At 32.0% G+C, this 54,487-nt stretch overlaps 7 protein-coding genes and 1 long non-coding RNA gene across 8 annotated transcripts in view; 5 read left to right on the top strand and 3 right to left on the bottom strand.

Annotated features, from left to right (window-relative positions):
- Positions 1-2,426: 2,426 nt before the first annotated feature.
- Positions 2,427-4,740, bottom strand: LOC126688148 (piriformospora indica-insensitive protein 2-like). The gene is made up of 2 exons (XM_050382749.2): positions 4,334-4,740; positions 2,427-3,719 (listed from the first exon to the last, which is right to left on the bottom strand). The coding sequence occupies exons 1-2, from the start codon at positions 4,562-4,564 to the stop codon at positions 2,493-2,495; spliced, it is 1,458 nt and encodes a 485-aa protein (XP_050238706.1). The 5' UTR covers positions 4,565-4,740; the 3' UTR covers positions 2,427-2,492.
- Positions 4,741-6,237: 1,497 nt separating this feature from the next.
- On the top strand, positions 6,238-7,591 carry LOC126685865 (uncharacterized). Its single transcript, XR_007643745.2, has 3 exons — positions 6,238-6,553; positions 6,670-6,738; positions 7,148-7,591. It is a non-coding gene; the product is annotated as an uncharacterized LOC126685865 (long non-coding RNA).
- Positions 7,592-17,876: 10,285 nt separating this feature from the next.
- On the top strand, positions 17,877-22,713 carry LOC126686712 (uncharacterized). The gene is made up of 7 exons (XM_050380911.2): positions 17,877-18,093; positions 18,232-18,463; positions 19,185-19,308; positions 19,417-19,757; positions 20,012-21,296; positions 21,848-22,038; positions 22,327-22,713. The coding sequence occupies exons 1-7, from the start codon at positions 18,011-18,013 to the stop codon at positions 22,411-22,413; spliced, it is 2,343 nt and encodes a 780-aa protein (XP_050236868.1). The 5' UTR covers positions 17,877-18,010; the 3' UTR covers positions 22,414-22,713.
- On the bottom strand, positions 22,510-24,156 carry LOC126686713 (peptidyl-prolyl cis-trans isomerase CYP26-2, chloroplastic). The gene is made up of 2 exons (XM_050380912.2): positions 23,134-24,156; positions 22,510-22,886 (listed from the first exon to the last, which is right to left on the bottom strand). The coding sequence occupies exons 1-2, from the start codon at positions 24,015-24,017 to the stop codon at positions 22,784-22,786; spliced, it is 987 nt and encodes a 328-aa protein (XP_050236869.1). The 5' UTR covers positions 24,018-24,156; the 3' UTR covers positions 22,510-22,783.
- Positions 24,157-26,170: 2,014 nt separating this feature from the next.
- LOC126685761 (single-stranded DNA-binding protein, mitochondrial) lies at positions 26,171-29,037 on the top strand. The gene is made up of 4 exons (XM_050379714.2): positions 26,171-26,539; positions 26,673-26,899; positions 28,242-28,342; positions 28,649-29,037. Exons 1-4 carry the CDS (start codon positions 26,273-26,275, stop codon positions 28,726-28,728), a joined length of 675 nt encoding a protein of 224 aa, XP_050235671.1. The 5' UTR covers positions 26,171-26,272; the 3' UTR covers positions 28,729-29,037.
- An 8,010-nt stretch (positions 29,038-37,047) lies between these two features.
- LOC126688085 (uncharacterized) lies at positions 37,048-41,370 on the top strand. Its single transcript, XM_050382659.2, has 4 exons — positions 37,048-37,384; positions 37,479-37,600; positions 40,034-40,204; positions 41,134-41,370. The coding sequence occupies exons 1-4, from the start codon at positions 37,169-37,171 to the stop codon at positions 41,234-41,236; spliced, it is 612 nt and encodes a 203-aa protein (XP_050238616.1). The 5' UTR covers positions 37,048-37,168; the 3' UTR covers positions 41,237-41,370.
- Positions 41,371-41,613: 243 nt separating this feature from the next.
- LOC126688087 (protein YELLOW LEAF 1, choloroplastic-like) lies at positions 41,614-45,613 on the bottom strand. Its single transcript, XM_050382660.2, has 5 exons — positions 45,513-45,613; positions 45,186-45,252; positions 43,565-43,779; positions 42,803-42,881; positions 41,614-41,950 (listed from the first exon to the last, which is right to left on the bottom strand). Exons 2-5 carry the CDS (start codon positions 45,226-45,228, stop codon positions 41,751-41,753), a joined length of 537 nt encoding a protein of 178 aa, XP_050238617.1. The 5' UTR covers positions 45,229-45,252; positions 45,513-45,613; the 3' UTR covers positions 41,614-41,750.
- A 5,856-nt stretch (positions 45,614-51,469) lies between these two features.
- LOC126686342 (putative AC transposase) overlaps positions 51,470-54,487 on the top strand; it is a 4,454-nt gene continuing 1,436 nt past the window's right edge. The window contains exons 1-3 of the mRNA XM_050380380.2: positions 51,470-52,197; positions 52,985-53,203; positions 53,805-54,487. The exon at positions 53,805-54,487 is cut by the window's right edge and continues 195 nt beyond it. Coding sequence (XP_050236337.1) covers positions 52,158-52,197; positions 52,985-53,203; positions 53,805-54,487 — 942 coding nt within the window. The 5' untranslated portion in view covers positions 51,470-52,157. The remainder of the gene's footprint in view (positions 52,198-52,984; positions 53,204-53,804) is intronic.

Genomic DNA, 54,487 nt, shown 5'->3' with positions numbered 1-54,487 from the left:
CTAAACAACTAAGAAAAGTTGACCATCTAAACAACTAAAAAAAGTTGACAATATAAGTAGGAAAGTTGAAAATCTAAATAACTAAGAAAAGTTGACAATCTAAACAATCTAAACAACTAAGAAAAGTTGACCATCTAAACAACTAAAAAAAGTTGACAATCTACATATATGCATATTTTATTGAAAGGGTTACCCTAATGTTTTTAATCCCCCCAAACACAAACAGTCTACTATTTCTACATTAGATTTTTTTTTTACAGCATTAACTCAAGGGTGGGGATTTTTGCACCGGACTATTACAAAAATAGGGATTGTTTTTTTTTTATTCATAAAAATACCGAGTTGACTTGACATATTTATAAAAATATCAAAAAATAAAAAATATTTATAATTATACCAAAAAATAAAAAAATTACAAAAATACCGAGCTGACTTGGCATATTTATAAAAATATGGTACTTCTAAAGATTCAATTTCAGTTCCAACACATATTTGTTGTCTTTTATGTGCAAGTTATTTAATTTTATATCAATAGGAGGCATGATTATTGATTTCTCATATTTTTCCCATAAACTGTCATAATTGCAGTAATTGTCATGATTATTACTATTTTGACCTATAGAGACATGTTAAGGTGTTTTTAATTGTTTTTATATAATTGATAATATTCGAATTCTGGCAATTTAATTACGCGTTTAAAACGTTTTCGCATGTTTTCAAACAAAATTTGAAACTCGATTTGGTCCCGAGTGTAGTGGCGCCGTTGCTGGTTAATTTGGCGGCAGCTGGTGCTTCTGACGTCGTGTTTTTCTTTCCCAGCTCCTCCCATATCTTCTAAACCGCTTCTAAATCTTTATTTACTGAGTTTCATGGTTGTGATACGTTTATATAGATTGTGAACGTTTTAGTCCTGGAGATGCGTTTTCGGCTAAAGCTAATTTAATCACGTACGGAAATTGAAAATTAAATTTTTAAAATATAATTATTTATTGAGTATCTTTTATCCGAAAATGAATTTTAATATTGGAGCATACCAAGATTCAGAAATTCTTAACTTGGAGTTTTTGAGTTATTGTCCGAAATGTTATCAACTTTTAAAAGTCCCCACGTATGTCATAATTCATAGTTTAGTACCTCTTATTTGAAAATCAAACGATTTGTTACCTCGGGTTTAATTTTACAAACACTTATAACCTTCTGTTAAATATAGATACCAAATCGTTCACGAAATTAAATGCGAGTTACCAAATCGTTTGAAAATAAGGTACCAAATTATTAACATAATTGAAAGTGATGTACCAAATCATTAATATAATTGAAAGTGAGATAACAAATCGTTGAAATTGAATACTAATTATTAATGAAATTAACAGAAGTCCCTAATTGTTGACGGAATTGAAAATAAAATCAAATCCTTTGATTTTGAAACAAGAGGTATAAACTGTGAATTATGATAAATGTGAGGCGCTTTAGAGTAATTTACTCTAAAAATAGACACATGTTTCTAGGGGTGAGCAAAAGCCGAGTCGAACCAAAAAACCGAGTCGAACCGAACCGAAAACACCAAACCGAATAGAAAAGTGGTTAATATGGAGTGATTTGGTTTAATATTTATAAAAATCACGGTTTTCGGTTGTGGTTTGGTTTTATGGTTCGGTCACCGAACCGAACCGAAAAAACCGAAATAAAATAAAGGGTTATTTTGTCATTTTTATAAGCCACTATATATACTCTTTTATGTGCCAAAACCCTAACATTCAACTTAACATCACCGCCGCACACCTCAACCTCACCCAAACTTACATTTTCTCCTCCCTTTACTCTAATTTTCTTTCCTCCTCCATCTTTCCTTATCTCCACCTCACTCAACTCTCCCGTGGCTTCTGTATATTTGAGATATTGGAAGAGAGTGAAGTCCAAGCAATAATGAGACGCTGACGATGACGATGAGTGAAGATCGGAGCAGAGTGGAAACCGTTCATGTGCCGCCGGAAGTGATTAGTTGCTAATTTATGCTCAGATTTTTTGAGTTTTTTTGTCGAAATTCTTATTTCTTCTTGAGTATTGGACATATTTTAGTTTATGCCTTTTGAATTTGTAATAGAGAATTTAATTTGAATTATTATTGATTTTGTGTTTTTTATTTCAGATTTGGATTTTTAATTCTGCTTTGAATTTTTGTGTGAAATTTTATGCTTTGAAAATTTCGGTTAAACGACTCGGTTCGGTCGGTTAAAACCGAAATTTCGGTGTACCGAACCGAAAAAACCGTTCACCGAAGTAGGTGGTTTGGTTTTCATTTATTAGGGGTGGTTTGGTTCGGTTTTGACAAATCGCACTCCAAACCGAACCGAACCGAACCGTGCACACCCCTACATGTTTCAATGGATTGAAATCGAATATATTTAAATAATTAAAATAACATCTTTAAAATAAAATTGTACTTGAATGGGAATTTGTTTTGCTCATTTTCTCAAAGTACAAGAATTAAATCACAAAAACATAGTATTACAAAGAAGAAAACTGATGAATCCTTGCACTATAAAACCCCACAAAAACCCACAAAATACAAAACTTGAATGTCCTAAAGAAGCTTCAACAACAAGTAATGAATAATTCTGATCAAAATTACCTTCACCAATTTTAGCATTTAACTCTTCATGGGAAATTTTTGTTTCTTGAAAACAAGTTCTTACCCCAAATGGAAAATAACTTGATGATGACTTGTAACAAAGATTTGGATTGTTCCAAGCTCCAAATCTTCTTCCCAATCTTGAATAAAAAATTTCTGAAAATTCAAGAATTCCTGTAAAATTATTTCCATTTAGGTATAAAGCATAAATATTAGGCATATTTTCAATTCTTGAAGGGACACTACCTGAAAGTTTATTGTCATTAAGTCCCAAAAATCTTAATTTTTTCATTTCTGCCACAGAATCAGGAACTATGCCTATTAGCCCCGTATTAGAAAGGTCCAAAATTTCCAAATTTTGCAAATTTTTCCATTCAATTCCCGTTAAATCACTTCCTAAATTAGGGTTATTTGACATCACCAATTCTTTCAGAGATCCCATTTCTTGAAATGACTGAATTAATCCACCTGAAAAATTATTACCTCTCAAGTCAAATAATGTAACATTTTTTAATTTTCCAATCTCCTTGGGTATTTTACCTTCTAACTTATTGTTACTCAAATCAAGCTTCAATAATGAAGTCAACCCTCCAATAGTCAACGGTAAAGACCCGGATAGAAAATTCATACTTGAATCGAATATTAATAGCTCAGACAATCCTCCGATACTCGTCGGAATCCGGCCAGTGAAATTGTTTCTAGTAAGCACAAGCCGCTTCAAATTGACTAAATTGCCCAACTCCATCGGTAACGTGCCGGTTAGTCCATTTTCTTGCAGCACAAGTGATTGAAGATTTTTAAGGTATCCTATAGACAATGGAATAGTCCCAATAAGGCCAGGATTTGACCTAAATTCTAAAGATTCCAAGGAGTTGGAAAGTTTTTCCCAATTTGAAGTGGGGATTATTGTAGGGTTATTATGGGAAAAGAAGCAATTGAAAAATGATAGAGATTTGAGGTGCTTGAGATTGAATAAATGATGAGTGAATTTTGCATTATGTGCACAATTTAGAGAGTTGTCTAATACTGGTCCAATGTTGATTGTGCTCACATACCATAAGCCATTGAATAAATCACAAGAAACCCCCTGCGTATTTTTGGTTCATATCAGAATTTATTAAATATTCACATGTGAATAAATATAAACAAATATTAACATTTAATTAATTACACTAAAAGAAACATAAAAAAAGTAATTGAAGTTTTGTATTATTCATAACGATCCAATTGTGTTTTTAAACACTTTCTTTTGATTCTTGGAGCATAAACCAAGTCTATACTCTATAGTACACAATTATACTATTTTCATAAAAACATTTATCGAAATTTAGTTTCTTACATTTTAGTTGCTCAACATTTTTTTTAAATAACACGAGGTTATCCGATCATTTCATACTAAATTTTACTTATATGACAATCCGTGTGCCAAGTAACATATATAATCTCCTTACTAATTTGTCGAGCTACCAAAATATAATAAATTGAATATCTTTCGCTAAAAGTAGTATAATTAGATAACCATTGCAACCAAAGTTTATTTTCTTGTTCTTAGTGTCACATTATGGAAACAAATCAGCTGTAAAGAGGCAAAGAAGTATAAAAAGAAAAAAGAAAATCTAGAGAACTTGGGAAATATTCATGAATTTAGCAATCAAGATTAATATTATAATCATTTAAAAATGATTTAAAGAGAGTTGAAACCTGAATTGGAGTCCATCCACAAGGGTCTGGATAAAGATCTGAACCATTCCATGAATCTCCAACAAACCCTTGAATTGCAGAATACAACATTTCTTGTTCTTCCTTTTCCATTGGTGAAATCAATGATGAATCTATAATTTCCCCTCTACACATCACAAACCACCCAACAGACAACAAAACCACATAAATCAGAACAAGAACGTTACATTTTCTTGTTATTGCACCCTTCATTGTCCCCAATTCAAGAACACAAAAAATAACTAAAATTATAAGTAAAACCAAATAGTTTAGTTTGTTTTAAGGAAGCAAAGAGTAGTATAGAGAAAAGGAAAGGTGCATGGATTGGGAGAGAACATGAAAAGCAAACAATAAAACATGTTTAAGTATTAATTGGGATTCAGCAAATTAAAGCAAAAGCAGGAAAGCTCACTACCACATAAGTCACTTTCAGCAACACTAGCATAGCAACACTATCAATACTGTTGCAATAGTGCATATAAGGCAACAGAAAGGTTACAGTTAAAAACCGTTGCATACAAATTAATAAAATTCATAAATTTACAACATAAGGCAACATATATAGAAAACGGTTGCACTACCTTAAGAAAATGCAACAGTTTGACTGAATCTAGCAACACTATTAAACTGTTGCATTTTATTATCTCATACCAAATTATATTTTAATTATATTATAAGTCTTAATAAACAGTAAATCAAACATTAAATTGTAATCAAAGTCATTCATTTGGATCATTTTTTATATTCTAATTTATGTTTTCATTTTTAAAAAATCAAATATTAAGTTGCAATCAAAGTCGCCATAATGTCATAAGATTTGGTCTGTATAATTTTTATAACTTGGTGTTATAAATTGTATAAAAAGAAAAATAGAAGTTCAAGACCATGGATGAAAATTACCGTCAAAATCCCACAAGTTTAACTTCACACTTAACTGGACCCATATAAATATAAAGCGTCAAGCCGTTTTAGTTCAGATATCAAGTAAATTAAACATCGAGTCGAGCACTTCATTCTCTGCATTCATTTTTTGACTTCTACATTCAGTTTCTCTTCTCCATCGATTTAAGGTAGTTTCTCTTCACCATTTTCGTTTGCTCTCTTCACCACCTTCATTTTTGATTGCTCTCAATTTTATTTTCATTACAGATAATTTGAATATCTCTTCAATGTCTTCACATGCTAAGTAAGTATAATTTCAATTATATTTTGTATATATGTTAGGGTTTTTGCTTTAATTTCTAGGTAAAATCAGCTCCGATTGTAGTTAGGGTTTATTTTTGATTGTTTTGTATATATGTTAGGATTTATTTTTGATTGTTTTGTTAGGATTTATGTTTTGATTGTTTTATTAGGTAAGTTCAAATCAACTGAAGATAGATTGTTTAAATTTTAATGGATTTATATTATGTCAGTTAAGTGTTTTCTTTAGAGTTCTTGGTTTTAAGAGAGTATTCATTATTCTTGGAGATTTTTAGTCATCTTTTAAATTTTAATGGATTCATGTGCTTTTCTTATACACATGTCTTTTGAGATGGTTTTCATACTGTATAGTTGTTGAATGTGTCAGCCATACAATTTAGATTAAGTTAGAAGATCTTGTAGAAATAGATATTAATTAATCTAGAACTAAACAAAATAATTGAATTTTAACTAGACAGGTTAGGAATGCTATTTTTTCTAATTCATTATACTGCTCTCCTTCATTACTACTTGTGTAAGATTGAGATTATTGAATTGAAAGTTTTGTTGGAGGCAAAATTGTGCATGCATATGCTTACTTCGAGCCATTCATTTTTTTTTAATTATTCTGTTATGACTTTTATGCCTTTGGTCTGAATCTTAAAATACATGCTCATGACCTACTTTCAAAATTAGTTGTAGCCTTTAGGATTTTAACTTATTTTCCTGTTTAAGAGTTCAAGCTCGAGCTCAGTAGATTAATTTAAAATTGAGCTCGACTCGGCCATCTATATTAATATATAAATATGCATCGAGTTCAGTGGATTATTTATGTTTGTTTAAGTAATAGAGGACATACAGTAGCTGCTATCGCTGATTGTATGCATAATCTCCTTTTTTTTTTATGTTGCAGCATTGTATGCATAATATCCATTGCTTCTGCTAATTTTCATCTAGTAAAATTCTTATACTCTTACTCGGTGTTCACGTTTTCGATCTGTCTTCTTCACATCGATTAAGGTGCCGCTCGCATTTCTAATATTTGCTATATTATACTAGATTTCTGTTTCTGCCGATGCTTTTGCCAACAAACTACTTCTCATTTTTACTTTGGATTTTCAATATTTTTTTGACAGTAATCTTGCGCATGATAAGCTTTGGATATGATTATTGTTGGGCTTCAAGATTCTCAGTTTGATCAGAAGGTAATGTTATCAGCTAACTAGCCACTCTATGCATTTTTACAGTCTATCAACCCTATAAACAATTATGCGTAAAGACCATATAGTTTGTTTGAGATAGGAAACTACATGCAATTTTCTGGCTAGTCTTCTAGAGTTTAAATTACGGTTATATCTAAGTGTTGACTATTGATTTCCTTAGTTTTTACTGCCAAATATGTCAAGTCATTTGTACTTATCTTTAGGGGAAGTTATCAAACTTATACTTCTTGCAATTAGAAAGGCCTTAGAAGAATTACACAGTACGAGATGTTTCTTGGTATTTACTGTTCTTTTAAGTTTTTTTTAATGTTTTTATTCTCGTATGCAATGGAAATTAGTATTCTGTATCACTCATTTGTATCTCTATTTGCCATTTGTTGATTTTTTACAGCCATTGGGATTTAGCAATGCAGTCTGCAGAACTGTGAGTTGTAATAAGGAGCTGGCTGGGAATAAAAGGTTGTTTCAAAGTGTTAGCTCAAGTGAATCCGATGGAGAAGGAACCAAGTAAAAAATCAGATTCTAAAAGTGTTCAGTTTTGAATGACAGACCCTCTAGGCAAGTTCTTGTTCTTTGCACATTTATGTTATTATGATTTGTTTGCATATTATGAATATATTTGTTTGTGATTTTGTAGGTTTTTATGAAGACGCTCAAATTGTTAATGGGATTTTGTAGGTTTTGGTGATGTATTTACGTCATGATGTAATAGACTGATTATATTTTGAACATTTGTATCATGATGTAATAGATGGATTATATTTTGCATAATTTTGTGATGTATTGGTACAGATATCCTTTGGAATCCACCTTACTATTTGAACAAAATATTTTGTATGAGTTTGCACTATTTTTATGTAATAAATGAATATTTTATGTTTCTCATTATTGTGAATATCTATCTATAGTTAATTATTTATGGTATTGCATAAAGGATAATACAAAGTGTTGCCTAAAAATGCATTACAAAACTGTTGCGTAACAAAAAATATTTTAAACTGTTACAATAGATATCAAAAATTGTTGCTTAAACTGTGAGTCAAACCATTGCAATTAATATATATAAGTGTTGCATAAATACTATATTACCCGTTGCCTTATAAAAAAGACTGTTGCCTAAACTGTATTATTCAACTGTTACATAAGATGTTTAAAACAGCTACCTTTGCTATAAATTGCAACGGTTTTATTTCTATTGCTATAGATTAAAAAATTAGTTGCAATAGCTATTAAAACCTATTGCAGCGGCCGCAAATGTAGCTGATTTAAAACCGTTGCAATAGACTTTTTGCAACGGTTTTCATACATTAAGCAACAGTTATCCACTGTTGCTGAAAGTGACTTATGTGGTAGTGGCTAGAGAGCTAATTAGAACAACACATGCAGGCCTTAACAAGAACAAATTAAAGGGCTACTGTGAACACTTCTCGAGGTGTAAAAGAGGGTACATTATGACAATAATGGCAGTAACAATAATAAGATTGAACTGTGTTTGTAGGAGAGAGGATAAAAAGTTGGTCTAGAAGGGTAGGATTTTAATTAATGTGCATAGTAATTAGTTCAAGGACCGATTGTATAATTTTTGTATACCATTGATGATACTAGGGTCGTGTTATTGAACCTCTTTTTATACTAGGGTTCAAATAATAGCACAACCTAATGTTCTTTATCCCTAGGAATAAAAGTTTAGACTCTCAATTTGAGTCATTTGACAACTTGAGATTATATCCAAATTTCTATTAATTCAAAGTTATGGAATTATCTTTTACTATCTCGACCAATTAAGTAAATCTACATAAGCAATCCACGTCACATTCTGATATAATTGTCCCGATTTATAAATATAGCAGATCAGACTGTCTAATTTTTTTAAAAAGATTATTTGTCAAAACAGTTAAAGTTGTAAATATATAAAATTATTTTGTCAATAAAGTATACACTTTAGCTAGCTAAAAAAATTTCCTGTTTAAATATTCAAATTCTGAATTTTAAGATTTTTTCTAATTATATAAGAAAATACACAATTCTTGCCAAAGGCAATTACATTTCAATTTTAGAATAAATTTTACATATCTATAGATCAATATTTAAAAAAAATAGAGAAATTTACAATTATGTTTCTGAAATAATGTCAAAATTATTATTTTTTCCTGAATCTTAAAAACTAACTAATTATAACTGAAATCTCTTTAATATTAGTAGTTAGGTGGTTTTAGTCAAATAGAACTAACTCATTAGAACAAAACGACAAAAGTTCTAAAAACTAGGGTAAAGATAATAATTTTGACCTAATTTCTGTACATTGAGTAATTTTTTCTTAAAACTACGAATTCATTTAGATTTCGACTAATTAATTCAAAATTGAATCAAATAAATATGTTTGAATGCTCTATGCAAAAGCTATTGAAAATTAAAAAGAAATCCATAATAAAGCAATTTCAAAATACTAAATTGAGAATCGACAATAAGGGATAGTAGATATAGTTAAGGTTTTTTTTGGGGAATTGAAATAATGGTTGGATTGGAAAAGCTAGGATTGAAGAAAATTAAGTGACACTTCATAAGATTATGCATGGAAAGGGACCATATAGTAATAGAGCACACATATACATGCATGGTCCATGCAATGCAAAGAGTTGAAATTAAGCTAGTTCTACATTTACTGTGTTTTCTACTACTATCTTTAACTGCAGACTTTGTATGAAAAAACTGTAACCTGTCCATAAATATTTTTTGGATGGTTTCTCTCAGTTAGTATTACAATATCTAATGAAAGTTTTTATTTTTGATTTGTTTTTGTTTGTTTCCCCAAATTGTGACCAGATTTTGTATTGTCTGTGGACTGTGCTTCTTTTTCTTGAACTGGTTTTTTGTTGTTTTCAGTTCTTGAAATTAGATTTCTTAAATTCATATGAACCATTTACAATTATTAATGGAGATGTAGTAATGCAGCTAGCCTACAACTGACAATATATATAGCTTAGATTATACTCACATGCAATGCAAACTGATTCATCCATCTCATTTACTGCTAATTATCCTTTTCTTTTAGGCTTAATCTCCTAAAACGTACCAGCTTTTTTCGGAAATTGTTAATTCTAACCAAAATATTCAAGATATTAATTTAGCAAATTTTCGATAAATATATTTTAACCAATCACTCTTTGTTTTTCAAAAAAATATCAGAACTTTTCGATTTAGTTATAATCATTTTTTTAAATAGAAAAGATTCTATTAAATCTAATCAGAAGCTATTACATTTATGGGAAATTCAATCACCACCACTACTAGAAAACAAGCATTTAGCGATAGCATTTTCCATCACTAAATGCCTCAATATTGTCGCTAATCACGTTAGCGACGGAAAAAAATTGTTGCTAAAAATCTCGTCGTTAAACAGTCAGCGACGAAAAAAATCATCGCTAAATTAGCGACGGCGATAAATTGATTAGCGACTGAAGAGATATTGATTTTTTAAAATTTATGATCACTAACGACGGATTTTTTTTAATTTTTTTATATTTTTTAAAATATTTTTAATTAAATCGTAAAAAATATTTATTTTAACTATTATTCAATCCATCGATCACCCGATAAGTAATCCACTTGAGATTTTCGCAAATTACCCGGTAAATCGCCATCCTCCCATTACTCTCACTTAAAACTCTTCAACATTAAAATTCCCCACACTTAATTCCATTTTTACCCACTCAAGTTTTTGATATATATCTATGTATATTATATTTAAATATAACTAAAAAGAACAAATATTTACTCCCGAATTTTTAAATAATTATTATTTATTAAATAATGTAACTATTTAAATTATTGTTTTTTCAAATATTTTTTATATAAAATTGTTTTTTATTATTAATTTATTTTAATTTATTTTTTTCCCTTGCAAATTTAGCGTCGAATTTCGAAATCCGTCTATAAATTACCGTGGAATCGCATGGTCCGTTGCTAAATTAGGACTCGCCGATAGCGACATATTCTTAAATTCTTCACTAAATTCCTCCCAAAAAAGCGCTTATTGGCGCCTGATTCCCGCTCAATTTAGTGATGGAATCCGTCACTATTCCGTCGCTAAAGAAAAAATTAGTGACAGAATCATTGCTTGTCGCTAAATTTTGTCATTAAAGTGCTTTTTTCTAGTAGTGCACTTCTTATGACCTGTAATGAAACTGGTGTATTTCTCTAATACATACGTCGCCTGATTCGCAGATCATCTCACGAAAAAAAAACTAATAATATCAAACCGCTTTGTCAATTGGACACAGCCCTAAACCAACATCCGACTCCAAAAGCTCGGATTCCTAATTTTTAAAATCACCTCTATAGCATCACACTCCATAATAATTTTATCTATGTCCTTTAACCTGCTGAGGACCTCCCTTATCCCTATAATTTCAGCCAATCGAGGGGAGTAGTTAGCAGATAAACTACTGTGGCGAGCTTGGACAAGATTATCCAAACAATCACAAACCACAATCCATATCCCGATCATCGATCTGCCAAAAAAGACAGCGACATTCGTGTTAACTTTCAGCCATCCTAGAGAAGGAGCTTTCTAGCGAATCAACCCATCACTCCGCTAACCACTACATTTTAGAGGTTTATAGAATCCGAGTTTGCCACTTTCCATGATGAGAATTAACGATAATCAGAAGCAACAATAACAGCTGCTTCCGTTGGCTTATCATTCCAGGCCACCCCATTTCGCCCAAGCCAGATATTCCAACACACAAATGTAGCGATGAACTTCTTATCCTCATCTAGACGTAAAAGCCAGTCACCACACTAAAGTTGAATATCTGCAAACCGGCTTCCATGAAGCTCCAGACTCGATAATTTCCAGCAATCCCCAGCCTTCGAACAAACACAAAATAAATTGAAAGCAGTCTCCTTTCCCGACTGGAAAACCATGCAAGTCTCATTAATAAAAAAAACTCAACGTTCAGACAAAGCATCTACTGTAGGAAGGTAACACAGGCGCCAAAGGAAACTCTGAATATGGAAAGGAGCTTTAACACTCCAAATCCTCCCCCAAAGCTCGTTTCAATATAGCTCCAACTGACCCATTTTTAATCTATAAAAACTTTATAGTAGATATGCCTTTCGGATCAAGCTTCCACCACCACCTATCATCCACGTCTCGATTACTCACTAGAACCTTTTAAATATGCTTCGCATTGTTACCTTCAACGACATCCCTAACCAAACCTTCATCCCACTCTGTCCCATCAACTACCAACAATTGATTCATCGTAGCACTGGATAGATAATGAGGTTCGACAGACTTTTCAAGACCAAAATCAGACTCCAACAACCGAGGAGAACTCCAAATCTTCGTATTTTTGCCATTACCAATCTGAATTCTAGCACCCACCTTCATGCTCTCTTGAGCCTCAAAAATACTTTGCCACACATAACTTGGATTCGAACCTAACATTGCCTCAAGAAACGACTAATTAGGAAAATATTTCTCTTTGAATAAACAAATCATCAAATTATTAGTCACACTAGTAAGCCTCCAAACTTGTCTTACAAGCATAACTATATTAAATTCCCTAACTTTCTTGAAACTCAACCCCCCATGTTTTTTCGGGATGCATAACTTCTCTCATCTTGACCAATTTATACCTTCCCTCTTTGTTTGATCTCTACCTCACCAAAATTGTTCATCATTCGCTCAAACTCCTCACAAAGAATATGTAGAATAAGGAACACATTCATCACATAATTAGGCATAGCTTGTGCGAAGGACTTGATAAGAATTTCCTTTACGCCACGGGATAAAAACTTTGAGTTCCAACCTTTGATCTTACTCCACATTCTATCCTTAACATACCAAAAAATATGTTTCTTATTTCTCCCTACAAGTGCAGGCAAACCCAAATAACTACTTTGACTATCCATTTGGGCAACAAACATCACTCCACAAATACTCAACCTCTCATCCTCTGCCACATTACAACTAAACAAAATATTTAATTTATGGGCATTAACACTCTTACCTGACATCAGTTCATACCTGTCTAAAACCTCCTTCACAACACCCATTTTCCTCCAAAATCGTCTACAAAAAAAAGATGGCTAATAGAAGGAGCTCCATGACAATAACAGCCCCGTGAAGTCTCTCTAAACGTTCCATTTGGCTTAACAACAGACTCAGTCCCTCAGTGCAAATAATAAACAAGTATGGCAACAAAGGATCGCCTTACCGTAACCCCCTACTAGGCACTATGGGGGTCATATCGAAGCAATCGCCTACACTCGTATATCTTACCGATGAGATACATTCCAAAATAAAATTCACCCATCGACTATTACACCCTAAATAAGCATCATATGCTTTACAAAACTCCACCTCACAGTATCGTAAGCCTTGCTCATGTCTATCTTTAAAGCCGACATGGCATTTTTACTTCTCCGCTTTCACCTTAGGTAGTGTTTAATCTCGTAGGCAATGAGAAACTTATTTGTAATGAGTATTTTCCACAAAAGCGCTATGGTTCTAGAAAAATGACTAACATTATCAACTTCTTCATCCGATTAGCCAAGACTTTTGAGATAATGTTATACACCACGTTATAAAGTGAGATTATGCCTCAAATCTGTTACCGACTCCGACAATTTTTTTTAGATATTAAAACAATCACGGTATCATTCATGCCTTCTCTTAAGCATCCAGACCCAAAGAACTCCCTACAAGTTCTAACTACATCACCTCTCACCAAGCTCAAGTAATTCTTGAAAAAGATGGATTAAACCCAATTATAATCGTTTCATAGTTTACATTTTAATTTTGATAAGTTTTTTAAAATGAAAAAGATTTTTTTTGGCTAGAAATAAAAATATTATAAAAAACTTGGTATTTAAAAAATAATTAGCTAAAATTAAAACGTAATTTTTAAAAGTTTTGGTAATTATAAAAAAACAAATTAAAAATTTTATTTAAAATTGATCTCACCCAAAAAAAAATTAAGGTGTTATACCTAAATTTTATTAGATCAAGATCCTCTTATAATAAAAATTACTTATCATATTTAATCAGTCTTTATTCTTCAATACAAAATTAATGGTGTATACTAATTTAGGCTAATAGTCTTAAAAACTAGCGACATTTAATTTTTTCAAATAGCACTCCGACCATTCAAAACGGTCAATTTTATCTTATTTTTTATTTTTGTTTTTCAATTGCATCTTAAAACATCAAATTGAACTCTTTTTATTTTTATAATATTTAAAATAAATACATCATATCTATCAAAAGTTCTAAATATTCTTTGATATTATAAATTACACAAAAACTCATCTTCTTCACAAAATAAAAATAATAATAATAAATATTAAAAAATTTACTATTAATTAATTAAATAAAATGATTCTAATCTCGTCGCCGCCTCCCTTGAACCCGTCGCTGCCATTGGGCTCGTCTTCCCCATGGAAGATGAACAGATCTCGTCTTCCATGGAACACGGTTTTGATCCGGAGGTGGCAGCATATGAGAGGGGTGACGGGTCCAAAGGCGGGAAGTGGCGTATTCGGTTAACTTGTCGGTTTTAAAATTTATTTAATTTTTAATAAAAATTAGCTAACTATATATTTAATTAAATATTTACTTAAGATTTATTTGAATATTTTGAAAGACAAAAAACTTGTTTGAATTTGTCCGAGAAAATAAAGTATGATATGCCGTTAAATTTAGTTGCTTTTAATATTTTCATCCTTACAGATGTGATGTTATAGCGAACCATTCTAAACGTCTTCTTAATCTTTCTAATCCTATTAAATTTAGTTTACGAAAGTTCTCGGTCTGTTTTTAATAATCACTATCCCACGCCTCCTTTCCCCTCTAATTTCTCCTTGTTTCATTAATTGTAGATCAACCGAAGAGGATTCATTACTATGGATGAATGGAAATAAGAGTTTATGTTATCTCAAGTTGTTATTAATGTATGAATTGATGGTCATTAGAATATGACTTGTATATAAAGGTTCTACTATACTAAAAAGAGTTTTTAGTATTAATCCTATTTAATCAAAAATTAAAATTAAAGGATGAGAACATATGATCGAGAGTTTAGTATTTGACTATCCGAGACACTAGTTGAGATTGAGATCTTATAATGAAAGGATCTGAGTGTATGCTAATCATAAACATTAGTTTATCGGAATGCCTTTTTATTCATTTCTATTCGAATAGTCATGATATATGTTATGTTAGACATCACTCACGAGTTATGCAAGTTAATAATTTATATAGATTTTAACAGTATTGGGTTTTAATTTTTGCATATAGTTTTATAGAGACTATACAATCCAACAAATTAGCCCTACATTTTAAAGGTGGATTAGTTTGATTTTTCAGACTTACATCTGCAATCCCTTTGAATTTTTAAGTGTTATTCGCGACAATTACAATTTAATCTCTTATCTGCCGTTATGCGCGACTAGTCTTTTAGATTTCTTAAAATGGATCAATTCGTCGTCTGAATATTTTTTTTGAAAGTCATCATTAGACATTCAGTTTTTTTATCACTTTTCTTGTTGTCCAAAAAAGAAGTGTTCACAATAATATGAATATAATATAAAACAATTTTTGAAAAAAAAATAAAAAAATAAGAAAATATACAGACGAGATATAAACTCTTCAGTTGTATTTGAATTCTACAATTCAACCTCTTTTTGTTATAAAAAGACGAGACATGTAAAAATAAAAATTAAGAATTATTATCTAATAAAAATTAATTTTTTTATGAATAATAAAACTTTAATTAATTTGAATCTCATAAGCATTAAATCGTACGAAAGTAAACAGAATATAATTAGATAAATTCAATTTTTTTTCCTAAAATTAAGATTTTCTATTAAAGAAATCTGGGATAATGACATTTATGTCTTCTTTTTGTTAATTATTTCTCATTTTAACCCCTAAAATCACTATTTTCTTATTTTGTGTCTTGCAACTTGCGGAAAAGTTCCGCGAGTTGTGCAACTTGCGGAACACTTCCGCGAGTTGTCCTACGTGGCTCAGTCAGTGAGGAGCCACTTGGATAAAGTAACTCGCGGAAGACTTCCGCGAGTTACTTTTGTCCTATGTGGACATGTATAAAATAACTCGCGGAAGTGTTCCGCAAGTTACTTTATCCATGTGGCTCCTTGCTGACTGGCCAGTTTGGAGCCACATAGGATAATTCGCGGAACTGTTCCGCGAGTTGCATAAATCGCGGAACAGTTCCGCGAGTTGTAAGGCACAAAATCAGGAAATTGGAAAGATAGAGGCCAAAATCATAAATAATTAATAAAATAGAGATAAAAGTGTCATTAACCCAAGAAATCTCAACAAACTGAACCACGATGAAAGAGGAACCAAAACATAAAAAAGTAAAAGGGTTAATTGCAAATTTATACACGAACTTTACCCTAATTTGCAATTACAACATAAATTTTAAAACTTGGCAATGGTAGTAACCAACTTTACACTTTTGGCAAATTGATATACCAAACACGAAAAACACAAACGTGAACATTGTAATATACCGCCCTGTGTCGTTGCATGATTGGTTGGTGTACCAATTTGCCAAAAAATGAAAGTTGGTTACGGACATTGCCAAGTTTTAAAATTTATGTTGTAATTGCAAATTAGGGTAAAGTTCGTGTATGCATTTGCAATTAACCGAAAAGTAAATGTTCAATTCAGCCTTTTAAAAGCCAAAACAAAAATTAAATAGTTTACTTGCAGTTATTTAAATTCAACTAGAGATAATTTTTTTTTTATATTAGCTAAAAATAAAATTATATAGAACCATAGGTCCTATTTAGTTGTAGAATATATTTTCTATTTTTTATTTTCTAAATTCATTTTTCTTTTCATTTTCTCTATATTTCAATTTTTATTCTTCAAACAGAAAACTAGAAAATCAAAATTTTTTTTGCTTATCTAATTTTTTTTATTTTCTATTTTCCAATATTAAACAACAATACTACTTCTTTTTACGATTGTTTTTCATAGATGTTGTATAACCTCTGAAAATATTAAAATTCGAGTTTTAAATTTAAAATAAATATTTTTAAATATGAAGAGAAAATATGCACTAATCAATTTTTTTATCATGATGAATGTGTATTGATTAATTCGAAAATTAAATGGTTGGATTTATGTTTAAAAACCGGAGCAGAAATGGACTGAGAGATTTTAGACCGGTTCAATATCTTTTTAGAACCCAAAATGTTGGTTGATATATTTAAAAAAATATATATTTTAAATTATAAATATGTTTATATAATTTATGGTTAATATACTTAATTAATTGATTATATTAAATTTATTTTAATGTAGTATATTTTTTTAATTTTTTTAATCGGGTGCAGCCAAAATTTACGGTTTTAGAACGGTCTGAAACGATTCAAGGGTCGATTTAGGGCCGGTTCAAGTGTTTCTCGAATTGTGAACTGCAGAGTTATAAACTGTAGTCATTTTTACTTGCAAGTGATTGAATAAATAGTGTTTCTCGTTGTTATTTTTTTTTTGTGTTTTTTGAACTTGTTAGATAATAATATCAATTAGAAAATTGTTTTTTCTAAAAGTTCTTTTTAATAAATAAAATGTTGGAAAACATCATTTTGGTATTTTCCAACCATTAGTTATACTATGAAAAATTGTGAAAATAATTTTTTTAGTTTTTTAAATTAGAAAATAATACAACTAAACACCAAATTCTGTTTATCAGTTTTTTTAGAGTAATTTTCTGAAAAACAGACAATTTCCCACAACTAAACAGGGCCTATAATGACTCAATTGTAGTTTCAAGCCAATTTGAGCTATGCTTGAATGACTAAAACACCTCTAAATGCATTAAGAGTTTGTGAGTTCGAATTACGTCTCTGTAACTAGCAACTAATAGTTGAGACTCGAAAGAGTCAATTACCATCTTTATTAAAAAAAATGTATTTTCAATTGAGTCATGAATCAGATTCCTCTCACAAGTGACATCCTCCCCAATTTTTTCAAAAAGTTGTTTCTTAATTAATTTAAAAATAAAAAATACGGTCTTTAATAAATAAAATAACCGAAAGTGAATTATTTTTATCCCGAGTCATAAGTTGAAGGACCGGAAAGATCTTTTACTCAGAAGCAGAATCCCTCGCATTTCAACTCCATCGTCTAAAATCAGCTGCGAGATTCATCGACCCTCCGCACCAAAAATAAACAGAACATAGCACAACACCCACAGTCCCAACAACACCAATGGCAGAAGATCCAGAGAAGAAATTCCAATCCATCATGGCAAAGCTTTTCAGTTCTCCAAACTCCGTTTCAAATCACCCCAGGTTTATTCTCCGTTCCTTCTCGTTCACTGTTTAACTGCTAAGCTAATTAACAAACACATAATTAATTATATTCTAATTCTTTTGAATTAGGGTTTATGTTAGTTAGTTTAATTATTTGTTGTGTTTTGCTTGGATTAGTTCATCCAAAGGAGGTGGAGAATTGTCACCATCGTCTAGGGGCAAAAAAAGACCTAATCCAGAGACTGCATTGGCATTAGTGGAGCCTATTAATAGACGTGATGTGTTGTCCGTTGCGCAGTCTGGGCGGCGGCATTCGACTGATACTCCCTTATGCAGACCTTGGGATAGAGGTGATCTTATGAGGAGAGTTGCCACTTTTAAGTCCATGACTTGGTTTGCTAAGCCCAAGGTCAGTAATCGTCGTTCTTTTTATAGTTTTGTGTTCTGTTATAGATTAAGAATCGCATTTGTTAATTTGTTGTTTAGCCTTGCAATGGACCTGGGGCTATGTGTATTTATAATCTTTCTTGTTTATGTTATGTGTTATATGCTTATTGAAGGATATATCTGATGCCATGCCGTCTCCTGGAGTTTCATGCATAATATTGTGTAAATTCATAACTTATTGTAATAATTTTCTAAGATAACAATTTTTATTATTTAAAAAATGTGAAACCTGATATTTTTACCGCCTGTGTAGACTTGACCAATGTTCTTAACCCGCTAAAGAAAGTACATTGTTGTTAATCATTTAAGCAGCAATATTCCTTGTTAATTTTTATTAAATTCTTATGCTATAGAAGTTTGGAATTGCTTGGGGTTTGATTTTTTGCTTTTGCTTCTTTCTCCTCTCTGTACTAAAAGTTGAGCTTCATTTTTCCTATATTTTTTCTCATCTAATGATAAACTTTTCAAGTTGGTTGATATCTCATCTGAAGTCCTTATCTATCCCCTGACATAGGAGAAATTTTAATTTGTTGGTTCCATTTTATTCCATCTTTTATTCATGTATTGGCTGTTTTATTCCGCTCTTAATCTAAAGATAGCCAACCCACTTTCTGTGTGTGGTGTGGGGATGGGTTGGCAATTCTATAGAAAAATATGGATTCTAACTTTCGGGTAATTATTAGGCGGTGAGTGCTGTAAATTGTGCTAGAAGAGGATGGATCAATTTGGATACGGATATTATAGGCTGTGAAGCATGTGGAGCCCGTCTTCTTTTCTCTACTCCATCATCTTGGGCGCAGCAGCAAGGCATGGATTACGACTCTTTGCTACAGCTGGCATTGTAAATTACTTTTTTAATTAGTGGAACTTCCTTATCAAGAAAAACGAGTCTGAACTATTTTTTAGTGTTTTCAGTTGAGAAGGCAGCCTTGGTATTTAGCTTGAAGCTGGATAATGGACACAAATTGCACTGTCCTTGGATTGATAATGCCTGTGATGAAAGATTAGCAGAATTTCCTCCTACACCACCTCCAGTTTTAGTTGATAAATTCAAAGAACGGTTTTCTGCTATCCTGCAACTTTTGGCCCTTCCTGTGATTTCGTCTTCAGCCGTGGAATACATGAGAAGTGCACAGCTGGAAGAATTTCTTAGACAGCCACCTACACTGGATTTTGGAAATGGATCTACCCAGATAACTCAAGTAGAGCCCCTTGCAAATGAGTTGGAAGTTGATTCTGCTAACTTATATTATCAGGTTCAGTTTTTGATGACTGTTCTCTTATAAACTGCATCTCATTTATTTTCAACTCTCCCAACAGTTTTTAATTATAGATCTTCCAATGTACAAAGAATGTTATTTTTTCTGGCATAACTTGTTCAGAATATGAAACTTCTGCTAATCATTGTAACTGCTCTATATGTCTTTTAAAAATATGTTGATGTTAGTTTTGTAGTTTTCCTTTCTGTAGATTTTTTTAATGGAGTAATAATAATTATAACCATTTACAGGCACAAAAGCTCATAAGTTTATGTGGCTGGGAACCGCGATCACTACCTTATGTTGTTGACTGCAAGGATGGTCAAAAGCAGGGAATTAAGGATGTCGACATTTTGGATTCGACCAATATAATCCCTGTTGGACAAAACACAAGCATTAGTTTCTGCTCTAGTACTGCAAATGAAAGTGTGGAGGCAACTGACAACTGCCATGCTCTTAGTGAACTACAAGCTGATCCCCAATCTACTGTTTTTGACTGCAAGCTTTGTGGAGCCATTGTGGGGTTATGGGCTTATTCTATAGTTCCACGTCCTACTGAGTTGTTTAGACTGGTCGGATGCACAGAAGAAAATAGTAAACATAATGATGGAGAAGGTTTAGGCAACGAAAACAAAGTTGATGACGGGGGAGCTGTTGTGACTTCTGCCTCAAATAGCTCATTATCTACCATAGACAGACCTTCCAGTCTGAATTTGACAATTGCTGGCGGTCCTCCTCCAACAAAACAAAACTTTAAAGCGACAATTTCATTGCCTCTTATTGGCCGCAATTTGAGGGCCAGGCTTTATCATGACTCTGATTTTAGAGATCAGACGTCTAATGACCAAGAACCTCTATCTGGATGTCATAATAAGAATCAGTCAGAGGAAAAGGGCATTGCAGAAGACAGTTTTGTGGAACAAGTTTGTCAGCCAGAGGCTGTGGGAGTTTCAACTTGCAAAACTCCGAGTCAGGAACAATATAGCTATGCAAATGGTGAACAATCCTCTTACTTGTGTCTTGAAAGTGATGAAAAAGGTTCTGCAAAGGAGTCTGAGATTTACATATCCTTGGAAGGAATGGATTTTGTCATAGAAGGAAACATTTCTGAAATTGGTATGCAAAATTCCAGCATTGAATCCCCAACAAAGAGCAGTCCAGATTTAGCACAAGGTTTTGGTCAAAGTAATATATTCCCTGATAATTTACAAAGTGGGGGTTTCCTTGATTCACCAATAGGAAGTTTTGGCTGTTCTCAACTTAGAATGTCTTCTGTTTCTGACCCAGGTGCTAGTGTCAGCACGGAAAACGGGAATAATAAACATAACTCATTAGTTCTGGTTACATCCGAGAATTGTGATCAACAACAGGTTCCAGCAGTAAATAGTACATGTGGAAAGGATATTACTCAAAAGATAGATGCAAGAAATGGTGAAACTCCTAATAATCAGAACACGTCAATTACTCAAGCAAACAGCCAGGAAGGCATCAAAGACAGAGTGCAGAATCCTGCGAACAGTGAAGTTACTGCCTATGGTAGGTGACTTAACTATGACAGTACTTTAAATGTTAATGGATATCAGTGGTTAAATTGGAAAAATGGTTTTCTTTTTGGGTGTAGACTTGAATAGTAACAGAAGTGATAGAAAAATTCTCATTTTCTTGGCAATTCCAAATAATTTCACAATGCTAGTGAAACTTACGTTTCAGTTGCTTCTTCCAGTAAATTTTCTGGAGGCTGGCTGTAATATTTGTGGTTATCATAGGTTGCCAAGCCTTGATTTAATTGATTGATGTCATTAGTCTGATAACCTTTGGAGAACCTAAATCTTTCTTTGGAAGATAAGATATGATCACCGTGCATGCACCTGGATACCCACAAAAATCGTAATTGTCTAAGGTCATCATTGTTGCTGGCATAACAAATATTTTGGTGAAGTTCTGATCTGTAATTGGTCCTGTTAAAATATGTTTTTCATGCATTTGCAGAAGTTTCTGTTGATATCATATGCTCTTATTTTCTTGATTGTGATGTGAATGTGTTGTGCGTATTAGAATTAAAGCCAACAACATGTCTGTCATTCTAGGAAAGGACATCAAACAATTATCAGAGAAAGCAATGGAGTTTGATCCAATCAGGCAGCACCGACATTTTTGCCCCTGGATTCTATCAACAAACAGTGGGGCAGCAGGATGGCAGCAAACACTATCTGCTCTGTTTCGTCAGAAAGAAGACACCACTCCTACAAAATCCTCTCCATCTACCTCCAAACTTAAGGTATGAGACATTTACATTGTTTTCGCGATGCACTAAGGAAGTAATGGTGCGAGGAATTATGATGGCAATGGGATGTATTTAGAGGATTCATATACACACACGGGGCATTCTATATAGAGCATTCTGTATCATATTTTTCACCAAACTAATCAGCAGTTCATGTGATAGTATAGAACTGTCTTTAAGATTCCATGACATGTTAATTAGTGTTATGATTATCTATACGGTCAACTATTCTTTGTTTAGTTATTATCATCCCTAAGTTGCTGATTTTCGGTTATGTAATAGGTGGATGATCCTATTGCATCAGTAAGAAAGCTTTTTCAGTCGCCATCTTCATCAAAGAGATTGAAATCTACTCCCGGATCTATCTGAAGCATCAGATGCAGTGGATCTTACAGGGAGTCAACATGTACCTAAACGGCTAAACTGTATATTGAATTGGAGTGCTTTCCTTTCGTACATGGTAGATGCAGTAAAATCAGAAATTATGTATTGAAACCATGCTAGTAGCTGTTGTAACTGTAGGATAGGCACTATAACGTCCCTACTGCAGCCCAAATACTTTGTGAATTATTCTGTAAAATTACTACTACGAATCTTGCAGTTTTGAACACTGCAGAGTGTTGTGAAATTTTGAAAGAAAAAACAATAAAATGAATTTGTTCTGTCGCATGATTTTGTGCTCTGTTCACTGGGAAAACTGAAGAAGAAAAGAGCACGAAACAGCCTCTGGTAACTGGTGTTACTCCATCAAGCCGCAATTTGTGACAACCACCTTCGAGTACGGTCTGTTAAACCCTCTTTCTGCAACAACAGCTCTTTTGTCCCCAACGAGCTTTGCTACTCTGATCACCAGAAAAAAAAAATTGTATTTTTATTAAGTTATTTGCAACGACACAATCTTTATTTAACCAGTTAAGCATTACTGTATATAAGAAATTCTTAGGAAAGATAAATCTAATTGATAGGTTTGAACATTTGTAGTAATTTTCCAAAATAGTTATTGACTAATGTTATTCTTCTGGCTATTTTATTAACAGCAAGTGCAATGTTCTGCTAGAACTGCCAGTGCCGGAATTTTGAAACTCTCACCTGAAATAAGGGGAACTGGTATTATCTCGTACCGTCTTTACTTGTCCAATCATCTCTGCAACCTCCATTCCTTCCAGTACTCTTCCAATAACCAGATTTGAGGCATCCAGCTCTGGAGAATCTTTCGTGGTGATTACAAACTCTGTACCATTCGGGTCAGTTCCTACCTCTTCTTGATCAATTGCTAGTTTTCCGTTCCTTGCTACCAATTTCGACTTAGGAGGCGGTTTCAATGGATCTCTTACAATTATGCTAACTGTTCCTGCCAAATTTTTGATGCCTGAACATTCGTTGTCTCTCTCCCATTCATCTGTAAGAGTTTCAGCTCCCAAGTTACCTCCTGTTCTCTTTGCAAGCTCCGCATCAACACCATATGATCTCACACCCCCGTGCTGCACATAAGTCGGCATGATTTTAACGAACTCTTTTCTTCTGTAGGTAATACCAGCAGTCCCACTTACAAGACTGCTGAACCTAGCAGCTCCAGCTGGGGTACTCTCTCCATATAATCCAATGACAATGCGGCCAACAGGTTTTCCATCGACGGATATATCAAGAAAAGCTTTCTTCGTTGTAGCTTTATCGCTGCAGCTCGCATTTAAACTAGTACTCGACTTCTCTTCTTGTCGATCAGTTTCGGTGGCATCTGGTGGATTTTCTTCAGCCCTTGCTTTTGATTGATTGAGTGGTTCTAGAACATGAGAGCTCAACAGAAGAAGTAACGAAGAGTTGCCAGCGATGGCGAGCTCTCTTCGAGAAAATTTGCAGAAATGTTTGATGGTAGGAGAAGGTGGCGAAGCGGGTATGTTTTGGATTTGTGGAGATAATGGTGTTGGAGATTGAAGGTTAATGGAGGATTGGAGGATTTTGGGTGCTGGTAACATTTCTTTGTACAAGTTTTAGTATGTTTTGTGAAGTAAGAGCATTGTGTTTTTCTGATGCTTCTTGGTTTTGAGGGCATTATGAGTTTTGAGGATAAGAAAAAGATAGCAAATCCATCCATAGGAGAGTTGAGATGTTTGGTGGGACATCCCACCACAAAATACTGAGACGAGCAGTATATTCTTTGTTAGCTTACAATTCTATAGCATTTTGGTTATATTATTAGTAACAATATATTTTTAAAATATTTATTAAACAATTTTAATTTTATCTTCATCATACATTATTTTAATTTTTTATATATTGATGATAACATAACCAGGATGATCTAAATATTTAATTTCACTTGGTAATTCTTCTACTCTGTTCATTAATTATGCATTCCAGTCATACATTCATTGTAATTTATTTAATTAGTTCTAATTTCATTTCTTAAACTATAATATAAATTTGCAGTAGAACTTGTTAAAATCATTCTCTCCCTTTGAAATGCAGCACATTCATAATTTCAGATCATTAAACTACAGCATGCTAGATGCAATCGAAATCGAGAATCCTTTACGTATTATTATCAAATCTTTAAGTCCGTTGCATCGCACGTTAATACCAATTAAAATAAATAAATAATATTTTTTTGCGGCTTAATTATTTAAAAAAACTCCACCTTGAATTTATTTTTTTCGTTTATACTCTTATCCTGTAAAACAGCCATTTGTACCCTATTTTGGGTTTTTATGTTTCGTCCATACCCAAAAGTACTAATATAATCTTTCAATTTATATTTATATATTAATTAGACGTTGATGTTATTAATAATATAAAAATATTACTTCACAAAAAATTAAAAATAACAATAAATTTTATTTAAATTTTATTAATTTCAAAAAAACCTCCCTGGAGCCGCCGCTCCTTTTCCAATGAGAAGGAGCAGTGGCGGCTCCTCGGTAGGTTCCGGGAAGATTTTTTTAAAATTTATTTTATTTTTAAAAAAATTACTTAATTATTAGGATATATTTGAAGGTATTTTTGTACAATTAATAACATCAACATTTAATTAGCATATAAATATAAATTGAAGGATTATTTTATACTTTTTTTAAATGAAAAGAGGTAATTTTAGTACTTTTGGATAGGGATGAAATATAAAAACACAAAATTGGATACAAATATTTTTTTTTAAGATCACGGTATAAACGAAAAAAGTTTAAGGTGAGTTTTGTTTTAAGTAATTAAACTTTTTTCTTTTGCGAGAGGTTTGATAACCCATCAGCTATACTAAATGAGAAATTATCTTTTACCATTTTTTATATCAAAGATAGACCTACTCTAATTGTTAATGGAATGAACAGGTATTAATTATCATTAGTAGCCATTTTTTAAACAGACAATATAATATGAGAGAGTCGGTGGTCGAACCTAGGGCTGAGCAAGAACCGAACCAGACCGAAAAACCGAACCGAACCGAACCAAAGTTTGTTGTTTGGTTTGGTTTTTCGGTGAAAACGGTTTGGTTCGGTTCCTACTTTAGCTAAAGTTCGGAGTTCGGTGTTCGGTTCGGTTTGGGTGTTTTGAAAACCGAAAAACCGAAAAAACCGAATGAACCGAAGTTTAATATAAAATATATAACTTTTTTAAAAATAATATACATATATACTTATATTTATATGTTTTTTGTATTTATATCTTTATTATTGTTGATATATGAATTAATAATTGTTATTTAAACATATATGAAAGTATATTAGACTCTAATTATTTAATATTTGAATAAATTTTAATAAAAAAATTAAAAAAATTAAAAAAATAATTAAATTCGGTTTTAACCGAACCGAACCGAACCGAAATATTTCGGTTTAATTCGGTTCGGTTTTTTTACTTCCAAACTAAAAGTTCGGTTCGGTTCGGTTTGGGAAATTTCCAAACCGAAAACCGAAAAAATCGAAAATTTTCCCACCGAACCGAACCGAACCGACCGATGCTCACCCCTAGTCGAACCCCAACCTCATACCCAATGGCCAAGCCTTCATGTGTATCTTTAACCAATCAGCTGAGGGCATAAAATGAGCCATAATATTTATTTTAAAATTTTAAAATTAGGAATTTGATTTTATTTTTGAAGTAGTAGTATGAGTGAAATGTTAAATATAGTTATTTTAACAGCAATCTGTAACTGTGCCATTTCATTTAGTTTGAGTGGTGAGTGAGTGTAGGGTTTAAGGCCTAAAACCCCAGAAGAACATCAAACTACCAAATTTTAATGGCTAATATTTCTCGCAGACTCTCTCATTCATTTCTATCTAACACCAAATTCTCCCAATTTCCAAAACTATTTTGCACCGGCAATCTCTCCTCTCGCGAAGAACATAATGACTCGGACGATCCCACTCATCAGAACTCCGAAACTGACTCGGTCCCAAACTCAACCCCTCAATCGCCGTCTTCCACATCATCGCCGGATTCAGGTCAGCGTCGAGAGGTCTATCAACAGCCACTAGAAAAGGGCCTCGACGTGGGCGTTTATAAGGTTCTAATTTTGTTAATTTTGAACTTAATTTAAATAATAAGAAGATCGCAAGTTTAGTGATTGTTTTTACCTTTTTTTAGGGTTTTAATTTCTGGGTTCTGGTTTTGTGTGTCTGTGTTTGTGTGTTTTGTAGGCAATATTGGTTGGGCCGGTTGGACAGTGTCCATTGCAGAAGAAGTTGAAGGGTGGGAGGGTTATTACAATGTTCTCACTAGGAACCGGTGGAGTTCGCAATAACCGGAGGCCGTTTCAGAATGAGGAGCCTAGGGAGTATGCAAATCGGTGTGCTATTCAGTGGCATCGGATTTCGGTTTATCCTGAAAGATTGGGGAGTCTTGTTATGAAGAATGTTTTTCCGGGGTAAGCTTTTTGATCCAAATAGATATTATGTGGCAAACACGTAAACCCAATGTTGTAAACTATTTGTATGTTAGGATGACAAAGAATCATTAAGGTTAAGCTTGTAGATTATCATGTAGATAGTTAAAGGTTTATGAAGATGTGTGTTGATCTTTTGCAATAATGGGGTGCGTCTTTTTTATGATTCATATTGTAATCGGTTAATGCTGTAGCATATAGATGGGCATATGTATCGTGTGTACTTGGTTGCTTACGTTGACTGGTGGTTCGGTCCATTGGTCTTTTTGTCTTCAGTCTATACTAAATTGAAACTTTGAAGACATGTGATATGCAGCCTAAACTTAATTCTGGCCATTTATGATGGTGTGAGTTCTGGAACATTGAAAATTCTGAGTCTGTTTGTTTGGTAATATATTGGGAAAAATAGATTCAGCATTCTGAGGTGCTTGGCATATATGGTCTGATTGTCTGTAGTCGGTTTATAATTTAAGGCAACCTTTTATGTGGAAGCTAATGTTCTGATTGTCATTGCGTTTTGAGGTATTGAAAGACAGCTGAAACCCTCATCCATGTATTGCAGCTGAAGTGCTTGTTAGCATACCTTTAAATGCTAACAAGGGATAATAGATAGCTTTAGAACAAATTGAAATGGAAGTAACCAACTTCGCATTATTTTCTTTAGGTTTTCAACTCAACTCAACTAATTGAAGCCTTACTTCTATGTTAATTGAGGTAAGCTGAATGGAGTCTCTGTCTCCATTCCAATTGATTTTCGGTTACATCTTTGGAAAGATACAAAGCCACTAGATTAGCTTGAAGTCTTGAACAACTTTTCTTCATGCTAGTGTAGGCCCGCCTTTTTCTTTTTTCCCTCCATCTATCTTAAAACAATTCACCTTTCTAACCAGGGCTGCAAATTTGTCCAACTCATAATTATAGTATTTGTTTTCTATAATTTACATTCTTGTGTCTTCAAACTAGCAAGTGACGCATCTCATGGTAGAGCTGTATGGGACTTCGCTTGTGGCCAAAATGATACAATCAAGCTTTGCACTGGCTTTCTGTGTGCTAATTCGCAATTCTTTATGCTGCAATTTTATGGCAATTCAATTTTGTTTCCAAAACCCTCTTTCATTACATCTCATTTTGCTTTACTATTTTAAGTACCTAATGTTCTATTATTTGGAAATTTTCTTATGTGGTTACTGAAGGGAATTCATTTGTTTTTCTTGCTGATATTGACATTCTTGCCTTCTTGGCTGCGTTAGTCTGCTAATTATTGCTACTGACCTTATAGACTCCTGATTCCAACAGCAACGGTTTAATTTTCAGATTTTTGCAGATCAATTATGTATGTTGAGGGGAATCTGGAGACCAAGGTCTTCACTGATCCTTTAACTGGTCTTGTACGGCGCATAAGAGAGGTTGCTATTCGTCAAAATGGTATATTTATTACCTTCATTCTTTCTCTGTTTCTAGCCATATTTGAGCGAGCTTTTTACTTTCTTTTTGTTACAAATTTACCTGGAGAAATTAGGACTTCAACAGTCTTACCCTTTTTTTATGCTTTAATGATGAAGATACATTGGTTTAATAATAAGAACATAAGATCAAATCAAGTTCTACTAGGATTATTACTCTGACCCGCAGGTCTTCTGATTGTTACAAGACCTAAGGAAATTGCTTTGAAATTTTGGCTGGATAGTAAAAATGAAGTGCTATGTTGAATTTGTTATGTGGACTTTCCAGGTCGGATAGTGTTTCTTGGAAAAGGCGGTGATGAGCAGCAAGCAAATACCGTAGAACTGAAAGGTGTTGGGTACTACTAGGGGGAATAGCTAGATTTGATGGAAGGTTGGTTTTTAACACAAGCAACTCTCACATTTGTAATTATTTCTGGCATTTGCTTTGGTGATAATTTTAGGCAGAAACAATTTGCAAATGTGTTTACAAGCCCTTGTGATTCAACATGACATGGAAGCAGAGAGCGATTTGATACATAACTTAGTATAGTTGTTCAACTTATTACCAACAGTAATGAAATTTGTATGAATCCTTCGTATATTAGCAGTCAATCTGGGCTTAAGTTGGTTCAGAATATTGAAAGGATTAATCTAGAAATAGTGATCTTCCCATTATTCAAATGAATTAGTGAATTAGTTGCTGCTTGTTTTAGATTATTCAGTTCAGTATGAATGGCTTTTGTTGGTTTGACTGACTATAATTTGTTTGTTTGGAAAATGCCTCACTGTAATTGGTAACTTAGAACTAGTTTTTTTAATCAAAGGTAGAATATATTATTGAATATCGAAATGCACTGCAGATCAACTCTTACAAAAGATCAAATATCAAATCAAAAATAAACGATTGATCTATTAAAATCGAAACGATATTTGCCGGTGAAGGATGTTAGAATAATTCTCTAAAAACTTATGCCAATCAATTTAAATGTACATCAAAATTTGGTCTGATTGGATAAGGCTATTTTGAATGCTGTATATCATCTAACTGAAACTAAATGTTGTTCTTCGTTTCAATCTAATTGTTTGTTTTTCAATTTTAAAATTTTTATTTTATCATATTATGTTAAATACATTATATTTTTAAAAAATTATTATGTATATTATGCTATTCATGTGATTTAAATTTAAATTGGATCTGACGTGAATTTTACATAGTATATTTTGACGGACTAAGTAATATTTATATTATTGTATTTACATAAGATAAAAAAAATCAAGTGATTTTTATAAAATTTCACAATGATGTGGGAGGAGTTGAGCTTCAGATTAAGTGCAATAATATTCAATCAATGGGTCAAGTGAGTAATTTACATTTACAATTCATTTAAAATCTACTCATATATAATTGGCCTAATTCCTTAAAAAAAACCCCACCTTGCATTTTTTTTTCGTTTATACCCTGATCTTGTAAAAACACCATTTGTACCCAAATTTGAGTTTTTATGTTTCATCTCTACCCAAAAGTATTAAATTGTACTCTTTTCATTTGAAAAAGAGTTTAAAACAATCCTTCATTTTTAACTTATATATTAATTAGATATTAAAGTTATTAATAGTACAAAAATACCATCTTCTTCAAAAAATTAAAAATAATAATAATTTTTTTTAATTTTTTTTAAAATAATTCCGAATTTTTTGTTTATTTTTTTAATTTTTTTTAATTTTTTTTAAAAATGTTTCTAACAAAAAAATTAAAAATAATAATAATTTTTTTTATTTTTTTATTTTTTATTATTTTATTTTTTTATATAATTAAAAAAATTAATTAATTATTTGGATATATTTGATCATTTTTTAAGTTTAAGGATTTATTTGTATTTTTAAAAATAGAAAAAAGAATATTTTAACTCTTTTTCTAAATGAAAAGAGTACAATTTAATGTTTTTGGGTAGGGATGAAACATAAAAATCCAAAATTGGGTACAAATGGTGTTTTTACAAGGTCAGGGTATAAACGAAAAAAAAGTGCAAGGTGGGGGTTTTTTAAGAAATTAAACCTATATAATTGGGTGGTTGTTATTATATATCTCCACCTTTCACAATTTTTCGATTTAGGCACAATTCAAAAAAAATGGCATCAAATATCTCAACCTTTCATTTTGTGACATATATAGTCTAATTGTCTATGTGTCTTATATGTTATAAGACATCGTTTTGGTTGTTCATAGTTTCATATGGCCAAAACGACATCATTTTTACGGAAAATAAAGCATAAAATGTGAACTGGGTTATATGATTAAAGTTTGAAAAAATTAGGATACCAGATGAAACATTTTTTAAATTGTGCTTAAATTGGAAAAGAACATTAAAGGTAGGAATATATAGCAACACAAATCTTATATAATACTATATGTTAATATTTGACCAAGTAAAAAAGTCGACAATCATTTACTCAACAGTAAACAATCAACATAGTATAGTTGACCGTCGCTGCCTGAAGGCCAACTTCCTGTAATCGGCCACCTGCAACCGCCACCGAACCAGTACATATTGTCTCCCTACCATCACTTCCTCATTTTTAATAAATTTATAAATCAAAAATAAAAGTTCATACTGTTTAAGTGATAAAACAATAAGTATAATTTTTAAAAATTTAAAATATTTTTATAAATATTTTTTAAAAAAACAATTCATTTATATTATGTGACAATAAAAAAAAGATTACAACTGCAAATCAAACATCTGAATTCGAAGCAGTTAGACCAAAAAAAACTTTCTCTAAAATTTCGTTCTTCCTTCTCTTTAAAAAAAATCTCATTTTCTTTCTTTTTTTTGGGGTGGAAAAAGATAATTTTTCTGGCTTTAGCCGGAAAATTATCTTCTCTCCGCACATATTACTATTTATTGTAGATATGCTATTTGATTTAAGAATTATTTTTTAGGTTGGATATTATTTGAATAAAATTTTATGGTTCTTTTGTACTTTTTATGATCTGATTTTTTGATCTCTCAAAAATTGCCAGTGCTTATTCGGTAAATTCAATTTCTTGTAGAACTAATCTAACTCTTTATAACTAGATTTTTTTATTTTCAATTAATCTTTATTGCTTATTGGGTTGTTATTTATTATTTAATAATTTAAATTTTAAAAAATTATATATAACTTTCATCATTTGTACCTTAATCTTAGTAAATGGATTCTATCTTAAAAAAAAAAATCAAACATCTGCACTGCAATAAGCTACAAACTAAAGCAAAAAACACCAAAAAGATGTCATTGAAAATAGATATTTTTCTTCTAATTTTAACAATAAATATTGGGATTTATTATTCGCCGCCCCAAATTACTACCCACCGCCTAAGTTTTGACTGAAATGCCCCTAACATAATTTCAATTCAAAAACAAAAAAAACCAAAAATTCTCTCAACTCAAAAATCTCTTAAACTCAACCTAAAATCCTGACGATAACCGGAGCCGATTTATATCGCAATTGACGGGAGATAAAAGACGGAAACCTCCGGTAATTAATATTTTTCATTTTTAACTGTTTTAATAAAAAATAATTTTTTTTTATTTTTTTAAGGGCCATCGTCCGGCGATGGCGATGGCCCTGTGCACCATCGCCTGGCGATGGCGATGGTGCACAGGGACAATCGTCTCCGAGGGATGATTGTCCCAGTGGACCATCTTCCCTAAGGGACGATCGTCCTAGTGGACCATCGCCAAACAATGGCGATGGCGCCTATGGGCCATCGTCATCGTCTGGCGATGGCCCGTAGGCGCCATCACCTGGCGATGGCGATAGTCCACTGGGACAATCGTCCCCCGGGGACGATTGTCAGCCCTTAAAAAAAATTAAAAAAATTATTTTTTATTCAAACAGTTAAAAACGAAAAAAATTAATTATCGGAGGCTCCCGTCTTTTATCTCCCGTCGATTGCGATATAAATCGGCTCCGGTTATCGTCGTGATTTTAGGTTGAGTTTGAGAGATTTTTGAGTTGAGAGGATTTTTTTTTTTTGAATTGAAAATATGATAGGGGCATTTCAGTCAAAACTTGGGCGGTGGGTAGTAATTTGGGGCGGTAAATAGTAGTCCACTAAATATTTTATAAAAATAGCTATAATTATTATTATTCATAAAAAATTAAGAAATCAAGAAAAAATTAATTAGTTTAAAATAAATATGATATGATTGGCATTGCAAATGCAATTAAATACAATATAACCTTGCAAGTTGCAACTTTTAATCAAATTTCCATGAAGAAGAATGAGATAGTTGGATGTGAATGGTGACAAATATATATTGGAATATATCACTCACTCCATCAAAACACTCATTAATTTCTTCAACATGTCTCCTATTTAATCTGCACCGTCCATATTAAAAGCTGTAGACCTGATTAAATTGGTTTGTAGTGTAAAGAAAAACCAAAAAATGACGAATTTCTCATTCCTCCAGTAACCAAAAAAAAATATCCTTTAAACGACAAACAAAAGGAGCCAGCGACAAAGAAACAGAACTAAATGACGACACAATTATTTTAGTATCGTCACTAAAAGCGAAAATAAGAGCTATGACGACAGCACCCACTTACTCATAATTTCTTACTCCTTTTATATTTTCATGAGCGCATTCTTGACCGTACACGTGGCTCGTTTGCGTTGTCAGCTCGTTACGTGGCGTATGCCCGCTTTAAGATAGTATTAGATGAGAATTTGATTGGGTGATGATGATACGACAATATATTTTAATAAATAAGTTTAGATTAAATTAAACAAGTTTTTTTTTTCAGAATTAAACAAGTTGAACTATATCCATTTATTGTGTGATGTAAATGATTAGATTTTTATAAGGTCATAACTCCTACATGTTAGTAGCAAATACATCATGCAAGAGCACCAAGACACATGATGTACCTAATATTAAAGAAATTTATGTAAAAGTATGATTATAATTTTTTATAGGCTTATCCCCTTAAAAATCCCCCACCTTTTAGCCCCAATTCGTTTGCACCCTCACGTTGTAAAACCACCAAATATACCCAAATTACGACCTTTCGCTTTCAATTACACCCTCAAACATTAAATTGATCTCTTTTCACTTGAAAAATGTTCAAATTAATACTTTAAATTTTACCATATATTCTAAATAGGGCTTAATGTTGTCTTTAAAATAAAAATAAAACTATTCTTTCAAAATTATAAAATTTAACAATATTTTTTTACTTAATATAAATAAATATATTTATTTTATAAAAATTCATGCGGCCTCTACTCTACAAAATTAAATTAACGAGATTCTGATTTTTGAATGATTTTATCGGCATTATCCGACCGGCTAAAAAATTATATTTAGTAATTTTAAAAAAGTTAAATAATTAGTCTAAATACAAACTAATTTTTAATTTTTTTAAATTAAAATTTAAAATCCCGCCCGTCGTCTTCCTCGAGAGGAAGACGAACCAATCGTCTTCCACCATGGAAGACAAGCAGGTGCCAAAGATGAATCAACCTTTTGTGCTCCATTCTCCGCCGCTGGATGATCAGAAACTAACGGATGAGAATAATTAAGATATGATTTCGCCCCTGCTGGTTCATTTTTCACAGCTTTCTCGAGATTCGCACTGGAATTTGACGGCACTGAGCTTGTTGTCTCCGGGGAGTTACTATTGTTCAAATTCTCACCGGCAAACACAGAAAATTTGGTTGCTCGTTCTATTAAGCCAGTATTAGTAGGAAAAGTCAAATTAGCAGCATTGAAATGAGGCGGGCTATGATTCGGGCTTGAATTGACAACGGGTCGGGTTTTGAGAGAGAAATCAGGAGAGTGAAGTAGCTCCATAGCTTTATTACGAGGTAACTCGAGAAGAGCAGTAAAGGAACTTGCATTTTCCGGTGGTGCGGAGATTAAGTGATGAATATCTTCACTGAGTTGAAGAGAATCAAGAGTATTACTATGGGTACGGGTACAGTAGGACTAAATCTAAGTCCAGGTCCAGTGAGTGGCTCCATGAGTGATCAATTTGAGAGTTTGAGTCGAACCCAATTGTTAAAATAGTGAATTATGAAGTGGGTAATGCTTGAAGTAAAATGGGTAATGTAACTGAGCAGAGGTTTTGTTGTGTTCAATTTAATGGGAAGGGAAGGTAGCTGTTGTGTTCAATTTAATGGGAAATTTTGTTTTAAGAACTTGGTTAGAGAGTGAAAGATGGTGTTTTTGTTTTAATTATAACTATAAGGACTATTTAGAATATTTATTTAAATTTGAAGTATTGGAAAAAGGTTAATTTGATGCTTAAGGGTGTAATTGAAACCAAAAGGTGTGGATTTTAATATTTAAGGGTGCAATTGAAAGTGAAAGGTCGTAATTTGGATATATTTGGGGGTTTTACAACGTGAGGGTGCAAACGAATTGGGGCTAAAAGGTGGGGGGTTTTTAAGGGGATAAGCCTTTTTTATATATCATAAGGACAAAATTTGACGTTTATAGAAGAAATTGATTTTACGACTTTGGCATAATTCTATCGAGCGCGCATGTCATTTGAGGGTTGCTATATGTTTACATAATTCGAGACCGTAAAGACGCAATTGATCATCCATTATGTGTTCGACAAAAAAAATCATCCATTATGTGCACTTAAAACTAAAAAAGGAGAAGAGAACCGGTTCAAGTAGCTATACAATTAAAGCACCAATTAGCAAGTAATTTTATTTAGAGAACTATTATTTAATTTGATATTTTTTTATCATTTGATTATACTATACATGATCGGACCTTATGTAATTGATGAATTTTACTCTTTAGTATATTGGACTGTGTACTTTTAAACATGAACTATACTAAATAAAATTATATCAAACAAGTGGGATAAAATTAAATTGTTGGAGTAAATATGTACTTTTTTTAATTTAAGGGTAAATTGATCAAATTATTTTACGTATTTATCAATTATTAAAAAAAGGAAAGAAAAAGCAGTCACAGTGCAAACTGATAAAATGATACAAAAAGATATTTCTCTCAGAATATGTTGATTCATGCATATTTTAGGATGCATACAAATTTTATGAAATTATTATTTTGGGTTGATGAAGTGTTTTATTTCTTTTCGATTCATGATCAAGCTTTTGACAAGACTATATAAAACATTTTAGGCATTTGGCCTAAGACGTGACAAGAGCCTTTGTCATTTCTCAAACTTTAAACTTCTATTTAAGATATTTCGGAATTCAATAATTAATAAAAAACAAGCTCTTTGTTTTGGATTAAAAAAAGATTTAATGTCTTAAAACAGAAAACATTTATTCTTAAAATTAATTATAATTTTAAAATTATTCAATTTAACCCGCCTTTAGAGTTTGTGTGTGTCAATTGTAGTCTTCGAAAATTAGCACATTTTTTTGTCAAATTTATGTTCTTTAAGTGTGCCTGTCATGTTGATAAAAAATTACTAGTTAATTTTAAAATTAGCTATAATTAACATGGAAACTTTAAAACGGGTCAATGAGATGATTTTAAATTTTTTTAATAAGAATTGACTTCAAATGCAAAAATTTAATATTTTTATGATATTAAATTTAAAAACAAATTATGTAACTTGTAAAATGCTACTACTTGATCTCTGAGTGTTTGTTTTAGCAAATAATAAAGGAGTAATCAATTTGTTTTTTGTGATTGTTTTACAGTTTACTACTAATATTTATAGATATGGATAAAGTTGAGTATAAAAAGAAAACAATGATTTTTCAATCTTTACCATGAGATTTAAAAATTCTGTCTCTTAAAAATCTTAAATTTTCAAATAGAAACAAAAAGAAAAATCATAAATGTAAGCTTCTTCTGGGCACGTTAAATAAACATAATGGGTATTTTAGTTGCCAAATTAGAACATAAAATAAAGAAGATCAAATCTGTAACTGCCACTTAAAAATGAAGAGATTGAATCTCAAACTTCAAAGTTTAAAGTTTAAATAATACTACTACTACTTCCCTATCATCACACCCAAACTTTCAATGTAATTAATAAAAGTCAATAGTAACTTTTCAAATCTGCCCATCCAATCCTACTCTCATGCAAGTCAACAAAGAGAGACATAATTAAAGATTGATCGATTTAATCAAAAATTCAAAATCGAATAAATTCATATCTACTATCAAATCAATAGAATTATTAATTTTAATCAAATCTAAGAAATAACAAAAAAATTAAAAAATACAAAATCGAATCACTGACTGAACTAATCGGTTAATTAAATAAAATAAAATTTAGTTTCTTAACATTAGAAAAACTAAATTTTTGATCAAGGACTAAACTTCACTAAATGGAGCACAAAATATTTACAAAGACGAATAATATGAAAAAGCCATTTTCAAGAACAAATAATGAAAACTGGAAAAGAATTCATTCAAATTTAAACCACTAAACAGATCACCCAATTACATTCACAATGTACAAAATTGAATTAAATTTCTAAAAATCGACAAATAATTCAAAAAATAATTCTCACTAATAAACCGAACTAATTAAATTCACTGAAATCTTCAATTAAATTTAACCAAAATAAATAAATTAAACCGATTCAACCGACCCTCTACTCACCCCTACTCATAACCTCATGAAGTTTCTATAAAAAGACATATTTCATGATTTTCATCACATTGACTCGAACAACCCAATTATCTAATCTAATATAGTAGTTTTCAATTTAAAAAATATATATAAATAAAGAAAGAGAGTGATAATAAATCAGAAAGTAAACATGAGGTTCCACAAGAAATAGGAGTCTAAATAGAAGAGATCAGATCAATGGATGTGCGTAAAATAGTGGTGGTTGTAGAAGACGAAGAAGCTGCAAGAACAGCTCTTCAATGGGCGCTTCATAATTTCCTCCGTTACGGAGATATAATTACTCTGCTTCACGTTATTTCGTCTTCAAGAAACAAGAAGAAGCTGAGGAATCTCCGGTTGAAAGGCTTTCAGCTGGCTCTTTCTTTTAAAGATATATGTAACACCTTCTTTAATGTATTCATTCATCTTGTTTTTTTTGTTTTGGTTTTTATTATGTGATCAATTAATTAATTAGTTTGATTATTAATTAATTAGTGTTGAATTGCAGACGAATATTGAGATTGTGGTGACGGAAGGGGATGAAGAAGGTGGGAGAATTGTGGCTATGGTGAGGGAGATTGGTGCCTTTGCTCTTGTTGTTGGACTCCATGATCATAGCTTTCTTTACAGGTTCTTTTTTTTTCATTTAATTTCTTTCTGTTTATGGTTCTTGATTATTATTTTCTTTATTTGCTAATTAAGTATTGTTTTGGGAAGTTTGTCAATATGGCTTAGAAATTGCTTATTACCTTTTTTGGGTATTTTAAACATGGAAGTTGGATTATCATCAAACTTATGTTAATGTTAATAAAATGTTGAATATCGTCTCGAGTCCGGTGGTGGAATTAAGGAGTGGCACGACAACGGAACTATTTTTGGACTAAGATAGAATCTGGCCGCGGTTGGGATGGAAATTTTTAAAAATTAGAGATAATGTGTCAAAAGTAATGATAAGTCTATAGGATTAGATAAAAGTTGAAACAGGACGTTGAAAATTTAAAAATCAATTAAAAGTTAAACAATATTCTAGGCGTTATTTTAATTGTTTCACTCTGTTTTTTCTAGACAATTTCTCGACTGATATTAATTTTTTTTGAAATTATTTTCCCCGCTTCATCTTCGAAATCCGTTAATTTTTTCTTTTATATAATTGTTTTAAAATCAGTGTTAGGATTTGAAGTTGAGGAGGTAAAGGGGAGTGATGATCAAATTGGGTTACCTATGGTATGAGTATGACTATTCCGAGTTGGGAAATTAAGGGAGTGGGGTGTACGAGTGAGTAGTGAGTAGCGAGTGAGGGGGACACTAGGGATGAAGCACCACGCAGACAGCACGTGACATGTCTATAGAAGTGCCAAACGATGGGGGTTTGGGGATCCACCTTTGGAAATGGTCCGTATAGGCTGAATTTTCATCAGTAATCACACACCACTTGTCAGCTCTGACTGCTGCTTAGATTATTACTTTCAAGTTTCAAGGTTTTCTTGTCAACTTCTTCAAAATAATGTGCCTCTCTCAAATCATTCAATCATCAATTTTACTACATTTTCATACTATGACTTTCATTTTAATAGGGAAAAGGGGAAAATATGCCCCTATCGTTTAGGGTATGGAGCAAATAGGCCGTCTTTAAATTTCGGATCTCAATTAAACCTCTAACGTTTTAAAATCGAATCATAATCATATAAGCCCCTCTCTATAACAGCGTTAACAAAACGTTAGTTTCGGCCCACGTGAAATGTCTATGCCATATTCACGTGGCTAAAAGAGGACAAATTTCCCCTTATGGTTTAAGACGGGAGCATATATGTCCCTATGATTTATGGAAGGAGCAAATAGGCCCTTTATAAAGTTTAGATCTCAATTAAGCCCTTAACATTTCAAAATCAACACATCCAAACCCCTTTGTCTAATATTATTAACGAAACGCTCTATACTGTTACTTCATGCTTACGTCTGTTTGTTGTCTGTTTTGAATCCAGCTGGATTCGATGACATACATATGATGTGTTTGTTAGTTCGAACCTAACTAGATTCAAGCGACAAACAGAGATAGTTGTAAATTGATGTAACAAATGTAAAAAGACGTGGTAGATATGGTTGATAACCAACAAAAGAAAGGAGAAGAGTCGAAGAGAGTTATATAATATGAATAAAGGCTATAAAAAGTCTCTAAATTTTTATTTGGAAAATAAAATGATTTTTAAGTTATATGATTTTTTTATCCGAGATATTAAATGATATGGATATTCCACGTAACCATGGAGTAATGATATAGAGCGTTTCGTTAACAATGTTAGACAAAGGAATTTAGATGTGCTGAATCAGAAACTTCAGAGGCTTAATTGAGATAAAAAAATTCATAAGAGGCTTATTTGCTTCCGCTTTAAACTATAAGGGCATATTTGCTCTCATTTTAAACCATAAGGACATATGTGCTGATTCTGAAACGTTAACGGCTTAATTGAGATCCTAAATTTTAAAGAGGGCCTATTTGCTCCATACCCTAAATAATAAGGGCATTATTTGCCCCTTTTCCCTTTTAAATAAGCCATATAGATTTTTCTCAAATACTAATGTGTGGTGATAAACTTTTGATGTATTTAGTTAGACTTGAAATTTGGGGTTCAATAATTCACTTTAAATCATTTTAATTCTTTAAGTATAATATTTTTTATTTATAGATCAATTAAAAAATTTAGAGACCAAGATGATCCGGTATTATCACTAATTGATCAATAAATGGAATATATTGTCCTTAACTAACTTAAAAGAGAGAGTACTATCTTTAATTGATTAAAACGGTTGGGAATAAATTATTTAACACCAAATTACAATTCAGAAACCGAAATGACACTTTGTTCGATAAATTTTTTACGAAATAGTATTCTTAATTTCTACTTAGACTTTTACCATAAAAGTTCTTAATTTTCAGGTTCTGGATTGCTGAAATTCTTAAAGAGAACATCAATTAAAAAAATTAAGATATGGTAACAAAAAACTTCTTTATATAAATTAATAGAAAAAACAGTAATTTTAATCTTTTCACTGGTTGTTGAATAGGTTGGCAATGGCCCAAAACGACATAGCAAACAACTTAAATTGCAAGGTACTTGCTATCAAACAACCACCTCCGGTAAATCCTCCATTGAAGACCAAATCAGCACAGGCAACAGCTCTTCTAGACCGTTCAACCAACATGGACTTTTCCCAGATCGAGATTGCTACATTACAGTAAGTTTTTAAATCATATCATAGTAGTATACTATTATTCTTATCTCTTTACTATTTTTCAGTGCATTATTATAGTTTTAAAACATTTGTCTTCTTTTCCTACTTTTGATGACTTCAGTGCTCAACTATTCACATGCATTATTCACCTGCCCCACAAAGACCTGCTCGTAGTTTAATGTTAATTATATAAAAAAATGCTTAAACGTAAGCAAAATTTATAGTAATTTAATTGTATCTTTTTAATTTTTGTGATGTGCACATTCTTTTTTTTTTTTTTAATTTTATACAACCCGATCATTTAAACTTAAAGTGGCTAATTTCGATATAAAGTGTAAACTTTGTTTTTTCCAATTAGACATGTCAAATTCAGATGATCGAGTTATCTGAAATTATAAAAATTGAAAATTGCATGAAATTCTAAAAATTGGAAGATCATGTATGAAATTACAAATAAACTAAAAAAACTCATGACTTTACGAAATTTAAAAAGATCTCTGGTTAAATTGAAAATTTTAATAAATATCGCACATTTTTAGTAGTTAAGCCTTTAGGTTATCACATTTCTATAGCTTACTTCATAGATTCATGGTACACGTTGGTTTGCATTTAGTTCAAACCGGACCGAATTAAAATTTTGATATTTGACAGAATTAAGTAAACTAAAAAACATCAATTCAAAAAATCGAATCAAACAGTTATTTTATAAATTCAAATGAAATCCAACCATATTTTTATAAGTTAGAATAGATCATTCGGTTTGATTCCATTGTTACACTCCCATATACAATAGGACAAATACTAGATTAGAGCAAAAAGCTCAAGGTAAAGTTAAATGAAGTTGATCATCGTCTTTTATAATGTCTTAACGTCAATTTATTTTTAAAAATTATTACGAATGTCGTATTGAAGCTCGAGGTTGATGTATGCAGGGTTCCTTATATTCCTCCTCCAAAAGTTCCATACAAGATATGTCCAGATCCTTCATTAGTAATATGGAGATGGAGGAAATCCAGAAGGAAGGGTGGCTCTTGAAATATTGGCATGCTCTCATTATCTCCAAATTGCAAAGTTTCACCCATCTTTGATTAATTTCTTGGACAATTTTACTTCAAAATTGTCTCAAACTTCAATATACAAATGAATAGTGCAATTCATAGATTTACACATGTTTTGTGATTTTAGGGGTTTAAGTGTAGATCAAAGTTATTATTTTCTCCCTGTATTTAAAAGAAAAAAAAATATTTTTCTTATGGTATTTAGGCATTAAATAACTGAAGTCGCCACAAGAGGAGCTTCAGTTATATAAAATTAAAATATAGAAAAATACCAGTAATTTCTAAAATGCAGAGAGAAAATAGTAATTTTATAATGTTTTGCACCATCTTTTGACAATTTGGCAGAAGATGGTATAGCATGAAGGACTAAAATTTGATTGCTGGTCTCTATATCATTTGAATACTCAGGTTATTAATTAGTCTAAAGAATACAACAATCTATGGATGAATCCGCCCAAAAATGTGTAGTTACGATATCCTTACTCTATTTTTTATCTTCTTCTATTACCGCCGCGGTAGTCTTCCTCACCCTCTTTATCTTTTAAGAAGCCCAAAAATGCAAGAAAACCAAAGAAGAAGAATCCACCTGAAAAGTTTCCTCCTCCACCACCTCCGCCGCCTCCGCCGCCATCATCGCCTCCAGGTGGAAGTCCAGGTCCACCATCATCAATTTCTGGCGTCTTTGTTGGCTCTGATATGCAATTAAGCATTGTTAGCCATATAAAATAGGACATGAATCTAAAAGGGAAAGAAAATGGTTACACAAGATAAAAAAAGAAATAAAACTGGATATTTATAAGAACTGGACTGGAAATAGGAAAACAACATAATGTTAATGCCCAAATAAAAAAAAAAAAACGGGCAGTATTTTTTATTTTAAGCTTTTCTTCATTGGTTAATTTGGGTTGGAAATACAAATAGCAAGGTGTCTAATCCCATTCAGGATCAAGTATAACGCCACCACTTTCTTTGCCTTAACTAAGCTCGCTCAAGGATTTGATCTTAGGTCCTCATTTTCCTTAAATCTTTATTTTTTTCATGCATTAAAAAAACTGACAAAAAAAGGAGGATAGAAGTTGGATAACTTCTCTTTGACTATTCATTCTCTAGCAGTAATAGCATGGAAAATTGAATCACTAAAAAGTATTGCTATGATCCCTTAAAAAAACGTCAAAAGAAATTGCCTTTAAATCCAAGCTTCCTAATGACCTAATGCCAGATATAGTCCGAGCCAACAGCTTCAGCTAGGCATAATGTTGACCATGCAGCACCATAAGCTGCCAACTCAATTAAAAAGGTACAAACTTGCAGAGACTTATTAATGTTAGCTTAACCCAGAGTATGGCTTTTATGATGGCTAAAGCCATGAATTCTAGTTTGACATAAACACGCTGATGGATCTGACAAAATAGTTAAATATGCAAATAGCTAAAACCTTAATAGAGTATTGAGAATTCTATGCAAGGTTAAGATGTATTTATGGTACATCTTGGAAACACGAGTAAGCTACACAACAAAACTTGGTCAATAGATATGAAATTACCTCGTACAGGAGCCCTGGTAATTGTCGGTGCCTCGCGAGTAACTGTTTGAGTTTGCCCTGAAGCAGAGCATCTTGCATGCTGCAGGAGATAGGAAGAGTGTTAAAACCCTATAAATTTAGAGACCTTAAATCTAATCACATTTTAAAAAGTTCCAAAACAGGGTATTATAAATTGCGTGTGTGCATTGTCTTATAATATTTGCACACATATAGATATATCATAATTCGAGCTTTTCCTAAATGATCAGTTACCTTCTATTCTTTCTTTCTCTTGTTACATTTTCTTTTCTTTCTCTGTTCATTAATCACTAATATAGTTTTGCTTTGAATTATTTTGTAGCATAAAAGAACTAAAACAAGTTTTTTGAAAATCATGAGATATTGGACTAGCAAAAAACTGAAACCCAGGCCAACTTTGCCAAATGGTAGAAATTGCAACTTTCTCTTGTTGTAATTCAAATGTACACAAAAGTTTAGAGAGGCTTGACTCACGTAACAATGATGGGCGATAACTAGCAAAGCTTCTTGTTTAGAAAGCACTCAATAGGCAAGTTTATCTGATGTTTTTGGGCTCTAAAGCTAATACAAAATACCAAACGGCCGATAATGCCATATGAGCTACTGGTTGCATTTCAAACTGATGACTGACCGTGGAAGATTATAGAATACTATTGTACTAGAGACATAACAAACATAGAGAAAGATATAAATTTACCACAAACGTCAACAGATTATAGATGAATAGAAAAAAAATCATCTCACCATAGCAGCAGCACATGTAACAGAAGCAGCTCGCTTTCTATTAGAATAGTTACTTCCATCAATAGGATATAATTGCTTTCCAAGCCCAATTGGAGCTGAAAGATGAACATTTTTAAACCCACTCTGGACACCAAAAGCTTGAAACTGCATAGGTACAGAGGCTGGAGGGCATCCTGTGTTATGAATTTGGTTCTTGCATCCAACTTTTGGTCTAACTGCATAGAGTAAATAGAAGGGTTAAAAATGAGCATAGAGAAATTACCAAGTGCATTGACACATTTTGAACCACAATAGTGTTTATCCATCCTCATAATGGAAATGACAGAATGAGTGTTTATCGAGATGAAGACTTGTGTTTTATGGGTCAATCTCAAACAAAAGATTTCTCCAATACACAGACTGGATATAGCACAAGTGAAGACATCAACAACAAATCTTCTTCTTTACTAAGCATTAATAACTAGTAATGGAAGGCTGCTGAATAAGTCTGAAACAATGATGGGTTTTAGTAGGACAGCTAAAAGGGTATATTTATTTTGATGGCAAAAGGCACGTCAATCACAAATTACATAGCATCTAAGCATCTCAAAAGCAGATGCGGCACATTGAACTAAATAACACTCAATGCCTCAATCTCAAACAAGCCCAGCACCTCAACATCCAATTCTCAGACAGTTAAGCTACCCAAGCCAAGGATTTACTTTACAAATCACAAAAATTGGTCAGAAGAACACTAGCATGAAAAGCAATCATGTGAAATTTGATCTCAAGGGAGTCAAAACTTGAGGATGAATAAGAATCCATGAGCAAGAAAGTCTGAGAAGGAGTCAGCTCTCAGACCCTGAGACTCAGAAAATGAGAGCAGTGATGAAAGAATGGAAGAGAAACTGATAAACCAGCAAATAAAATAATATATATGAACTACAGTTTTTTCTCACTAGTCTTATTTGGTGATGACCGACAGCATTGTTTTCGCATAGATGCAATACATCATTTTATCGAGTAAAGGTATTACAACCCGTAAATCACCATGACTACATCATATTCCCAGTTCATTCATGATACTAATGAGTGTTTAAAGGCATTAGAAAGTCTCTTAATAGATTGCACTTAAAGTCTAAGAACCACTGCAAGGTCAAGTATGCTAGAAAGATAAAACAATACAAACCATTAAAACGAAAACAAAATATCACACTAAACACCAGACTGTAGAATTCAAGACAATTACAAGTTAGAAAACCATTGTCTTTCAGCTTTGCCCAAACAGCAATTACAATATAAATAGAACAAGTGACGGAGACCAAGGTTAGAATAGTTATGACCAACAATTCATCTCTGTTATCCCGATCATATTTCATCTTTCCACTCCATAAAAGAAACAATTATCCAATTAGACAGCTGAACTCAAGAAACTTCCATTAATCCATTTATTCATGTATGCTACACATTCAAGCTTCATGATTCTACATACTGTCCTAATCCTATCCAACGCACGTTCAAAGCTACAGACCTATTCAATCCAATACCAACTCATTCAAAAACATTTTACCATGCTCACAAGATTAAGTAAAAAACCAAGTTAATACGTAAATTATAAAAGTGATAGATAAAGAAGACATACCTGGAGCTAGTACAGGCAAGCTCCCAACACTAACTGCCAACATCTATATTCTCAATCAATATTTCACCTAACAAATTCATAAAATTAATTCTTTCAGATAACATTAAAAAAACGCCAACTTCATACCGGATAAATTACCAAAATATAATTATCTTCTTGGAAAAAAAATCGAAAAGAACAAAACAATTAACATAGATGAATTATTCATCAAAAGCTCTCAAATTTTACAATCGAAGTAACAAAAAAATTGATTTTTCTACAAAATATTACACAGTATCGAATTTTTATTTAGAAAATTATAAGCAGAAAAATTTTAGTAGAGATTACCTTAGGTGATGAGGTATGGGAGAGATTAAGGATTTGGATTACTAAAAGAAAGAAATTTTGTAAATGCTGACTATTTATATTACATTATTATAGCATATCTAATTTCTCATCTTAAATAGCCGACTTACTCGTTTTTGGGTCAGGCGGCTCATGCTAAATCCGGATCCAGATTCGGGTTTGTTCTAATTTTGGGTCAAGGAGAAATTCTTAGACTAAACCATTCATAATGCAACACCTCATTAGAATGATGGCAATATCGTAACAATTATATAATAAATGCATTCAAATTTTAATGGTGATATTACGATATTGCCATCATTTTAATGAGGTGTTGTATTATAATTGGCTTAGTCTACGGATGACGTGGTAGACTCGGTCTATCTAAAAAAATTTCTGGGTCAAGATGATCTTAGCTAATTTTTGGGGAAATTACAAAACAATCTAAAAAACAATTTTTTTTATAAAAATACGTACTTTCATAAAATTTTCATTTAATACTTAAAAAATTTGGATAAAAATCACCCATGACACCTAAATCTATTTTCCATATCACGAAAAAGAACTATAAAAAAAAACGTCACTAAATCGTTTAAGTTCTGCTAATTCGGCCAGTAAACTCTTTTTATCCAAAAATAACCAAAATATCCTTAAAATCTATATAAAAAAAAGAGAAAATAAAAAAAAATACTCCCTTGTTAAAAATAATACTTCTACCGTTCTAAAATAATAGTCCACTTTTTTTTACACTGTTTAAAAGATACAATTAATGCTCTAACTTTTTACAGCTTTATTTTAATTTTTCCTATTATACTCATGTTAAATGTTGTGATTAATTTACTTTTATACTTTTTATATGAGATATTTTTTCTTTTCTGAATTATTTTCTCTTCATTTTTTTTGCACCTACACAAATAAAAAACCTGTCAATCATGTTAGTTGAGTTAAAATTTCTAATCAACCCACAAAAAATCAAATAGCCAGTAAGTAAGTTTAAATTTCTTACCTTTATCAAAAAATAATCTTCAACTACTCCCTTGATCACTTTCTTCTTCTCTGTGCAGATGTAATGTTCTCTTTTTGTAAGATTTTTCAGCGAATTTTTTTATATTTTTTACAAATGTGTTCTTTTTCGGTAAATGAGAAACAATGTTGAATAATGGAGGAAGAATGGGGAACAATGAAAGGAAATTGAGAAAGAATGAAAGAAAAATGGAAAAGGATCAAATCCTACGTCGGTCTCAGTGGAATGAACGAAGAAGATGAAGAGAGGAGAAAATATTTGAAAAGAAAATAAAATAAAACGAAACTGAGGGGGAGAGAGAGGGAAAAAGGAAAGTAAGAGAGAGAAAAAGAAAACTTACTGCGGTTACTTTTTATTAATTATTTGTTTTTTTAAGTCAACTGACAAATTCTTACACAAGCAGCAGATGTCCGACATGCGTGCAGGGTAGGACAAGCGCCGCCAATTGGTGTCTGGCCGAGGAATCGGATGCCACGCCGACAAAAAATAAAAAAATTGCCAAGTAATTCATTCAGGGGGTTTTGTGAGCGCCGCCACAAAAATTAGGGGGTTTAGCGCACGTTTTTATACATTAGTTGAATTTTTATTTTTTTAGTTTATTTTACGGATAATATTATCTTATTTGTCAATGTTGAAATCAAAAAAATATCAAATGATTATCAACACAATATCAACATAAAGTTAACAACATTGTAACATTACAATAATTCAACAATCAATCATCATCAACAAATCGTGTTGCAAAATAAAAAAAAAACGTAAATATACAACCAAACGCAGTAAAAATGCAGAAATAACATAATTTAATTCCATACAATCACAAAATTATTTTATGTACATGAAAATTAGTATTATATGATTTAAAGATAATCTCCATACGTGTTTAATGGTAAAAAAATATTGTTACAAAAAAACAGTAAATAAGAAAGAAAATTATAGATTTGAAAAAGAAAAAAAGAAGAAGAACAATTATTTTTTTGCCTCAAAATCTGATCATATGCCTTCAAGAATTTTTTTTTTAAAATCGCCAAAAACTTTGATTCATTTTTCTCTTGTTCTTGTTATATATATCGGATCTGAAAAAAATGATAAAGGCAGCCATACAGTAACGACACAACGGAACGATGAAGGCGACCGAGACCACTGAGACTTGATGAAGGGCAGTGATGGTGAAAAAAATGAAGGATAATGAGGTGAGAGATGAGTGAGAAATCTAAATTGAGAGAAGAAAAACCTTATTGATGAAGAGAGAAAATTTCTAAAATTATGGTTGTTTATATTATTAGGGTTCTATTTATATGAACAATATAAAAATAATAAAATTTTCAGTGTATGGTAGTTTTAAAATGTCAAAATGTAACCGTGTAAAAGTAAATATTTATTCAATTGTGATTATTTTGGATAAAAAGGCATTTACTTTTTAGGCTAATGGCAATAAATAATAAACTTTAAATAAGGATAATATAAAAAAAATACTTAAAATTGTGATTTACAGATAGTGTGGATAACTATTTGAGAAAAAAAAGAGAGAAAAAAGTTGAGTATTATTTCGGGACGGAAAAAATATAATTTCAATAAAAAAAAGATAAAGAAATATTCTTTTTTAATGTCTTTATGTTTTTTATTTCAAGACATGTTTTTATTATTATAATATCTACTTTTTATTATTATTTAATTCTAAATATTTATTTTACTACTACCATCTATCACTTTTTCTCTTTCACTCTTCACTCTTTTTCTCTCTCTCTCTTCCTCCCTTTCTTTCTTCTCTATTTTTCTCTTTATTTTATTTTTCTCCATTTTTTTCTCTTCTTCTTTATTATTGCTCCGCTCTCGTTCCCGTCCTTTCATATTTAATTTTAGGCCAAATAATTAAAAAAAGGTCAAACCTATCTTGAAAATTTCATAAAAGTTCAAATCTTTCAATTTTATCAAATTTGTCATAAAACGCATGATTTTATTTCAATTATGTCCAATTACACAATTTTGTTTATGTGGCGCTGACGAGTGGCATGCCACACCAGCGCCACGTAGGCGCCACATGAGAAAAATTACATAATTCGACATAATTGAAACGAAATCATGCGTTTCGAGACAAATTTGATAAGATTGAAAAGTTTGGACTTTTGTGGAACTTTCATAAAAGGTTTGGCCTTAATTTCATCAATTAACTCGTGGTGATTTTGAATTTTTTAACTTCCAGACCTAAAAAACCGATCTTATTTTTTTTAGTTTTTAGATGTAAAAATCTGCAAAAAAAAAACAATTTTCAGCTCAAAAAAAATGAAATTTTGCAAAAAAAATAAATTTCTGCAAAAAAAAAATAGTATTTGATTATCATGTCAATATCACTACAATATCATGTCGATACCTTAACACTGCAGGAAAAAAAATCTGTAAAAAATTATATTTGATTATCATATCGTTATCATAACATTAACATATCATTATCAGAACATTATCATCTCGTTATCATAACATTATTATATGATACCAAGATGATAATATTTATGGTAGCTATATGATAATGTTTTGATAAAACAGTGTCTGATTATCATGTTAATATCACTATATTATCATGTCAGTATCACTATATTATCATATCAGTATTACTATATTATCATGTCAGTATCACTATATTATCATGTCGTTATCATAACACTGCAGTATGATAACTAGATGATAACGAAGTATGATAAAATTATGATAATTATATGATAACTTATGTAAAAAATAAATTACATAAGGATTTATGATAACCAGATGATAACGGATTAAAATTATAAATAGTTTAATACCTAAAGTAAAAGCATAAATCTGGAAAAAAATGTGAGGTGTTTTCTGCAAATTTTCCATGTTGAGGTAAAAAGTATAATTTTATTTTTATTTTTGAGGTAACTACCTAAATTTTCCAAAAAAAATCAAACCCGCCCAATCTAATCAAACCTAAAGTCATCCACCCAATCAAACCAAACCTAACTCATCTATCTAAGCAAATCAAATCTAAACCATCAATCCATCAAATTAAATCAAACCACTCAAATCAGAACCGCCTCCAATGCCGGATATTATTTTCCGACCTATGCTCTTCGAACATACCCAGATCGTGATGACCAGATCAAAGTCTATTTTTGGTGAAGAATAGACTTGGGGTGTCTTCTTCACTTTGGTGAAGAACATACCTTGATATGTTCTTTACGAAAAACAAATCCAAAACAGTAGTATAAAAGGTGTTCCAAGTACTGGGCAGTGACTCAATGTCAATCCAATTCAAATCACATGATTTCAATAAGATTGAGGAAAACCAAGCACATCGGTTAACAGACTATTCATCCCGCTTTCACTAAATGTTAACATTCAATAATTATTCTATTGTGTAGTCTTAATTATACTTTCTCTTTTATTTTTTTATGATCTCGGTGATCAACTTTTTCAATGATAAAATACAGACTAATTATACAACATAACAATTGTGCCATGTGATTCGTACAACAAGCCAATAAAGCATTATTCATATGCTAATATCTAATAATAAAAAAAAAGCAATAATTAAAAAAAATCGTAAATTTTTATCGACTTGCTGTAACCGTTACATGGGATAAACACTCTAAAAATACATGCTAACATAGTAAAAAATAGATTAAACAAAACTCATTTTTTTCATCAAAAAATTTGAAGATTTATTTAGTTTTTAACAGAAAATATTAGAAACACAGAAAATGTAGTGAGTGATTGAGCCACTCAACTGTTGGAATTAATAAAAAAGGAAAAGGGTCATCCATGCCTCTAAGGTTTGAGATTTGGATCAAGTAAGCCCTCAACGTCCAGAAAGGTTCACTCATGCCCCCAACGTTTGTAAAAATGAACAATCAGACCCCTCAGTTTAACGCCGTTTCACTGCTCCTAAAACTCCGTTAGTGTGATCCTACGTGGCAGAGATAAAAGGATCGTTTATGCCTCTAAGGTTTGGGTCTGGGATCAAATGAGCTCTCAGCGTTTGAAAAAGGTTCACTTATGCCCCTAACGTTTGAAAAGGTTCACTTATGCCCCTAATTTTTGAAAAATGAGCAGTTATGCCCCCAATTTAACATTGTCTCATTGCTTCCCAGACGCCGTTAGCGTGATCCTGCATGACTAATTTTTACCGGAAATTTTTTCTCTATGGTGACGGTGTTTCTCTCAGCAATAATAGTCCGTCGTTGCAAAGTCATTTTATAACAAGACCGAGCTAAACTGATAGGTTGTCCTTCTCCAACAATGGAATAAGAAATTCTTTTCATTATTCTATATCTTATTTGATGAAACTAGAGGAATATAATTGTTGAGTTTCTAATTTTTGAAGGAATATAATTGTCGAATCGAAATACATGAAGAAGATGAATAAAATAATTTTTTTATAATGTACCTTTCATTATTAATTACATTTAATCGTCTTCAATTATAACGGACAATTATTACCGATTAATTGTTCGACGCCGGTCGCCTATGGTTGAATTAATGAAAAACACTAAAAATTGGCCACGTAGGATCACACTAATGGAGTTTGGAAAGTAATGATACAGTGTTAAAATGGGGGCCTAATTGTTCATTTTTTCAAACGTTGGGGGCATTAGTGAACCTTTTCGAACGTTAAGGGCATAAGTGAACCTTTTTCAAACGTTGATGGCTCATTTGATTCCGGACCCAAACCTTAGGGGCATAAATGATCCTTTTATCTCTGTCACGTAGGATCACACTAACGGAATCTTAGGAGCAGTGAAACGGTGTTAAACCGAGGGGCCTGATTGTTCATTTTTACAAACGTTGGGGGCATGGGTGAACCTTTCCGGACGTTGAGGGCTTACTTGATCCAAACCCCAAACCTTAGGGGCATGAATGACCCTTTTTCCTAATAAAAATGATTGAATAAATGTGACTAACTCCACACACATAGACTGATAGACAAAGCCGAGCCTTTCTCTGTCTTTGCTGTCTTCCCCTTCCTTCTCATTTCTTTTGCTTTTACATTTGGCGTCAAAACAAGCCGTCAACACCAAACAAAACACATAAGCAGAAGCCATAGCCCAACAACTTCCCAAAGATCTCCCCAAACTGCCTAGCGGCTCTGCTCAAACTCCCAACCAAATCAAGCTCTTCTCTCTCTCTCTCTCTCTAACTATTTATTTAAATTTATTTTCATGTGCTTTTGCTCGGCTCAGATCCGGCTTAGTTTAACGATCCAACCACACTCAACTAAAACCAGCCAGCCATTTCTTTTTTGTAGCTTTTAATCGATCTCCCTCCATTTTTTTGTATCTTTAGCTACTTCAAAGCTTCGGTCTTTTTCTTTTGGGTTTGATTTGTTCTTTTTGGCATCAATCTCACTTGATTAATGCTTTAGCTCCTCATAATCTGTGAAAATACAAAGACCCAACTGGAGTATCCAGTAGTTAGTTAAGTTAATCTTACTGGCTAGCTACCCACTTACTTAAACTTAGAAATTTCATGTCAACTGGTGTCAAAGTTTCATTTTTCTTATGGGTAGTGTAATTGCCAGTGCTTTAGCTTAAAGTTTGTGTCTTTTTGATGGGCGTAATGTGTATGTAATTGAAGAGTTACGTTTGAGTGGATGAGCTGCAAAACAAATGGACTGGACTGTTAATAACGCCTTTAAATCTTACAAAGGTATTGATTTTACTTTCTCACTAAGCTTGATCATTTTTATAAGTTCGTTAACACATTTATTTCAAATGCATTGTTTCCATTTTGACATGGTCTGTGATGTGAGTCTTGAATTTAAGTTGCCACATCCTTAGGGTGTATAGATTAGCTTGTATGTTAGAATGGAAAATGTTGAAATGAAATGTTTCAATTTTGGAGTTTCATGAGCGTTTTTAGAAATGGAAATGCAACGGAAACGAAATGTAGACTCCACAAGTTTCTATATCACATACTTACTCTTAAGCTCCCTGTGGTTTTCTTCATGTTGCTCCTTTTTATATGCTCACTAGCTTTGGTTGAACTATCTATTCATTTGCTGCATAATTGTGTTCAAACTGCACATGAAAAATCTTTGTAGTTCGTCTCTTGATTATTGTCAATTGCTGATAAACACTATGTTATTGGCATGCATGTAGTCCGTCAATGTTCTATTTCCTTAATGCCTCTAGTGATGGATTTTTAATTCTTACTACATTGTTTTTGTGCTATATTGCAATGAAATGGAAATGTTGAAAAGAGAAACATTAACACGAAAAATGCAGAAACTGTTTTTTTTTTTGCGAGAATATGTTATAGATATAAAATTTTGGAGTTTTGTAAGCGTTTTCTAAAAATGAAACAGAAATCCGAAATATAAGATTGAAGATTCAATGAGTTTCCATGCAACATATTTTTTGTGTTATTACTATACAGTAAAATTGCTTTTATTTGTGAACCTTTGACTGAATTAGAGTTTTACTTGTTGGAATAGATATAGAACCCAAGGCTGTGATGGACATGGCAATCATTCAAAGTGTTGATCAAATAGATATCGGACTAGGCTCTTCAGAGAAGGGAAATGCTGTTGTCCCTACAAAAAGAAAGAAGACAATGACATCAGTTTATCTCAAGTATTTTGAGACTGCTTCAGATGGAAAGAGTAGAAGGTGCAAGTTTTGCGGACAGAGCTATTCTATCGCGACTGCCACAGGTTGATTCCTTGCACCTATTCTGTTTTGTTCATCTCTTTACCTCCCTCCATGGAAGATATGTATTCTACCTCATTAACTAAAGCATAATGCTGCATCATGAGTCATCCTGAAGCCTAAGAAATCAAAAGTGGTTGTCTAGTGTTTCCTGAGTTGGATTTTCCATGAATTCTTTTCTTTTACCTTCTAATCTAGATTAAATGCAAATATAATCATGAAGTATGATGTGTTTCATAATTTCAAAATGAACTTTTAATTTGTACAATTCAAAACATGAACTTTTATCTTTCTATAATTAGAATTACCGATTAAAAATGTGATCAATTGGTGCTGGTGTGGATGCTGGAATCCAGCTTATTATGCCTTTCGTTTTTGAGTTCCAGCACATAGCACTTATTGTTCAATTTTTCAATGCATGATTCAAATTGCAAAAAATAAAATAAAATGGAGGTTCGTGTTTAGAATTGCAAAAATTAAAAATTCATACTAATTAAGATTTATTTGCATTTAAGCCTTTAATATACTAAGATGATTTCTTATATGGTATATGATAATCAGCACTTTTTTTATTTTATAAAAAAATTGTTTACTTCATTGGTGAAGGCAATTTGGGAAGGCATCTCAGTAATCGACATCCTGGATATGACAAGTCTGGTGATTCTGTCACAAGTTCAGCACCGCAGCCGATCACCATAATCAAGAAAACTCAACCCCATGCGGGTCAGGGAAAAGTGCAGGTTGATTATGATCATCTAAATTGGTTGCTCATTAAGTGGCTAATCCTAGCTTCTCTTCCTCCTTCAACCTTGGAGGAAAAATGGTTGGCAAACTCATTTAAGTTTCTGAACCCATCAATACAACTTTGGCCAGGCGACAAGTACAAGCTAGTAATCCGTGAAGTTTTCAGAAGCATGCAGGAAGATGTTCGGTCATCTATGGAACAGGTTGCTTCTAAGGTTTCAATAGTTTTAGATTTCTGGAATTCCTATGAGCAGCTATTCTATATGAGTGTCACCTGTCAGTGGATAGATGAAAATTGGTCATTTCAGAAAGTGCTTCTTGATATATGCCATATACCTTTCCCTTGTGGAGGCTCCGAGATTTATCAGTGTCTGAAAAAGGTTCTTCAAATGTACAATATAGAGAGCAGACTCCTCTCTTGTACACATGATAACAGCCAGAATGCCATTCATGCTTGCCACACCCTGAAAGAGGATTTAGATGGTCGGAAAATCGGTCCATTTTGTTATATTCCTTGTGCTGCTCGTGCTCTGAATTTAATTATA

This window comes from Mercurialis annua, linkage group LG6 (assembly GCF_937616625.2).
Source record: "Mercurialis annua linkage group LG6, ddMerAnnu1.2, whole genome shotgun sequence".
Lineage (NCBI taxonomy): Eukaryota > Viridiplantae > Streptophyta > Magnoliopsida > Malpighiales > Euphorbiaceae > Mercurialis > Mercurialis annua.
The sequence above is the reverse complement of the archived record's forward strand: the minus strand, read 5'-3'. Positions and strand labels throughout refer to the sequence as shown.

Bases quoted from the DNA above. Each gene is read 5' to 3' on its own strand.
- LOC126686712 (XM_050380911.2), top strand. From the start codon at position 18,011: ATGGCAGAAGATCCAGAGAAGAAATTCCAATCCATCATGGCAAAGCTT. The intron at 18,094-18,231 runs GTTTATTCTCCG...TGCTTGGATTAG, and splicing joins TCCGTTTCAAATCACCCCAG to TTCATCCAAAGGAGGTGGAG. The intron at 22,039-22,326 runs GTATGAGACATT...GTTATGTAATAG, and splicing joins CATCTACCTCCAAACTTAAG to GTGGATGATCCTATTGCATC.
- LOC126688087 (XM_050382660.2), bottom strand. From the start codon at position 45,228: ATGTTGGCAGTTAGTGTTGGGAGCTTGCCTGTACTAGCTCCAG. The intron at 43,780-45,185 runs GTATGTCTTCTT...TACTCTATGCAG, and splicing joins CTTGCCTGTACTAGCTCCAG to TTAGACCAAAAGTTGGATGC. The intron at 42,882-43,564 runs GTGAGATGATTT...TATCTCCTGCAG, and splicing joins TTACATGTGCTGCTGCTATG to CATGCAAGATGCTCTGCTTC.
- LOC126685761 (XM_050379714.2), top strand. From the start codon at position 26,273: ATGGCTAATATTTCTCGCAGACTCTCTCATTCATTTCTATCTAACACC. The intron at 26,900-28,241 runs GTAAGCTTTTTG...AGATTTTTGCAG, and splicing joins ATGAAGAATGTTTTTCCGGG to ATCAATTATGTATGTTGAGG. The intron at 28,343-28,648 runs GTATATTTATTA...TGGACTTTCCAG, and splicing joins GGTTGCTATTCGTCAAAATG to GTCGGATAGTGTTTCTTGGA.
- LOC126686713 (XM_050380912.2), bottom strand. From the start codon at position 24,017: ATGTTACCAGCACCCAAAATCCTCCAATCCTCCATTAACCTTCAATCT. The intron at 22,887-23,133 runs GTGAGAGTTTCA...TCTGGTGATCAG, and splicing joins ACCAGTTCCCCTTATTTCAG to AGTAGCAAAGCTCGTTGGGG.
- LOC126688148 (XM_050382749.2), bottom strand. From the start codon at position 4,564: ATGAAGGGTGCAATAACAAGAAAATGTAACGTTCTTGTTCTGATTTAT. The intron at 3,720-4,333 runs GTTTCAACTCTC...AAAAATACGCAG, and splicing joins GTGGATGGACTCCAATTCAG to GGGGTTTCTTGTGATTTATT.
- LOC126688085 (XM_050382659.2), top strand. From the start codon at position 37,169: ATGGATGTGCGTAAAATAGTGGTGGTTGTAGAAGACGAAGAAGCTGCA. The intron at 37,385-37,478 runs GTATTCATTCAT...GTTGAATTGCAG, and splicing joins TATGTAACACCTTCTTTAAT to ACGAATATTGAGATTGTGGT. The intron at 37,601-40,033 runs GTTCTTTTTTTT...GTTGTTGAATAG, and splicing joins GATCATAGCTTTCTTTACAG to GTTGGCAATGGCCCAAAACG.